General features: G+C 38.7%; 1 protein-coding gene across 1 annotated transcript; it reads left to right on the forward strand.

Moving 5' to 3' along the window:
• Positions 1-1,013: 1,013 nt before the first annotated feature.
• LOC113072615 (NACHT, LRR and PYD domains-containing protein 3-like) lies at positions 1,014-37,788 on the forward strand. The gene is made up of 6 exons (XM_026245602.1): positions 1,014-2,875; positions 3,881-4,051; positions 4,237-4,410; positions 10,801-10,962; positions 31,766-31,812; positions 37,226-37,788. Exons 1-6 carry the CDS (start codon positions 1,014-1,016, stop codon positions 37,786-37,788), a joined length of 2,979 nt encoding a protein of 992 aa, XP_026101387.1.
• Positions 37,789-64,946: the final 27,158 nt, after the last annotated feature.

A 64,946-nucleotide genomic window follows, 5' to 3' on the forward strand; every position in this document is an offset into this window, starting at 1 on the left:
GTTAGTTAATGTCACAACCTAAAACAAACTACAGATCAACGTCAAATGATGTTTTAATTTGACGTTGTTTGGACGTTGCCATTATGACGTCTAGAAAACGTTGGATTTTGGTTGCCAAGCTGACGACTAAATATCAGTATTCGATGTCAATGTGACGTTGGCTAGACGTTGGATTTTGGTTATTTTATAACACAACCTAAAAACAACCTAATATCAGAGTCAGCTGATGTCGGTCTTGGACGTCAATTTAACGTTGTCATTAGACGTTGGCTTGACATTGAATTTTGGTTACCTGACGTCACGACCTAAATCTAATGTAATATTAACGTCATATGATGTTGTGTGCCTGCTGGGTAAGTACCAAACTTTCATCTGTGAATATTAAATATTTAATTTTCCCCGACTGCAGCCGTCAAATGTAACACTTCAGCGAGGAAAAACTGACGTCTATTTGCGAAAATGTGCTTTGATGCGCTTGTTTGATAACTTGTGGTTAAAGCGCCACTCAGTGGTCAAAAGCTGCAAATGCACTTTACAGACGTGGCTGCAGTGGTACGTGCGGCGGTAGAACCATCGTTTCGGTTAGCCACCTACTGTAAGTTGATAAACTAGGATGTTAACCAACATTAGTAGAGTATTGGTGATTAATATCATGAGAAGAACACAGAAAACATAAACATTGTTTTAATTCAACATCTCCTCACTAGTAAGCCATATTTAATCCTGTTTTATAGACTTGCTGGCTGTAGACTTACTGTTGAGTGCTTTGAAAGTTGTCTTAATTTCTACAATCACCAAACTCACTGAGAGAGCCAACATTAAAAGCAAAGACCTTTTTTCACAAGGATAATTGGCCAGGAGACAATTTTCAGTTGTTTCATTTAAAAACTTGTATGAGAATGAGAATTTGTACCAAGGTAAAATTTCTAGACAGTAGTCTGAATTGACATACCTGTTTGTATATGCTGTCATTTAATGTTAGAGCTAAGAGTTTCGTGTACTGAAATATTTGAATGTTTTTTCTATTGAAAAGAGATGTGACCAGATCAGTTACACACCATCTGACCCATCAGACCTTCATCAGTGAGAAAAGCCAGCACAAAATTAACATGATAAAGAAGTATGAAAACTTATTTGAAGGAATCAAGCTAGAAGGGAATCAAACCTACCTGAACAGGATCTACACACAGCTCTACATTATAGAGGGAAAGAGTGAGGGGGTGAATAAAGAACATGAGGATATACAGATGGAGAATACAACCAGAACACAACACTCACAAGAAACTCCAATCTACTGCAATGACATCTTTAAAGCCTCACCTGGACCAGGATGTGAGGAAAAAGATAAAATCAAAATCGTTCTTACTAAAGGCATTGCCGGAATCGGAAAAACAGTCTCTGTGCAGAAGTTCATTCTTGACTGGGCCGAGGGAAAAGGCAATCAGGATGTAGATTTCATGTTTGTGCTTCCATTTCGAGAGCTGAACTTGAAAAAAGATCATGAGTACAGTCTTCACAGACTTCTGCTGGACTTTCATCCTGAACTTCAAAATATGAACTCACAGATTTATGAGAAGTGTAAAGTTGTGTTCATCTTTGATGGTCTGGATGAAAGCAGAATTTCGCTCGAGTTTTCAGACAGTGAGAAAGTTTCAGATGTTACTAAGGTTTCATCAGTAGGCATGTTGATTTCAAACCTTATGAAAGGAGATCTGCTTCCCTCTGCACTCATCTGGATCACCTCCAGACCAGCAGCAGCCAATCAGATCCCCTCCAAATACATCAACCGTATGACAGAGATTCTGGGATTCAATGATCCTCAGAAGGAAGAATATTTCAGGAAGAGGATCAGTGATGAGAATCAAGCCAGCAGAATCATTTCAAACCTTAGAGGAGCAGGAAGCCTCCAAATCATGTGCCATATCCCCGTCTTCTGCTGGATCTCATCCACTGTGTTTCAGAGGCTCCTGGAAAAAGATCTGAGTGCACAAGTCCCTCAAACTCTGACTGAAATGTACATCTACTTCTTGCTCACTCAGATAAACATGAGGAACCAGAAATATGAAGAGAGAGATCCAGAGAAACTCCTGCAATCCAACAGAGAAGTGATTGTTAAACTTTCTGAGCTGGCTTTCAAACAGCTGATGAAAGGCAATGTGATGTTCTGTGAGGAGGACCTGATTGAGAGTGGTCTAGACGTCACTGATGCCTCGGTGTATTCTTGGTTTTGCACTGAGATCTTTAAGGAGGAATCTGTGATTCACCAGAGGAAAGTGTACAGTTTCATCCATCTGAGCTTTCAGGAGTTTCTAGCTGCTTTCTATGTGTTTTACTTCTGTGTAATCAGGAATAAGAAATCACTGGAGTTGTTTCTGGATGAAAAATATCAGTGGTACTGTAAAGAAAACTTTATTTTTGAGCTACTAAAAGCAGCAATTAATAATTCCTTACAGAGTGAAAACAGACACCTGCATTTTTTCCTGCGATTCCTGCTGGGAATATCACTGTTGTCCAATCAGGGACTCTTATTGGGTCTTCTGAGATACACCGAGGACACCTGGTATAGCATTAAAAAAACAGCAAGGTACATTAAAGACAAAATAAAGTGTGATGAAACTCTCTCAGCTGACAGAAGCATCAATCTGTTCCTTTGTATGCTGGACATGAATGATATGACTCTATATCAAGAGATTCAGGAATTTGTGAAATCAGGGAATCATTCAGTGAAGCAACTCTCTGTTGCTTACTGCTCAGCAATAGCCTACATGCTTCAGATGTCAGAAAAGAAGGATGAGTTTAATCTGAAGACATACAACACATCAGATGAGGGTAGAAGGAGACTGATACCAGCTGTGAGGAACTGCCGAAAAGCTATGTGAGTATTATAAACAAATCAGTAAAATAATTTCTAATTTTCAGGAACATTTTTCACCATTTTTTCAATTAGAAGATTTTTTATATTCTTCTTATTTTTATTTTTTTTACATTTAAAAGTTTAGGTTGTTAAATTTCCATTATATACAAAACTAAAGGTGCTTCTCAGATGGAAGGCTGCACCCTACCGAGGCTGTGTCCTTCCTGGTTCAGCCCTTCAGACGCTTGTAGGGTAGAGTCCTCCTCAGCATTGAAATGCTAGAATGAGACAGTCTAGAAAGCGCATATAGCTACATCACATATGCTCCTACAGTCACTGTCACAGCAAAAAAAATATCAATAAAACTTAATCTTAGAAAAATATTTTGTATTACAAATCTTTATATTACTTTGCTTTTTATTAATGCAATTCAACAAATCACAGCTGTCTACAGTCTCCCAGTGGCTTAAATTATTGGCAGTTTAGTGTAAAGTGAGTACTTTGCTCCAAATCAAAAGATGACATCTATGCTATCATGTACGAAAACATTATCTTTGTCTTACATTTCATGAACTCAGTCAAGCTCAGGGCTGACTTGTTTTTCATCAGTTTTGTGAATTGCAATGTGTACAAAGAACTGTGGGTGATTGAAACTCGCATACATCCCATGTATCTTACAAATTCAGCTGAATGAAGGACACAAAAGGTTCCTTTTCTACTGAGAAAGCCTTCAGCAACATTTGTTGATGTGCCCTAAAAAAAAGATTTTTATGATTTCTTTAACATAATAATGGTAATCCAATAAAAAAAGGAATCCAAGATGTGATTTCAGAAAACAAATATAAGGCAGTAAAATTCAGTCACTTTTAATGATTTTGGATTTCAAATTAATGATCAGGATTTTAATGATAAATTACTTTAGTAGAGTATTGGTGATTAATATCATGAGAAGAACACAGAAAACATAAACATTGTTTTAATTCAACATCTCCTGATTAGTAAGCCATATTTAATCCTGTTTTATAGACTTGCTGGCTGTAGACTTACTGTTGAGTGCTTTGAAAGTTTGTCTTCAATTCTACAATCACCAAACTCACTGAGAGAGCTGGACCTGAGCAACAATGACCTGGAGGATTCTGGTGTAAAGCTTCTGTCTGGTGGATTTAAGAGTTCAACGTGTCAACTCAACATACTGAGGTTTGTGATTCTCAGTGAAATGTAACTCAGTCCAGACACAATAATTTGACCTATCATTGACTGATAATGCATTGCTTTAAAAAAATATATGGACCTGCTGCTCTTGACTTATTAGAAATGTCTTTTAAAAAAGCCAAATTGCATGTTTCTGAAAAATTCATTAAGATGTTTGTCCTTTTGTTTAGACTGACAGGCTGTAGTCTCACTGCTCAGTGCTGTGAAAGTTTGTCTTCAGCTCTGCAATCAACAGACAATTCCCTGAGAGAGCTAGACTTGAGTCACAATGACCTACAGGATTCAGGAGTAAAGCTTCTGTCTGATGGACTGAAGAGTTTACACTGTCATCTGAACATACTGAGGTAATAAGAACAGTTACAATACAGTTCAACTTTGATTGTCTAAGAGGCTCTCCAGGAGTCAGCCATTTTGTACTGAGCCAAACTCTGATTGAAAAACTTCATTCCCTTCATTCATTCATTCAAAGTTTAGGCAGCTATTTTGCTCTCTCTCTCTGCCCACACAGGCATTTTATATGAACCTAAGCATGATGATTATGGAATGCCTTCCAATGCATCATGTCATGTATAATGGTTATTTTTTCAGTGCTACCTCCCTTTGAAAATACAAAACAAACAAAAAAAGTTAGCACCTCCTTTTCATCATTTCCAATGATTTTGTTTAATACAATCAACAATGAAAATAAATAATTTTGTCAGTTTTCTTAAATTAACTTTTTGTCAGGAGACCAAAATGTGCAATAATGCAAATTAACCCTTTGAAGTCGATTAACGCATATATGCGTTTTGAGTCATTTTCTCCGGATAACCCGGAAAAGAACTTAAATTACAATCTCAGTTTTAATCGTACAGATAAGAGCAATACATCAATCGAATCTGTAAAGGGTCTACTTTTTTTGGATACAGACATAATAACAAAACACCTTTGTGCACTTATAAAATAAAGATAACAAACAAGGTGCGCTGTTTGCAGCCTTTGTGTGCGCTGATCTTCATTTACAAACACGTCATTAAAATGAACTGTAACTCTGTGAATACTCAACGAAGAGACAAATATTCTGAGATAAAGTAATCCATATGAAAACAACGCGATGTCTATTTTTCACATCTCTCTTTCATTATATTTAATGTGACCACGCCCCCACGCAGAACGCGCTATTCAGATTCAAACTGAAGCTTGCGGCTTGAATACACCCACACAGAAAAAAAAGCAGCCAGACTGTTCTTCAAGTTTTTATTTTATTTTAATGTTGGCTTCGCGATGAGAGGAATAAGACATAAATCACTCCAAAAAGATGTGATGTGGTTGAGGATTTGAGAAATTGATTTCTTCAGAAAAAAGAATGAAGCACTTTATTCAGCAGAGATCATAAACATGAGTAAGTCTCTTTTTATTTATTTGTACTAGTTTTCACATAACGTGTAAACATTTTACTAGTTAGACTTTTTCCAAATACTTGTACCTGACTAAATGTATAATCAAGTGAAACATTATGAAGTTTCAATAACAATATACAATACTGTACCATTCAAAAGCTTGATGTAAATAATATAAATGTGACAAATAGAGATAACTCTAACAAATGTAAAAACAATGCAGTTCTTTCAATTTATTCCCCCTAAAAAAACCTGAAAAATATTCTCAGCTCTTTTCAACATTAATAATAATAATGATGATGATGGTGATGATAATAAATGGGTTTTTTTTTTGGTAGAAAATAAGATTGTTAAAAGGATTTCTGAAGGATTGTGTGACTGGAGTAAGGATGCCTAAAAATTTGTTTGAAAGTCAGCTTTGATTGTTCCTAATAAACTGTTTAGCTGCTCCCCCAAGTGGATATTAAATTATGTTGTGGGATAATTAAATATATTCTTAATAAACTACAAACATACAATTATATAGATTTATTTTGTTCTCACATTCTTTCTTGTAAGTCCTCCCTCACAGTGGCACAGTTGAATGAGAGGCTCATTATGCAGTTCATTATGCAGGCCTTTGTCTTCTCAGGTGTAAATCACAATGATATTCATGATAGTTGACGCCTACTCGCATATGACTTTTACCAACAAAAAGTGTCTTAGAAAATTTAAATCAATATATAGTTTTTTGTGAATGAGTAAACAAGATGATTTTCACATAATTTAGAAAGAAAAATTCTAGGCTACAAGCTCCAGTTCTCAACAATCCCGGGAACCAATGTTATGTATGTGTTTTATGGCCTTATTCAAGTGATTTAACATTTTTAGTTTTTCACTAACCATGCATAACATTTTATCTCTCAAAAATATAATCTTGTACATGCATGCATTTCACATATTTTTATAACCCAGTTTGTGCTGATTACAGTGATATTAGACTTTAACCATTTAGATATTTATAAGAAACTGAAAAAAGCACAAATATCAGGGCATGACAAAACTTCTCCAGGCCCCAAAATTACCCTTAGACTCCAGAGGGTTAACAAAGCATTGAAAAACAAAGCCATTCGTTGCAGGAGTAATATTAAAATGATTAAATTTACTCATGTAAGGGTTGGAAGGGGTACCCCCCATTATGGGACTCACAGCTGAAAGTACTCTACCAAACTTATAATTGTAACAGTTTCCTACTTCAGTGTGTTACAAACATAATTTTGGTGTCTTTGGAAAGAAGACATTTGGGCTTTACTTTTTGTCAACTAGATTTGATAATGCTCAAAAATATTAAAAGTTATAGACACTGAAGTGCCTTGACATTTTTTTTTTTTTTACCACACTTAAATATTTTTTTCTTTGATATGAAAATACATGAAATGATACCTGGAGCAATCTAGAAAAGTAATGGGCTGAAAGTCACATGTCTCACAAGTTTCTATTTCAAATCTGAATAATATACCCCCCACCCCCCAAATATAAAAAAAATATTTACCAACAATATTGAAGGCTTCAACAAACTATTTAGTCATTAAACATACCACTGCATAGTTTTTTTCCATTATAAAACACTAGACAGAAACTTAGACATCATATAAGTGATTTATTTGAGCACTAGAAAAATACAATAAGAATAATTTAAGTAAGAAAAATAAGAATGACAAGAAAAAAAAGATTTAACTTTGTTTGCCAGTTACAGAAAATCCTGAGATTGCTAGAAATGCAGCATTTACTATGAATTACGATGCAAATAAGTGCTGATGTGCTGATGGCCACTTATACAGATTGTAATAACACAAATGTGCCAAAGTAAATAATCCACTCTCTCTATTCATATAGACACGTTCACTTTGATAGCCATACAGTAATAGCGAGCTGATTTGGGCTGATTTGCACTCAAACAGATGGTAATCAAGCAGATACATTCACATTCAACATAAAACACACTCTCACATATATAAAAACTCTTGAAAAATAAAAGAAACAAAGAAAAAGGCGATCGCTATAAGTTCCGCCTCCATCAGCTGACAAAATTCAAATATACTATCTTTCGCCTATCTTTCATAGGTTTTCATAAGTTTTGCAGATTAATTGACACCGATAGTTGATTGCCGGAATTATCGGTTATCGGCAAAAATCAATTCCGATTAACATCCATTGCTGGAGTGGCTGAGAAGGGTCCGTGAGAAGTGTTGTTTATTTTGACACGTGAAACTGCGCACTGAACAGAGCGGGAAACTCTAGATGCACATTTAAATGCAGCCAACAGAATATCCTGCCGCGGAACAGAGCGCCTTTCACATAGTTTTCTATTAAATCACGTTTTATTAATATATTCGTTGTGAACATACATGTCTTAACCCTAGGCTATAAATTATGTATTGTGCATTTTTCAGCAAAATGTTTTTTTCTCTGTGGCTCTAATAAAGTATGTATGCTTTATATAGAGAGATGTTATAGAATGATCTTTCTCTCTTTTTTTTTACACAAAATTTCAAACTCATTTCTGCCACATCGTTCATTCTTGAAGCAAGCTTATGTTCATTTGGTGATCAAATAAACTGTTTTAGACTCCCACTTGAACTGAACGTTATCCGTCTGGTGTGTGTGTGTGTGTGATACCTCTGTGCTTTTCCCCCTAAATCATCTAGTGTTCTAAACTAGAAGCAAATAAAATATAAAATACACATACAATATTCATATTCATGTCATTTTAATGGTATGGCCTTTGTAAATATTAAAAGATCCTTATCTTTAAGCACGACTCCTGAAATCAAATGTTAATAATTATCAGCATTGTAGCATTAATGAAAACTGTAATGTAGAAGTATTGTATCTGGTTAGAGTGTGTTTCAACATTCACTATTACTAAAATTTTGAAGTTTCTTCTTTTAACATAAGAAAATTTTTCATGATCAATATAATAAATAATATTAATATTTTTATTTATTTACAAATTATGGTTCCGTATTGTTTCTGGGTATTTTTTTAAATAGTGAAGCACTATTTTAGTTTTCTTTCAGTATCAATTGAGTATTAATCAGTATCGGCCAGTGTAGTTCAACCTAGCGATCGGTATTGGTAAAATCCACTATTGTTCGACCTCTAATCTAAAATACTGGTTCTGTACAGTAAAAAGTAAGCACACTTTAAGCACTGCCATCACTATGTTTAATTGATTTTCATTTAAACCATTTATAATTTGAAATTAAATTGTACAACCTGGTGGACATTACACAAAAAAGTTTTACATGTGACCGGGGTGTATTTAATGTTGTGGCCTAGCAGTGGCAGTAATACGCATTTTGGTTAACTTCGCAATATCCTTTGCATTAACTCACATGATCAAACATAACATCTAAATATCAATGAACCTATGCATATGTAAGGTCCACACAATGTTGGATGAAGGTTTCTTTCATGTTTGTTCTTTTCAGCATGCAAAGTTATTTAATTTAAATTGAACTCTAATCTGACTCTATTGTATTATCCAATCTGACTCCATTTTATTACGACTTTAGGAATTTAATCTATTACGCATTTAGGTTGAAATACCAATCGGTTGTTTGTTCATCTCTAATTATTATTACTATTCAGGCATTTGATTATTCCATTTCGCTCTTATCTTAATGAATCTCTTTAATTGTACTGAATCTAATTAATTTGATTCCTATAACACTTTAAGTCTCGTATGGCCAGTGTAAGTATCTAATCAAAAATTTGACAGTCTTGGTCATTGAACAGAGGGGATTGTCCGGCTAGATTGATGAGACATAAACATTATAAATGTGATATAAGCATGATTTCTAGTCGTGTCTTCTTTTGGAAGGCCAAACAAAGTAGTTTTGTTTTCTTAATGAAACAGTGTCACACATCGCGGACTTGAGTGAGCAGTGGCCAGAAGGCCTATAATGAGCCTTAGACTAGAGTGAACCGTGGCTGGCTTGAGTGAGCAGAGGCCAGAGGCCTAGAGTGAGCAGAGGCTGGGTTGAGTGCGCAGTGCATACCTTGTGCTTGCGGCAACCACATGTGACAATTTCTCATCTACACTTATTTAGAATAATATTTAAATAACCACAGGTTGTGGCTGACCCGAATTTAGGTTGGTCAATAACACACTGTTTTTCTAAACAGAAAAACCTAATAGCCTCTACAGTCAAAGTATACATAACTAATGCCAATGTGTTAGCCAGAGCTCTAAAACATAATTTTAGTCTGTTGCTAGCCTGAGCGCAGATTTGCAGTGTTATACACTTAACAATTAATAATTAGAGTCAGCAATCTCAGAGTAAGTCAGAATAAATTCAAATGTAACAATTCATTATTAGTCAGGTAAATATGTATAATGCCAATTACATAGTCAATTTCATCTATATCAAATCAATACAAGACACCCGATTATCAAAGATGAATTTAAGAGTAAGATGCATACCTGACTTTAGAAAGATACATAACATTGTGTTTGGACACTCTATGCTATGGGCTTCTGATCATAGAATTGCCTTATCTTCTTGCAAGATTTCCTTAAAGGGATACTCCTCCGAAATGTAAATTAAGGGTTCATTAATCTAATATTTTTATATTATATTATATTTTATATTATATAAGGAGTAATATTTTATATTATATAAGGAGTAATATTTAAAGTGATTAATGACAAAATTTTCATTTTGGGGTGGAAAATCCCTTTAAGTACTCTGACCAAGATAAACATCCCCCGAAATGGAGACAGGGATTAACAATTAGAATTTACATTTATAAAGTAGAGTTGTAATCATTGGGGACATGTATTTTAAAGGTATTTTACATGTAAAACATTGGGAGAAGTCGGTTTTTAATCTTGATGGCTGTCTGTCCTTGTTAAGAGAATGAGACCTTTTACCAGACACACAGAGACCTTTCAAATGACATCAAACAATGAACAGTTGCATTGTTATAAACTCTGATTAAGAATAGTGGTTTCAGTGATCTCTGTAGTGTAATCATTCATAAAGTGTGAAACTCTTTTCTCTCTCAGTTGAGTGTGTTGTCTTGAATAAGGATGTGAGGCTTGTTAGACACTGTTCAGATGCTTATTCTCGCAAGAGTTCTTTGTCTTTTTAGACTTCTTTTTAGTCTTCTCTGGTCCAGACAAATGGCATCAGCTTTTAGTTTGATCAAACTGTCTAAAATTTGCTCATAGCAAAATGCTTCTTCTTCTTCCATACCCATATTCTGAAATGAACTATATGACGAAATCTTTCTTTTTCTTTTCCAGGATGAAAATATTTGAAAGTCTTTTACTTGATCATTTGATGTTGACTGTGTGTGTATTTGTAGATTATCTAGCTGCATGGTGACAGAGGAAGGTTGTGGCTATCTGGCTTCTGCTCTGAGTTCAAACCACTCGCACCTGAAAGAGCTGGATCTGAGCTACAATAATCCAGGAGAATCAGGAGTCAAGCTGCTCTCTGATCCAAAGTACAGACTGGAAAAACTCAAGTATGTTCAACACAAACCATCACCCTGTCATATGTGTATGTAAATGTGTGCGTTATAAATTTATGGAAGCACATTTCTTTGCTTTCAACTTTGTCTTGCTAGATTTTGTGGTGGCAGTTCGCGGATACTCTAAGAAAAACATAGATTTAGTATTTATACAATTCACATTAATAAAGCAAATTTAATATTTATTGCATGCTTGTTTTTTAGAACAAATTCAAGCAGCACAGTAAATATCAAGACTGTGAGTCTGTGCTTGAATTTTACTCTATACTACATAATCAGAAGGTAATGTGAATCAGAATGGACCTCCTCCACACTTTTCACCTTCTTGAACAACTCTTTGTGATGGTGAAAGAGATGCCATTTTGATTTTTTTGGTGAAGGTGGTCACATTCAAATTGCCAGATACTACTTCTGTGGTTAAAGTCTTTACTAATGCAAGTCATGCAGTTCACACTCAGACCTTTGTAACTGCCCCCAAGTGTTTTTCAGGACATGGATTGGAGTTGATGAACTACTCAAAGATTTTTCCACAGCAAAAATTTAATTTCTTTCATCAATACACTGGTATCACAAATACCTTGTGGCAGATACAGTCTTCCTGTAATCTTTGTGCAGTCTTTGGATGTGTTTTCTCAAGTTGTGTTTTAACTATGGTTGTCACGATACAACAAACATATGTTTTGATACTATACCAGCTGAAGTATCACAATACCAAGTAGTATCGTGATACCGTGCCATATTGTATTCATTCAAGATTCAGATCTAAAAAAAATGAAGAAAAATGTCAGATACTAAAATATAAATTGAAACAGACCAAATTATCCTCAGAATATATTTTTTATGAGAATGAATAACTGGCTCTGGAAAAACTCAAGACCAGTCATGAAGGAACTAGTTAAAATGTATTATACATGTGCTCCATCTGTACAGTAATTAAGTCATGCATATTGAAACTCTTCTCAGTGTACTAAGTATAAACACTGCATTAAGAATTGAATTTAGATAAATAAAAGGCAGAAAACTTGGATTTCAGTGAAGAATGAAATTGAAGAAAATACAAGAATAATTCATACATTTATCTGAAAAGTTAATTAGAGAACTTTAGTAGAACATTCTACTGTTTCTGAGTAAATTAATGCTGGTGCCTTTATAGTTTATGTGCTCAGTTTCTTGACCTGGTGTAAACTCAACACAAACACAAAAATATCCAAGTGTTGTCAGGTCAGCCTTGAACGGAGAAGGGTACATATATTTCCTCGTTTCTCCTTCATAATTCCTACCAAAAGTCTTAGCCCTGACTTTGGACACCCGGAATTAGGCTGTTTTGGGATATCGTTGGTGTTTCCCCCTTTAGCTTGAATTGTCCGTAGGCATTCACGGCAGATTGGTTTTCCATCATCAATAGGTTTTCCAGTCTCATCGGGTAAAAATCCAAAGTAATTCCATATTGTTTATTTGCAACACAAGTGTTTCAATGTTTTAACAAATGCCCCACAAGCCACATACAACAGCACATACGGTAGAACCGTAATAATGATACTACTGTTTTAAAAATATAGTGGCACCGCCAGTATTTTGGATGCGTAATATTGTGATACGGCCATAGTACCTGTAAACCGTGCAACCGTTTTAACAACCTTAAATTACAGTGTATACACACAACTGTTTACTTTTGACACTAACAGGTCCCTAAAATGTCAAATATTTGGTGTCTTTTATTGGACAAAATGTTCAATGTTCAGATAGCATATTCAAAGCTTTCTACTATGCTTAACATGACTGATGTTTTAAGATCACAGTATATTATTACTGCATTTAATGTAGTTCAGAAATAGTTTATCTGTATAGCCTGAACACCATATCCCAGCTGAAAAAATCATTGGTGCTTCACTGCCACGTATTCAGGACATCTACACAGAGCGCTGTGTAAATAGAGCAAAAGTATTATTAAGGGCTTAACTAATTTCTCACATGACATGTTCATACTCCTTCAGTCTGGTAAAAGATACAGAAGTATCAGGGCTAGTAGGCTACTAAACAGCTTTTTTTCCCCACAATTATTGGACTGCTTAACTAGAGAACGTGATTTGAACTTGAAATTGATTATTTTTGAAGTGTATTTTAGTATATTTATATTTAAACTGTGGGCTTTTGATTAGTTACTATTGGACTGAATGTCACAGTGTCTGGGTTGTGTTCCCTGGGTTTCCACTAGGTGTCCTCCGTTCCCACGGTGTCTGTCACCTTATAACTTCCTGTTCCCTTATTTGGTCACCTTCCTCCTTGTTTTAGTAATTGATTGTTCCCCACCTGTCTCCAGTTTCCCCATTATCCTTCTGTGTATTTATACCGGTCTGTCTGAGTCTGTCACGGAGTCCTTGTCTTATGTGTGATACTTTCCTGAGTCTGCTCTTGCCGGTGTTCTTGTTTTTGTTTGTTATGTTTATTGGATATTCTGGTTTTGACCCTGGTGGCCTGGCGCAATTGTTTTGGACTATGGCAGTCGGGTTAGGTTATAATGATGCAGCACTAAAAGACTTGTTTAATGATTGCCTGGATGACCCTTTGCCTCAATGGGAGATGAAGGGGTTGGAGATCCTGGACTTTTGGGGGTTTACCCATTACCTGCGCCATCGTGCTCAGTGGGATGCAGCAACCACTCCTGAGTTTCCAGACAAGACTGCCGCCAGCCCAGCGCCACAGCACAAGATGGCCGGCAGCCCAGCACCATAGCACAAGATGGCCGCCAGCCCAGCGCCACAACACAAGATGGCCGCCAGCTTAGAGCCACAGCACAAGATGGCCGCCAGCCCAGCGCCACAACACAAGATGGCCGCCAGCTTAGAGCCACAGCACAAGATGGCCGCCAGCCCAGCGCAACAGCACAAGATGGCGGACTCAACACCTGAGTCTCCAGACAAGGCGCCACCGACTCGCCATCACAGAGGGCGGAGGAGGAGGAGACAGGCGTCTACCGTTCCTCAAAGCCCGGAGAATGTTCCCGAGCGGGCCGCTGCCGTCCAGGAGGACGTTCCCGAGTGGGCCGCTGCTGTCAAGGAGGACGTTCCTGAGCGGGCTGCTGCCGTCCAGGAGGACGTTCCCCGAGCGGGCCGCTGCCGTCCAGGAGGACATTCCCGAGCAGGGAATAAATAAAAGGCAGAAAACTTGGATTTCAGTGAAGAATGAAATTGAAGAAAATACAAGAATAATTCATACATTTATCTGAAAAGTTAATTAGAGAACTTTAGTAGAACATTCTACTGTTTCTGAGTAAATTAAAGCTGGTGCCTTTATAGTTTATGTGCTCAGTTTCTTGACCTGGTGTAAACTCAACACAAAAATATCCAAGTGTTGTCAGGTCAGCCTTGAACGGAGAAGGGTACATATGTTTCCTCGTTTCTCCTTCATAATTCCTACCAAAAGTCTTAGCCCTGACTTTGGACACCCGGAATTAGGCTGATTTGGGATCTTCGTTGGTGTTTCCCCCTTTAGCTTGAATTGTCCGTAGGCATTCACGGCAGATTGGTTTTCCATCATCAATAGGTTTTCCAGTCTCATCGGGTAAAAATCCAAAGTAATTCCATATTGTTTATTTGCTACACAAGTGTTTCAATGTTTTAACAAATGCCCCACAAGCCACATACAACAGCACATACAGTAGAACCGTAATGATGATACCACTGTTTTAAAAATACAGTGGCACCGCCAGTATTTTGGATGCGTAATATTGTGATACGACCATAGTACCTGTAAACCGTGCAACCGTTTTAACAACCTTAAATTACAGTGTATACACACAACTGTTTACTTTTGACACTAACAGGTCCCTAAAATGTCAAATATTTGGTGTCTTTTATTGGACAAAATGCAACAAAATGTTCAATGTTCAGATAGTATATTCAAAGCTTTCTACTATGCTTAACATGACTGATGTTTTAAGATCACAGTATATTATTACTGCATTTAATGTAGTTCAGAAATAGTTTATCTGTATAGCCTGAACACCATATCCCAGCTGAAAAAATCATTGGTGCTTCACTGCCACGTATTCAGGACATCTACACAGAGCGCTGTGTAAATAGAGCAAAAGTATTATTAAGGGCTTAACTCATTTTTTCACATGACATGTTCACACTCCTTCAGTCTGGTAAAAGATACAGAAGTATCAGGGCAAGTAGGCTACTAAACAGCTTTTTTTCCCACAATTATTAGACTGCTTAACTAGAGAACGTGATTTGAACTTGAAATTGATTATTTTTAAAGTGTATTTTAGTATATTTATATTTAAACTGTGGGCTTTTGATTAGTTACTATTGGACTGAATGTCACAGTGTCTGGGTTGTGTTCCCTGGGTTTCCACTAGGTGTCCTCCGTTCCCACGGTGTCTGTCACCTTATAACTTCCTGTTCCCTTATTTGGTCACCTTCCTCCTTGTTTTAGTAATTGATTGTTCCCCACCTGTCTCCAGCTTCCCCATTATCCTTCTGTGTATTTATACCGGTCTGTCTGAGTCTGTCACGGAGTCCTTGTCTTATGTGTGATACTTTACTGAGTCTGCTCTTGCCGTGTGTTCTTGTTTTTGTTTGTTATGTTTATTGGATAATCTGGTTTTGACCCTGGTGGCCTGGCGCAATTGTTTTGGACTAAGGAGGACATTCCCGAGCAGGGAATAAATAAAAGGCAGAAAACTTGGATTTCAGTGAAGAATGAAATTGAAGAAAATACAAGAATAATTCATACATTTATCTGAAAAGTTAATTAGAGAACTTTAGTAGAACATTCTACTGTTTCTGAGAAAATTAAAGCTGGTGCCTTTATAGTTTATGTGCTCAGTTTCTTGACCTGGTGTAAACTCAACACAAACACAAAAATATCCAAGTGTTGTGAGGTCAGCCTTGAACGGAGAAAGGTACATATATTTCCTCGTTTCTCCTTCATAATTCCTACCAAAAGTCTTAACCCTGACTTTGGACACCCGGAATTAGGCTGATTTGGGATCTTCGTTGGTGTTTCCCCCTTTAGCTTGAACTGTCCGTAGGCATTCACGGCAGATTGGTTTTCCATCATCAATAGGTTTTTCAGTCTCCAGAACGTTCCAGAGCGTGCCGCTGCCGTCCAGGAGGACGTTCCTGAGTGGGCCGCTGCCGTCCCCGAGGCGGTGCCCGAGCAGGTTGCTGGCGTCCCCGAGGCGGTGCCCAATGCTGCTCCGGAGGCCGAGGCGGTTCCCGATGCTGCTCCGGAGGCCGAGGCGGTGCCCGATGCTGCTCCGGAGGCCGAGGCGGTGCCCGATGCTGTTCTGGAGGCCGAGTCGGTGCCCGATGCTGCTCCGGAGGCCGAGGCGGTGCCCGATGCTGCTCTGGAGGCCGAGGCGGTGCCCGATGCTGTTCCGGAGGCCGAGGCGGTGCCTGATGCTGTTCCGGAGGCCGAGGCCATTCCAGAGGTGGTGCCCGAAGCAGAAGCGCCTCACGTCTCCACAGACACTCCAGAGTTGGGTTAGGTTCCAGGTGACCCTCCAGAGTCGAGTCAGGTTCCAGTGGACCCTCCAGAGACGAGTCAGGTTCCAGTGGACCCTACAGAGTCGAGTCAGGTTACAGTGGACCCTCCAGAGTCGAGTCAGGTTCCAGTGGACCCTCCAGAGCCGAGTCAGGTTCCAGTGGACCCTCCAGAGCTGAGTCAGGTTCCAGTGAACTCTCCAGAGCCGAGTCAGGTTCCAGTCAGGTGTTTGTGGACCCTTCAGAGTCAGAGCTAGTCACCGATGACCCTCCAGAGTCAGGGCTAGTCACCGATGACCCTCCAGAGTCAGGGCTAGTCACCGATGACCCTCCAGAGTCAAGGCTAGTCACCGATGACCCTCCAGAGTCAGGGTTAGTCACAGATGACCCTCCAGAGTCAGGGCTAGTCACCGCTGACCTTCCAGAGTCAGGGCTAGTCACCGCTGACCTTCCAGAGTCAGGGCTAGTTACCATGGACTTTACAGAGACAAGGCTGGTCACCACTGACCTTTCAGAGTCAAGTCAAGTCACCGCTGACCTTTCAGAGTCAAGGCACTGGTGATCTTCAAGGACTGTGTCAATTCACCAAGGATCTTCGCAGACAGAGTCAGGCCAGCAGTCCGGTCGCACAGAGGTCTTCTGCTCCGCCCTGGGGGACTCCGACGTCGACCACAGGGGTGTGGTGGTCTTCTGCTCTGCCCTGGGGGACTCCGACGTCGACCACAAGGATGTGGTGGTCTTCTGCTCCGCCCTGGGGGACTCTGGCATCGACCACAAGGACGTGGTGGTCTTCTGCTCCGCCCTGGGGGGGGCTTCATGTTATTGTTTGTTTTTTGTTTTGTGTCTTCACTCCTGTCCCTGTTCCCCTCTGTTAGTCTGGCCCTCCGTCCCTCCCCCTAAACCCCCTCCAGTCCTCTTCCCTCCTGGTCTCCCTGTGTTGTGTTTATATTCTGGTACCTGTTCCCCATGTTTTTCTTTTCTGGCCCTCCGTCCCTCCCCCTAAGCCTCCACCTGTCCACCTCCCTCCTGGTCTCTGTTTTGTGTTTATCGTGGAGCGTCTGGGAGCCGCTCCGTAGAGGGGGGGTACTGTCACAGTGTCTGGGTTGTGTTCCCTGGGTTTCCACTAAGTGTCCTCCGATCCCACGGTGTTTGTCACCTTATAACTTCCTGTTGCCTTATTTGGTCACCTTCCTCCTTGTTTTAGTAATTGATTGTTCCCCACCTGTCTCCAGTTTCCCCATTATCCTTCTGTGTATTTATACCCGGTCTGTCTGAGTCTGTGTCACGGAGTCCTTGTCTTATGTGTGATACTTTCCTGAGTCTGCTCTTGCCGTGTGTTCTTGTTTTTGTTTATGTTTATTGGATATTCTGGTTTTGACCCTGCCTGGACTGTTTACCCTTTTGGATTGCCCCTCAATAAACCTCTTACCTGCATTTGGATCTCTCCTGTATTCCTTGTATCACCGAACGTGACACTGAATTACTGATTAGTGGACGTGTGAAACACAAATTTGTTTTTATGTATATCATGAAAATGACAAATAAAGGAAACTTAACGTTCTGTTAACAAGCATTGGCTCATCCGCTGGCTTGTTTCCATCATCTGCTTTGGTCTCCATATTTGAAGAAGACCCTTAAGTAATATAAATTGAGAAATTCTGAATTGACAAAATTCACTAAGTCTTTGTCTAAAAATACTAGTTCTCCAAGATTCAATTACCCATGCATTATTTATTCATGGCATTCTTTAAATGAAATTCTCATTTAGAGACAGGAGTAACGTCTGTTTTATTGACATCACAGCTTTACATGTGAGGTATCAATTGCGATCTGCTGATGAAAGTCTGTTATGCTCAATTACGCCACATTAGATTTACGAATGCCATAATTAATTAAAAAAACATAATTACCTAACTGCCCTCTAGAGTTTGGTAGTAAAATATCCAAGTCAGAGATAACGAAACATGGCAGATTAGACACATGTATCTCCACCTTAAAGTGTCGCCCCACCCTGTCATCCAGGCTGCAATCTGGGGCTACCCCATCAAGAGGGGTCTAAGGTAAATTACCAGTGTCATTCAACTATCATGGGAGCCGCCTTGGACTGTGTGACCTACATCTAGGGATGGGTACCGAAACCCGGTATTAAACTGGCCCCGAGGTTAAATTATGAAAGACTGTAGTATCAGTAAGATCTGATGCTATCGGTTCTGCTTTCGGTACTGGAGCGAAAAAAATGTATGTACTATGGATTTTTGCTTAATACTGTTATCGTGCACATTTTATCTCACCAAACATTTTTAATGTGCGATCGTATTAAGACGTTCGTCAGTGAGATCTGCGAGATCTCTCATGCGTGCCGCGGAGGCTATCTGCCAGTCACACACACACACCGCACAGACATAACAGTATGAAAACTTCCGCTTAATAATAAAGAGTGACGATGGCGAAGAGATTTGCTTAATAATGTTATCGTGCACATTTCATCTTACCAAACATTTCTAATTTGCGATATTATTAAGACATTTGTCTGTGAGATCTGCGAGATCTCTCAAGTGCCGCGGAGGCTGTCTGCGCACACAAACGCATAAGGGGCCATTCACATATCGCGTCTTTTGCGAGCTCAAGTTCATTATTTCAAATGTAGGCGCGCGGTATGCGCGCTCATAATGGAAGTACACGCAGTGTGAAGAGTTCGTTTTTTCCAGGCGCATCCACACCGCATTGAGTTAAAAACATTTCAACTTTTCAGAATGCCGCAAGCCCACCGCAGGTCATGTAGCTTCTTCACCTTTTCCGTAACAACGTTAAAAGCTCAGCCAAGATGAAGGAACAGCTGATAGCTGTATGTGGATTTTTAAATTCATTTAGTAGCAGAGCTACTGCAAGCAGTTTTTAGTACTGAAAATCCATTTATCCATTGTTGAAATTTTCCAGTCTTCATGGAGAGAGCCTCAGGAGCACAAGTGCTCGAAGACTTTGGGAAAAAAAATCAGAAAGCGGTGTGCCTAGCGTTTTCCACGTGTTTTTAGACGCGATATGTGAACGGCCCCTTACAGTACGAAAACTACCACTTAATATAAAGAGTGACGATGGCGCAGACAGTAAAACGTTCCAAAGTGTGGTTATACTTCACTAGAGTTGATGCAGACAACGTTGCGTTGTCATAAGTGCAACAAAATTTTTGCATGTAAGGGCGGAAACACGAGCAATCTGTCAAAGCATCTTTCAAAAATGCATTATGTGACAGAGAAATGTAAAGTTTTCGACTGCCTAACACAACACAAAGTAACACAACACAAAATACCGATAAGAATACCATTAAAGTACCGGACCGTTAATCAGTATCGGTAAAAGTAGTAATACCATTAAAACCTTAACTATACCCATCCCTACCTACATCTGGCCATAGTCTGAGAATGGCTTAATTTGAGACATGGGTAATGATTTTGATGGATTAAAAAGTGACTTTTTTTCATCTGATCTCCCCTTTAACAAAAGGTTGAGTATTACAGCAGACATAAATATTTAAATCTCCCAGAGTTACCAGTTTGTCACAACAAGCCATCAGGGAAGACTAGAATTCTTAGAATTCAGCAATGAAATCCTTATTATATTTAGGAATTGCACAGAACACAGGGCATATTAGATTAATCTTCTGCAGCTGCATTTCAAAACAGCAGCTGCAATCTAAAAAAAAAAAAAAACACTGGCAAAAGATTGCAGTGATACTGATTTCTGAACACAGGGATGACATTCCCAGAGTTTATCCAGATCTTTGTCAAGAAAAAAAATAGTCCCTGGAACTAAAAACGTAATTTTAAATGTTTTATTACAGAGAGACCTGGCATTAAGCAATACCATACTAACTGGGGAGGAGGTTGATGTTGTAGGTGAAGCAGACAAATATTAAACAGGATTATTCCAGCAGGTAATATATATGGTCAAAGTTGAGAGCGCCACCCCCGGCTGTAAGTAGGGCTGTCACAATATTAGATTTTTCATATCACGGTTATTGTGGCCATAAGAATTCATGATATCAGTATATCATGATATCTAAGAAACCTTGGGGTAAAAGATATCAGTCAAATTATATATTACATTGTTTACTGAGTTTTTGTTTTTCACCCAACGGACAAAAGGATACTGATAATTGCAGGGCACAAGACTCTGGCTTTCTCCATCTTCTTCGAAGCTCCTACGAAATAACAAGAGATAAAATACTGTTAAGTTCAAAAGTATGATGAATAAATATTAATGGTAACACTTTACAATAAAATGTCATTTATTAACAAAAATGTATTAACTAAAATGAATGAACAATTAACAATATATTTATCACACAATTTATTAATATTCGTTAATGTAAATCAAGTCTTTCATTGTCCATGTTCACAGTGCATTAATGTTTACAAACACCACTTTTGATTTTAATAATGCATTAGTAAATGCTTTGGAAATATTGTTCACTGTTATTTATATATGTTAACTAATGTAATTAACTTATGTTAACTAATGAATCTTGTTGAAGAATGACCAGAGATGAGGCATTAAGTGCATGGCACCGTGACCAACAGAGTTTAATGTTTAATTTTACAGAGATTAATGTAGCAATGTGGTCGTTCCGTTTTTCAAGATTTTCAGTTTTAATCATGTAACTGTTAATAGATTTGAACAAAGAATTAAAGTGTTACTCCGCACAGGCCCTATTGATTACAAATACAACAATAAAACGAGTAAAGAAAACACGGTACTTATTAGAATAATCTCCCTTTACTTAAATATATGAACATAGGAAACAGCTGTTAACAGGTTAATATAACCTTTCCCATTCTATGACTAATAAAATAGTGGCAACTTACTCTGATGAACACGACTCTCCTCAGAGTGGCTGCGAGTGCTGCGTTGTCTTCTTGTTTGACAGGTGTCAGCGTTAAGGCACAATACTGCCACCTGAGCACTCAATCAGGAACTGGGGCTGGAGTATTTACATGTGGTGTTATTATAAGAGAACTGTTCATTTTGAATATTGCGGTTATAGTATATCGTCACACACTAAATTAACACGATATCAATTATTGTTGAATATCAGTATTGATATTGGTGTGACGATGAGTAGTTGCCAGAACTTTATAGGTTTCTGAAGCTGAATTTAGATGGATTTGTTCCATAGTAGTATAAAAATATACCATATTAATGCCAATGCACAGCAGACAAATAAGATCTGCTAAAACAGCAATAAATAAAAGGACATTTAAAAAGAGCATCTAAAATTAACCCAGAATCTGGCTTAACACTGCAAAACAGAGTCGACAATGGTGTGGGACAGGGCAGGCTTTCGTAAAAAAAAAACTACCCATCCCCTACATCCATTGATCACTGATGAATAGACTGGGTAGAAAGTGTAAGCTATAACTCACTGTTATATCAAGCAGGCTCACAAGAAAGTTGGTAGTGAAATTATAACTGGCGAAGTGTTGATAATAATAATAATAATAAAAAAACGTTATTTCATATAGCACCTTTAAAAGTAGCATCTCAAAGCACTTCAAATAAAAATATGAAATGAGAAGATACAAATAACAGTGCAGGCAGTAAAAAACTAACCAAACAAAAAAAGTAAACGCCAATATAATAACAAAGTAATCACCTTAATCAGGGTATCTTCCGTCCATTCCAAATCCGTTTTAAATTAAAAAACAGAAAACGAAAGACTCAAGAGGATTCAAATGAGAGAACATGAATTAAATAACGAGAAATGGAAAAATGGCTCGTTTATTCGTTATTCCATCTAGGTTAACAAACGGAAAATGAGTTTTTGACTTGATTTCTCATTTTGTCGTTTGGGGTTTAAAAAACGGCTTATGGCTTCAATATTTCATTCGCACTTGTGGGCAGAGCTGAAACGCTCCTTTCATCTGATTGGTCGGATCGCTCCGCCTTCAACTCCATCTTACATTCTTTCAGAATAAGAGTCTTATAAGAGTGGTGTCTGAAACCACCGCTCACTGTTAATTAACATAATATTTGAGTCAGATGTTGCTGCGCACATAATTCGTGCTGTTGTGACCTGCAAGTCACGCCTTTAAATTATTTCTAGGTTATAGTATTGTATGAATATTGTCCCACTGTAAATACAGTGCAAATAGTTTTGTCTCCTTGGATAAAAGTAAAGAGGAAATAAAAATCAATAATAGACTGAACAGTTCCATGATAATATGTCTGTTACATTTACCACTCTCATCTTTTAAGTCAAAAGGCACTAGGTAGGTGTGTGTGACATTAATTATTAATTGGGAAAATTACTATAGTTAAATTTATTAAATAAATTAGTAATATTCGTTTTATTACATACTAAATTGAATGGTTTTTCTTTTAGTCTTCTTTGTTGGCCTTGAGAAAGCCAACATATATTTGAGCATTATTATCATTTATTATGAGAGTAATTGACAACGACTAAAATTTTAATGTTTCACCAAATTTCCTTCTCAAAAAATCCTAGTGACTTTCATTATCTGAGCAATGAAGGTCTTACACTTAATGTCCACTAGAGGGGGAGACAGGATTTCTATTTACGTAAAATGGCAAATAAATACATTAATTTCATGTGTACTACCATGAATATGCCATATCTGTGTACAAGAATAAACTTCACACTTCAAGCTGTACTTTAAAACTTCCCATTCTGGCTTTTTCAACCTACCTCCAAATGTATTTTAATATATTTTTTATTCACACTGGTTTATGCATTTAATGTTTGTCCATCTAGAACTTTTATTTTTCATGAGCTGTACATTTTAAGATGTACTCAGTGTTGATAAATCACATGCACTGAATGTAAATGCTAATGTCAGGACTCTCTGTCCTCCTCTTGGATGGCCAGTGTCCTGCAAAGTTTAGCTACCCCAAATAAACACACCTAAGCTCAGCAAGGTCTTCAGGATCAGTAGCAATGTCCAAGCAAGTGTGTTGGAACTGAACTCTGCAGAACATGGTTCTCCCGGTTCAGGACTGGGTTTTAAATCTATAAATGAATTTGTACAATTGGGTGTCTGCATGCAGAGGTGTACTTCAGTAAGTACAATGTAAACTGTAATCTATAAAGACAAATCTTCAGATAAGCATTAAGGCCACTGCCTTGAGGTCTCCATCCATTGGTCAAAACAGACCTCGCACCCCACCACACTCCTGTTAGCTGTCAACATTAATTGCGGCTGGTGCCAAATAAAAATTATTATGTATCCCTTGTGCATTGTTCAATTTCACTACCCTTTCGTTATGTTTGGGATGAAAACATTCACTCAATTAAACTGCTATAAGCATTAGATAAAAAAATTTTCCCCTAATTTATTGTTGGTGGATGTTTTTTTTTCACTGACTTCCATTATAATTACATTTTTGATTGCAAAGCCATGAAACATAATCATGCATTCTTGATTGTTTGTGGTTTTCCCTGTTGGGAAGAGGTAAAATTTGTTATTTTTTACAGTTGATCACTAGGTGGGACCATCAACCCTTTAGATAGGCCTGTGCAAAAAAAAAGCTTAGTTTCTGACTTGTATATAGAGTTATGTGGAGTATAACAGCAAATTATATTGTGTGTATGTGTGTAGGAGAGAGAGAGAGAGAGAGAGAGAGAGACTTTTGCGCACTTACCTTGATGTATTTGAGAAAATCTAAATGTACACCTCAGCTCTCAGAACTACATGGAGTAAACAAAGGTGTATTTATGCACCTGCTGCCTTTTAATGGTGGTGATAAGTATAGACTAAACAAAAACAGTACATGGATTTAAACACTTGCATGCCATCCTTCTGGTCATTTGATGGTGAGAAGAGCAGCAAGCAACACGAGAAAGGGCTTGACTTGAACCAGAGTTTTAGAAATGATTATGCAGCTTGACCCCTCCAGCGAGTTGCTGCTTATTTGAAGTTGGTATTGCATTTTGGTCCATAATCAATTATGTTCAAAGTAGTTTTTTTAATAAGATTTAAAGGTTTTAAACTGGCTTCACCATCAAGAAAAGACAAGCATTTCACACATAGGCCCTCCATTCTTTTCACCATCAAAAGTCAGCAGGTGCATAAACACACTTCTTTTTTTTATTGTTTAGTCCATGTAGTTCTGAGAGCATGAGGTGCATATTTGGATTTTTTCAGATACATCAAGGTAAGTAAACAAAGGTCTCTCTCTCTCTCTCTCTCTCTCTCTCTCAAACACACACACACACACTATAATTTGCTGTTAAACTTCATATAACTCTATATACAGGCCAGAAACTAAGCCTGTTTTTTGCACAGGCCTAAAGGGTTAATGGCCCCACCTAATTGTAAAAATAACAAATGTTACCTCTTCCCAACAGAGAAAACCACCAACAATTAAGAGTGCATGATTATATGGTGTCATGGCTTTGCAATCAAAAAATGTCGTTATAATGGAATTCAATGGGACAAAAACAGCCACCAACAATAAATGAGGGAGAAAAAATTAAAATCTAATGCTGCACAAAACTAACAATACATCAAAGCTAATCTACAGTTACTAATCTTTGACATGCCCAAGACTGTCATAAAAGGTAAAAAAAAAAAAAAATCCAGTCCACAATTACTTTTTATATTGAAAATATGTCATTTTGTGTGTGTTTTTTCTTCCCAAATCAGTGACATAATTTTTGAACTTGGTAATTAAAGAGTTAAAATCTTGGATTTTTTTTTTTAAACATTTGGTAGTTTGATCAGGACTGAGGGTGATTAATAGATTTATGCAAACAAAAAAAATCTTTATCTGAGACATTTTTACAGCATTTTAATTTAGTGGGCGTTTTCATCCCGAACATATCAAAAGGGTAGTGAATTTACCCAAAGTATACTGTTGAGTTTTTGAAAAATTTCAAGCATTTTCCCCAAATAAGTGTCAAAATAAGATTTGTCACCAATCATTCCATTAGCTGCAACACAGAGAAAGTTGTGGCCAAAATAAGACTCAACTTTACCCCCTAGTGGACGAAAACGTCCCCAACAACGCATATGGGGTATTATGTAACAGCAAGTCATTTGTGCAAGTACATTTGACTTGCAGTTTTTCCAAAACTTAATCATTTTTATTTGGCACCAGCTGCAGTAGTTAATGTTGTTTTATATTATACAGCTATCATTGAGCTAAGGTATACCCCCCTACCACACCATCTATCATTGAAGAACCTGTGTTACACAGATATGGCATATTCATGGTAGTACACATGAAATTAATGTATTTATCTGTCATTTAAACTTACATAAACAGAATTCCTGTCTCCCCCTCTAGTGGACCTTAAGTGTAAGACCTTCATCACTCAGATAATAAAAGTCACTAGGATTTTTTGAGAAGGAAAAAGTCTGACCAGTTACAGCAACGAGCCAGATGAGTCTGAAGATCTGAGCTGAATTTGGTGAAACTTTAAAATTTTAGTCGTTGTCAAGGCCAACAAAGAAGACTAAAAGAGAAACATCATTCAATTTTGTCTGTAATAAAACTAATAATTCTAATTTATTTAATAAATTTACCTATATTAATTTCCACAATTAATTATTAATGTCACACACACCTACCTAATGCCATTAGACTTAAAAGATGAGAGTGGTAAATGTTACAGACATATTATCATGGAAATGTTCAGTCTATTATTGATTTTTATTTCCACTTCACTTTTATCCCAGGAGACAGAACTATTTGCACTGTATTTACAGTGGGACAATATTCATACAATACTATAACCTAGAAATAATTTAAAGGGGTGACTTGCAAGTCGCAACAACGCAAATTATGTGTCTACATCTGGTTTCAGATATTGCTCTTGTAAGACTCTTATTCTGAAAGACTGAGGAAACCGAGTTGAAGGCGGAGCGATCCGACCAATCAGATGAAAGGAGCGTTTCAGCTCCGCCCACAAGTGCGAATGAAATATTGAAGCCATAAACCGTTTTTTAAACCCCAAACGACAAAATGAGAAATCAAGTCAAAAACTCATTTTCCGTTTGTTAACCTAGATGGAATAACGAATAAAGGAGCCATTTTCCCATTTCTCGTTATTGAATTCATGTTCTCTCACTTGAATCCTCTTGAGTCTTTCGTTTTCTGATTTTTAATTGGAAACGGATTTGGAATGGACGGAAGATACCCTGATTCACCTTAAACACATAAAAGCTACCCTAAAAAAAGTATATTTTAAGGGATGTTTTAAAAACACTAAGGGATTCTACATTCCTAATCTCAGAGGGCAGGGAATTCCACAATTTAGGAGCCAAAGAAGAAAAAGCCAGATTACCCACAGTTTTTAGCCGTGCTGTTTGGACAGTTAAAAGACCCGCTTCAGAAGAGTGTAGAGCATGTGCAGGAGTGTAGGGGCCAAATTATTCAAGGCCTTATAAGTGAGCATGAGAATTTCAAAATCAATACGAAAACTAACAGGAAGCCAGTGCAATTTTTCCAGGATAGGTGTGATGTGCTACCTTGCACTGGTCCAAGTCAGAATTCTAGCAGCTGAATTTTGTACCAAGTGTAATTTACTTAGGGTAGCTTTAGAAACTCCAGCCAGCAAAGCATTACAATAATCAATATGTGAAAAACAAAAGTGTTTACAGGTTTTTTTTTATAATTGAAAAAACAAGAAAAGAAGGAAAAGTACTAGTATTAGACGGTTAAGTCCTGGCGAAAAAGATGAGTCTTTAGATGTTTCTTGAAAATGAGTATAGACTCAGCTGTACAAATTGAGTTTGGGAGGTCATTCCACCATCTGGGCACAGTCCAGGAAAAGGTCCGTGAGAGTGATTTTGAACTTTTTTGGGATGGCACCACAAGGTGTCGTTCACTTGCAGAGCGCAAACTTCTAGAGGACACATACGATTGAACTACTGAGTTTAGGTATGTTGGTGCCATGCCAGTGGTCGTCTTGTAGGCAAGCATCAGTACCTTGAATTTGATGCTAGCGGCTACTGGTAGCCAGTGTAACCTGATGAGGAGAGGAGTAACGTGAGTAACTTTTTTTTGCTCTTTGAAGACAACCCTCGCTGCTGCATTCTGGATCAATTGCAGAGGCTTGACAGTATATGCAGAAAGGCCCGCCAGGAGAGCATTACAATAGTCCAGTCTGGAGAGAACAAGAGCTTGGACAAGAAGTTGGGTGGCTTGCTCTGACAGGAAGGGTCGAATCTTCCTAATGATGTATAAGGCAAATCTTCAGGACCGGGTCGTTGTAGCAATGTGATCTGTGAAGCTTAACTGATGATCCATCACAACTCCTAGGTTTCTGGCAGTCCTCTAAGGAGTAATGTTTGTTGAACCCAGCTGTATAGAGAAGTTATGATGAAGCAATGGGTTAGCGGTAATCACCAGAAATTCTGTCTTCATAAGGTTAAGTTGAAGGTGATGGTCATTCATCCAGCTAGAAATGTCACTCAGGCAGGCTGAAATGTGAGCAGCTACTGTCAGGTCATCTGACTGGAATGAGAAGTAGAGTTGGGTGTCATCTGCGTAGCAGTGATAAGAAAAGCCATGCCTCTGAATGACAGAGCCTAATGAAGTCATGTAGATGGAAAAGAGAAGTGGTCCAAGTACTGAGGCTTGAGGAACCCCAATAGCAAGGTGTTGTGACTTAGAAACATCAACCCTCCAAGACACACTGAAGGATCTGTCAGAGAGGTAGGACTTAACCAACAGGAGTGCGGTTCCAGAGATGCCCATCTTTCTGAGGGTGGACAGGAGAATCTGGTGATTAACAGTGTCAAAAGCAGCAGACAGGTCAAACTGCAAAGTCGTCTGCTGTAAGAGTCGATGGAGGAGGTGGTAGCGGCGGATTAAGAAGAGAAGAGAAAGTGATACACACTGAGGTCGGTAGAGTTTCTTGATTTCTGCCATTTCCTCTCTGCAGCCCTGAGTTTAGAGAGATGTTCACGGAGAGCCTCGGACAGCCAGGGGGCAGATAGGGTGGTGCGTGCTGGTCTAGACAGCAGTGGGCAAAAGTTGTCCAAGCAAGATGTTAAAGTGGAGCAAAGAGTGTCCGTAGCGCTGTTCGTGTCCAGAGCTGAGAACTGAGAGAGAGCAGGAAGTGAGGATTAAACCACAGAAGATAGGCGAGATGGAGAGAGTGAGCGTAAGTTCCGTCGAAAGGTAACCTCCGTTGGAGTGTGAGGCACTTCAGGAGTAAGTGCTAGGTTAGCACTAATGAGGAAGTGGTCTGAGGTGTGCAGTGGAGCAACTGAAGAGTTGTCCACAGAGCAACAGAGCGTGTGGATGAGGTCCAGTTGGTTGCCTGATTTGTGAGTCGCTGTAGTAGACACTAGCTTGAGATCAAATGAGGAAAGCAGTGTTTTGAAGTCAGCAGCCTGGGGTTTATCTAGGTGGATGTTGAAGTCACCAAGCAGTACCAGAGGAGTACCATCTTCAGGAAAGTTTGATAGCAGCACATCCAACTCTTTCAAGAAGTTTCCCAATTGACCTGGGGGGCGATAAATGATTTTAACAGGGTGTGTTACAGTAATGGCATGTGATTCAAATGAACCAGTACCTGTAGGTGATGGCTGAAGATCAAATTTCCATTCTTTTGATATAAGGAGACCCGTACCTCCACCCCTCCCAGTGGTACGAGGAGTGTGGGAACAAGTGAAATTAGTGGAGAGGGCTGCAGGGGTGGCAGTGTCTTCAGGTTTGATCCAAGTCTCTGTCAGTGCCATGAGGTTGAGACCGGAATGAGTAGCAATAGAAGAAATGAAGTCTGCTTTGTTAACTGCAGACTGGCAGTTCCAGAGACCAATTGGAATAAAGAGTAGTAGTAGAGGTCAGAGAGACAGGCCGTAGGTTTGTCAGACAGGCCTTCCTGCGAAGTACATGTGTGCTCTCCAAGTGTTAGTAGTGATAGTAGAGATCTGAAAGCACATAGTGACTACAAGTGTAAGAAATATGTATTTGAGAACAAGCTATACAAAAAGTAAAGAAAGGGGTATAAAGCAATACTCAAGTGTCCTGTCGGTGTCCTTGTTCGGTGGAGTTTGGCAGGTAGAGTCGATGGTCTTTACACTCGTCGGTCTTCACACAAGGAGGATTCACACGAGGGCTGCTGCGACCACTGTCGCGGTGAAACCTACCGCATTTGTATTTGCCTGATTACCAGTGATTGAAGTCAGCTGGCCACACCTCACTATTTAGCAGATCGAAACTGGGCAGTCCCACGCTAAACCAAGCGCCACTTCCAGCATGTATTTACCAGGGTAAGACACACAATTTAAACCAAAAACTTTCCTAGCAATGACGATCACACAGTAGTCTAATGAGAAAACGAGACAAAACACTTACAAGATGATATCCTTCTCTGTTGCTCGGCTGTTCCTTCTGACAAGTTCTTTCAAAACAGCTAATTAAGTAAATTTATATTTTTCATATTTGTATATTTATAATTGAATTTTTTTTTTGCAGTGATATGTTTATAGAACCTTTCAATACAGTTGGTAAATATTATTTATATTTCGGGGGGGGGTCAAAAAAAAAAAAAAAGGGAAATAGTGTGTTAAAATAGTGTGACTTTGTCCTCTGGCCGGATGAAACCAACAGTTTAATTCTAGGTTGCAACAAAGTCAAATTGTGCAGAGGACTCATGCACTCACATGGACCCTTAAAATCATCGAAATATCGTAATAGGACTAGAAGCACAATACGAAAAAAAAAAAAAAATCACATGTAATATTAGCCCCTTTCACACTGCGATTTCGGCAAATACACAGGTAATGTGACCAGGCATTTGTTCCCGGGTCACTAGATTTGGTCCATTCACAGTGCCAGTGATTTCCTGGAATATGTGCGCGCATTCACACACATCCCGTAAAGATCCCGTAACGACACGTGACGTTTAATGTACGAGTCAAAAACGCTAGCGAATGATCTCAGCATTAGCGTGGATAGTGAGGAACTAACTGATCTCTGCTTCATTACAGTTTGCACATATTTTTTCGTAGAGAATGTAGACCTTCCTTCAAAACACCTGGTAAAAGAGTCGTGCAGTAACGTCCGTCATCACTATGACACAGCATTAGATCTGTCTTTTGTTCACATAGAGCTCTTCTGGGACTGAACCTGGCAATGTAACTAGGGCCCTGACCCGGGATCAGTCCCGGAATCAAACCCGGGACGTGTTTACTTTCACACAGAAGGCGACCAGGCAATGTTCGGGCAATTTGCCGGGTCCGACATGCAGTGTGAAAGGGGCTTTTGTGTGTTGTCTCATGCATATTGTATTCAGCACACTTTACTTGGAAAGTTTCAAATTTCCTATGTGAATTTATCCAAGAAAAAAAAACTTTTCAACAGTATAGTGGATAGTTAGTGAAAAAGTCAGGCACCTTGTGTGGAGACAGCCTCATGCTAGGTTTGGCACTTTTGAAAGTAAGGTTGTTGGAGAAAAGGAGAGAGGTAGGCAAAGGAGGAACCAGAGTGGTTCCTGTTTGCGGAGATAGCCTTGTCTATATGCTGCTCCAGAGACAGCTGGGAAAGAGGCAGGAGGAAAATTGAGAGGAGCAAAGAGGGGTGTGGCAAATATATACATTTAAATAATATAACTGTCCCATAAATGTTGTGTCTTATACAAAAGTGTTAAAAAAAAAAAATAACAGAAAAATCTGGCTCAAATTTCATGGCATGAAAATTTAATACAACATCAAAAACTAACAGATCTCCCCCTATATTAGTATAGAGCAAAAACACATGAAATAACCATTTTAAAATTTTTACTCTCTTTCACAGTCAAAATCAAAGATTCTATTTGTTTTTATTAAAAAAATTAATTGTATGTATCAATATATAGCCATATATTGTCAATGCATATATTTCGGTATATTGAAAAATATAAGCACTAGTTTCCAATATATATATAAAAAAATTATCTAATATCATATTATAATTTCGTGAGGGACTTTGTGGAACCTTAGTAAAGCAGAGTAAGTCACAAATAAATATTTAAAGCAGTTGTTATTGATTCAAATAAACCTATGCACAATATATTAACCACTGCTGATTAAATATGCTAAGATTGACAGGACTGAATGTAATTTCCAACTAAATGTTTGGAACTTCATTTAGTTAATATAAAAAAGTCTGTAGCGCAAGGCTTGAGGGTCTTGTACAATGATAGAGGTTGTGAATCAGGAACTACATCAAATGTTGGAGGACAGACAGAGTCTTCATCAGAATAGACAGTATGAAATTGTTTTGATCATTCATTTAAAAGGAAATGTATGTATTGAGTTGACTATGTAAAATATGTGACATCTTTTGTTTTATAGCGTGGATCATGGAGGAGATATCAGGATTGTTAGAGGACCGCAGAAATGTAGGTTACACAAATACATTTAATTAGTTATCCTAAACCTAACCCACACCCTAACCCTAACCTCAAGAAAACTTAATTTTTAGAGTAAAAAAAAATCACTGGATGTCCCAAAAATATGGTTAAGTTGGTACACACACACACACACACACACTGGTTTATGTGTTTTCCCTAACCATTATAGATTAGAATTTTATATTCTCTCTCTAACCCTACCATTACAGACCTGAACCTTACTCCTTTTTTTTATCCTAATGATTATTGACTTGAATTTAATCTTTCTCTAAACTCGACTATAAGAATATTGAAATCCCACTTTTCTGCAATAATTCTCTTTTATTGTCAAGGTTAGTAAAGTCTTTCTTCTCTCTTTAATTAAAACTAATAGAATGAAAGGTTTAAAACCATTTCTGTTTTCTGTATATATATTATTAATCATGGATTCATACCCTCCTTTTGATTCTTTATCCTATGATAAAGTTTTAAGTATACCTTTGCCTGAGCTTGCACATGAATTGGGCCTTCATTCACACATACTTTGATGTTTTGTTATAAATGTAGTAAAAAACAAGATGGTGGCGCATCCACACACAACAACTTCTCTCTCTCTCCCGTCAGAACTGTGTTTTTGTGTTTTTTGTCTTGTGAGTCACAGTGTTTTTGTACGTCTTCATCGCGTCTACCTGTCTTTAAACGTGCATACAATTGTAATTTTTCTGCTGGATGTTGGCAGAACCACATTTTTATAGTTAAACTCCACGCACGCAGAAGAGCTGTGGGACCTCAGTCTTCTCTGGAGGCCTACACCATCACCGACCCCCACTACTGCATCGCCCACAGCGGAGGCGCCACAAGCTGCGTGAGAGGAAGCAGAAGAGGGGTAAGCATGGAGGTATCCAGGCTTGGCTAACGGCTAACCCACACAAGCCAGCTATCCCCACCATCGTACTGGCTAATATACGCTCTTTGGACAATAAACTGTGCTACATCTGACTAAGAGACTGTTGTGGTTTTGTGTTAATGGAAAACATGGCTCAGCAACAGCGCTCCAGACTGTGCTCCAGACTGGAAGGTTTTACATCCCACGACTGATGGCTTTGTGCTTACATCAATGATGCGTGGTGCCGAGCTGCTGTTGTGGTCTGCAAACACTGCTCACCCCTGGTTGAGTTTGAGTATATATACAGTCAGGTCCATAAATATTGGGACATCGACACAATTCTAATCTTTTTGGCTCTATACACCACCACAATGGATTTGAAATGAAACAAGATGTGCTTTAACTGCAGACTTTCAGCTTTAATTTGAGGGTATTTACATCTAAATCAGGCGAACGGTGTAGGAATTACAACAGTTTGTATATGTACATCCCACTTTTTAAGGGACCAAAAGTAATGGGACAGATTAACAATCATAAATCAAACTTTCATTTTTTAATACTTGGTTGCAAATCCTTTGCAGTCAATTACAGCCTGAAGTCTGGAGATCAATTAGACATCAGCGTACGCTGGGTTTCATCCCTGGTGATGCTCTGCCAGGCCTCTACTGCAACTGTCTTCAGTTCCTGCTTGTTCTTGGGGCATTTTCCCTTCAGTTTTGTCTTCAGCAAGTGAAATGCATGCTCAATCGGATTTAGGTCAGGTGATTGACTTGGCCATTGCATAACATTCCACTTCTTTCCCTTAAAAATCTCTTTGGTTGCTTTCGCAGTATGCTTCGGGTCATTGTCCATCTGCACTGTGAAGCGCTGACCAATGATTTCTGAAGCATTTGGCTGAATATGAGCAGATAATATTGCCCGAAACACTTCAGAATTCATCCTAATGCTTTTGTCAGCAGCCACATCATCAATAAATACAAGATAACCAGTTCCATTGACAGCCATACATGCCCACGCCATGACACTACCACCACCATGCTTCACTGATGAGGTGGTATGCTTTGGATCATGAGCAGTTCCTTTCCTTCTCCATACTCTTCTCTTTCCATCACTCTGGTACAAGTTGATCTTTGTCTCATCTGTCCATAGGATGTTGTTCCAGAACTGTGAAGGCTTATTTAGATGTTGTTTGGCAAACTCTAATCTGGCCTTCCTGTTTTAGAGACTCATCAATGGTTTACATCTTGTGGTGAACCCTCTGTATTCACTCTGGTGAAGTCTTCTCTTGATTGTTGACTTTGACACACACATACACTTTCCTTCTTGGAGAGTGTTCTTGATCTGGCCAACTGTTGTGAAGGGTGTTTTCTTCACCAGGGAAAGAATTCTTCGATCATCCACCACAGTTGTTTTCCATGGTCTTCCGGATAGTTTGGTGTTTGGAAAGCAACCAAAGAGATTTTTAAGGGAAAAAAATGGAATGTTATTCAATGGCCAAGTTAATCACCTGACTTAAATCCGATTGAGCATGCATTTCACTTGCTGAAGACAAAACTGAAGGGAAAATGCCCCAAGAACAAGCAGGAACTGAAGACAGTTGCAGTAGAGGCCTGGCAGAGCATCACCAGGGATGAAACCCAGCGTACGCTGATGTCTAATTGGTCTCCAGACTTCAGGCTGTAATTGACTGCAAAGGATTTGCAACCAAGTATTAAAAAATGAAAGTTTGATTTAATCTGTCCCATTACTTTTGGTCCCTTAAAAAGTGGGATGCACATATACAAACTGTTGTAATTCCTAAACTGTTCACCTGATTTGGATGTAAATACCCTCAAATTAAAGCTGAAAGTCTGCAGTTAAAGCACATCTTGTCATTTCAAATCCATTGTGGTGGTGTATAGAGCCAAAAAGATTAGAATTGTGTCGATGTCCCAATATTTATGGACCTGACTGTATATATATATATATATATATGTATGTATGTATGTATATATATATATATATATATATATATATATATATATATATATATATATATACATACATGCATATATATATACTGCTTACTGTTGTAAACACTCCTCCAAACTCCAACAACTGCAACAGGAGCAAGGCACTAAATGAAGTGTACCAGCACATCAGTGAGCAGCAGACAGCCCACCCTGATGTTTTTCTCATCATAGCTGGGGATTTCAACCATGTAGACTTAAAGAGTGTGTTCCCAAAAATACACGAAACATTAACTTTCCAACACAAGGTAATAACATTTTAGACTTTGTTTACGCCACACAGAGAGGAGCTTAAAAAAGGCCATCTCTTTCCCTCACCTCTGTGCCTCAGACCACATCACTTTCATGCTAATGCTTGCATACAGACAGCTCGTTAAAGTCAGGGTCATCAAAGGCTCTCCAAGACTGTTTTGACACCACTGACCAGAATATGTTTAAGCAGGCTGCCACATACAATAACACCAAAGACCTCCAAGATTACTGAAAGACTGTCACTGCCTACATCAACAAGTGTATTGATGACGTAACAGCCTTGGATGGCTGGGGAGGTCTACAGAGCTGGGCCTGAGGACAGCTAGGGTCAACCTGTCCCACGGCATCAGAGAGGCTAAGAGACAGCACTCCTGAAGGATAGCCCATCAATTCAGCGACAGCGGAGCCAATCGGAGCCTGTGGCAGAGGATACAGACCATTAGGGGCGGCTGTGGCCTAATGGTTAGAGAGCTGGACTAGTTACCAGAAGGTCACCGGTTCGAGTCTCTGTGCTGGCAGTTGTAGGTGGGAGGGAGTTAATGAACAGCGCTCTCTTCCACCCTCAATACCAATGGCTGAAGTGCCCTTGAGCAAGGCACTGAACCCCCAGTTGCTCCCCGGGCACTGGATATATAGCTGCTCACGGAGTGTTCGCTTCTTACTGCTGTGTGTGCGCACTTGGATGGGTTAAATGCAGAGCACCAATACCAAATATGGGTAGCCATACTTGGCAAATGTCACGACTTTCACTTTGACTTTTTTCACGGACTATAAGACCCTACCGCGGACCTGTGACATCTCATCTCCCTGCTGAACGCCACCTTCACTTGCATTTATGAACAAAACAGCACCACTGCAAAGAAGACTCCACCTCCTCCTGACGAGCAGGTGGTGACGCCTGACCCCAGACAGCATGAGGAGATCATTCAGCAGGATCAATGTAAGCACAGCTCCAGGTCCTGACAACATTCCTTGGCGTGTACTGAGAGACTGTGCAGTGGAACTCACTGCTGTCTTCACATTTTCAACTCACATCTCCCTTAGTCAGGCTGTTGTCCACAGGTACTTCAAAGCTACCACCATCATTCCAGTCCCAAAGAACCCATCCTCATCCTGCTTTAATGACTACCATCCAGTTGCATTTACCCAAATTCTCATGAAGTGCATGAAGTCTGCCCCCCCAGACCCCTTTCAGTTTGCATATCGGTCCAACCGCTCGACTGATGACCCCATCGCAAGTCCCCTCCACTCAGTAGTCACACATTTAGACAAAAATGATTCATACATCAGAATACTGATCATAGACTTCAGTACAGCATTCAACACAATCATTCCTCATCAGCTCATTTACAAACTAGTCCAGCTGGGACTCAACACTTTGCTGTGCAACTGGCTGTTGGACTTTCTGACTGGAAGACCTCAGGCAATACGGGTCTGCTGCAACACATCCAGCACAATCACACTGAATACTGGGGCCCCCCAAGGATGTGTGCTGAGCCCCCTCCTCTTCACTCTGTTGACCCACGACTGCACACCGTAACAACTCAAACCTCTTCATTAAGTTTGCGGATGACACAACTGTGGTGGTCTCATTAGCAACAGAGATGTCACACAGCTTCTTCAGTTTGCTGTCATCAGGGAGGAGACTGCGGAGTCTCCAGGCCAGGACCAGCAGACTGAAGGACAGCTTCATTCATCAGGCTGTCAGGAAGCTGTACTCACTCCCAAACTTGCCCCCCCTTCCTTCTTCTACCCCAGTCACCACTGAAACCTGACACCCCCCCTCCATATCCACCATCCCCAGGTCCTTCCACTTCCCCCCTCACTAACATACAGTGACATGCACCAGTCACTTCGTGCAGCATTGGTCTGCTCACAGAAGTCATTCTACTAGCTCTTCAATCAGTTTAAATAAAAGAACATTTCTCTGAGCCCTTTGTCACTTTAATCAGACAGAATAAACTTTTTTGCACTACAATCTTTTTATCTGCAATGTCTGTTCACTTTACTGGTTTGCACTGGTCTGCCATGTTCCTTGCGCTGCTTTATTTAACTTTATTATTATTTTTATAGCTTTTTTATTACATGCCCTTATTTGTGTAGTTGTATGTTATATTTAATCTGTATCTATCTGGATTTTTAGGCTCTACTGTTAGTGTTATCTGTACGCACCATGGATCTGAGAGTAACAATTTAAATTCTCTGTATGTAATGTACATGTGGAAGAACTGACAATAAAGCAGACTTGACTAATAATCTCTCTTCTTGTGTTTAGATGCATGTGATCTCACACTGGATTTAAACACAGCACACTCTCAACTCATTCTGTCTGAGAGCAACAGAACGGTGACATGTGAAACAAAGAAGCACCCATATCCTAATCATACAGAGAGATTTACAGGGTATCATCCTCAGGTTCTGTGTAGAGAAAGTCTGTCTGGACGCTGTTACTGGGAGGCTGAATGGAGCGGAAGAGACAAGGTTAATATATCAGTGGTATATAAAGGAATCAGCAGGAAAGACAATAGTTCTAACTGTTGGTTTGGATATAATAAGAATTCATGGAGTCTAATGTGTTTTGAAGACAAATACATTGTCAGACACAATAGCGTAAGCACAGAAATTATGATCCCTTCTCAGTTTAACAGAGTAGGGGTGTATCTGAATTGGTCGGTTGGCACTCTGTCTTTCTACAGCGTCTCTGACACACACACACTCACACTCTTACACACATTCAACTCCACCTTCAATGAACCCCTCTATGCTGGATTTGGGTTTTATTCTGATAAATCCATGTCTGTGTGGAAGATTAAACAACCTCTTGTGAGAAACAACTGAGATACACAGTTAAATGAAGGAAATACACTCCTATTATCTCTCTCTCTTAAATTCACATAGCTGCTATTTTCTTTCTTCTTGTTTTAATTATTAGTCATTATTATTACTGCAGTCTGAGAAAGCATTATGTTCCACATACACACGGCAGATTTCTTTTGAACCTGGAGGAAGATGTGGAATAATGTTAATAACAATTGAGAATACAATTTTAGTGGGATTTTTTGTTTGTTTGTTTATTTTTCTTTGTAGTAACTTTATTTAGTCAACGTAGTAGTAGTACATGTATTTACCTGAATATGTAATAGATATGGTATTCTGAAATGAGAAAATGTGATATTTCCTACTAACGTGTCTGTACTTATGTTCCTTTGAAGTTTTACTTACCTTTACTTTTTCATTGAACTTAAAATTGTAACTAATAAAACAATATTATATTAATCACAAGTAACTGCCTACTGACATTGAGAAACAACTTGCACAGAAGACTTATTTGTGGTTAGTCCTAAGTATAAAAGGAATTATTATGAATTAATGCACTTTACCTTTTTCAGAAACTGAAAAAAGAAAATCACACACTGCTCTTGACTGAATTACTTTGTAGTTTTAACAACAATTAATGCACAGTCAAACCAGCAATTAATCAGATATAATTGTTTATTTTTTTTACTAGTAGGTGCAGGACACTATAATACTTTTATGCAAGTGAGTATAGCAAAATAAAGTGAACTGTGACATATTATACCCAAAAGTTCTTAATACAGTGGACCACTAGTGAAATTGATTAATAATAATAATAATAATAATAATAACGATAATTATAATAATAATAAAATTGGGACCAAAAATTATTCGGCACCATATTAAGCACCATGTTTTGCTTATGTGTTTTATTCCTAAATTGCTAATAGAACTTTTTCACACCACAATATGAGCAAAATTAAGCATTGCTTGGCAATTGGTCAACAAAGTATTGATAGATGTGTAAATATTGTCATACTAACAGTAGTCTGAAGTTTTTGCTGATTGTAATTCATTAGATATCTTTCTATCAAAGATAGCTAACATTATCAAAATTAATTTGTTCTGACAGTTTAACTCTGAGATATTTTCATATTTTATTCACAAATAAATAAATAGAATGAACATGCAAATTAACCAATTTCCAACAGGGTACACACTGATACAACCTTCACCGGGGCACTGCAATCCCCAGCTACGGCCCTGTATGCACATGAAATGAAACTCACCTAAACATGCCTTTTGCAATCATTTAACCAGTCATGGGCAATGCTTGAGCAAGACTGTCATTACGTTTGACACTTATAAGACTTATAAGGTGCTCATGTTTCTAGATAGACATAACGGATTAATTTGGTTCAGGAAAAGAGATAAAAGCCCGCCCACACTGACAATTTATTGGATGATTTGCAGAAACAGTCCAATCAGGATGCTTTCTGTCTTACATGCGCTTCGCACACACGCACACTTGCACACACATGCAAGGTCTCTCGCTCCCTCTCCCTCTCAGTATCAGTATCTGTCTCGCATGCATGCTCTTGCTTGATTGGTTTAGATTCCGGGAGATATGAACTAATTTGCGGGTCTCAGGGAGCCACTATCAATATGCGGGAGACTCCCGGAACTTCCGGGAGACTTGGGATGTCTGGGACCGTACTAGATAAAAAATCCTTGAATGATCTCTTATTTTGTTAATTTTTCAGAGATACTGCAAGGTGTTCACAAACTTTCAATCGGAATTGTAAATGTATTTACCATTTATTTTTGTAAGATTTACTAAATTTAACTTTTCTGCTAATTTCAACTTGAATCATGCCCAACAGATACCGGTTTCTGGCAATTCACACCTTGATTTGGTTCATAAAAGCTTGGATGTTGACAAACATGTTTAGAATGCATTATTTTCAATGCATTTATTGTTAGTGTGGTGGAAAGTGTACTGAAAATTTGTAATTAAGTACAAGTACTGTTACATTGATGAAAAATACTCAATAACTAATTAGCTGGCAATATTTAGTTACCAAAAAATATTCAATCAAAGATCCATGTGGACGGATACTAGCAACTTTGAAATAAACCCACTTTTATCTTATTGACAAAGTATGTTAATTAGTGGTCATGATACAGGGATTTCTAACTTCAATACCTTGGTTGGATACGAGTGGATAAAAGGGTTCTTTCAGGCTCTTTTACAATGTTTTTAATTTGTTTTGGGGGTGTACTAGAAAATCTCATGCTTGGTGGTTTGAAAAACACATTATTTTTCACATAATTTACATTATTACAATACCTTTCTCCCCAGCTTGGCACAAATGTCTCAATACGTTCTTTGTTTGATGAAGACCTGCCTTCCGAAAAACTAAATATGTCATGATTGGTTGGCTGTCCCAGTGTGTTGTGATTGGTGAACAGCTCAGATGGTGTTTCAGTACTGCCCACACCTTGCCAAAGCAGCAAGTTCCCTCTGATAAGGATGGCATCAATATTGCCATATCAATTTGATATTGTTTTGGGAAACAACACTGTAGTTCAAACAAGCTGTTTATTGTAGTTCTTGAAAAGGGATAAAAAAAAAAAGAAAAATCTCCCTTTGAAGTGGACTTTGAGATGTGTAACTTTGTAGATCTTTGTTATGCCCAAAACATACACACTACACACTGACTAAAATTGAAAAAGTGAAAAAGCATAATAGGACCCCATTAAAAATATCTTCTTGTTACATTTGACATCATTCTTCACCACTTCTGGGACCTAATGCTCTGCCAGACACCCCCCAAAAAACAACAAACTGATTCAGCTAAAATATATAATACAGCACGGAGCCTGTAGTGTGCACAGGAAATTACGCTTACCTTAAATACGTAATATTAATGAAATAGTGTTAATAAATGGCTGCTGAGACAGTAATCTCAAGTGAAATGAGTAGAGGCTTGGACCCGGAAACAGCAGTCCTAACAAGAGGTTTCTCCCAAGCCATCAAACTGACTTAATCAGAGCAAGAACACCCAGGCCCTGACCGGCCCTGGGCAAGATTTTACCTGGCGCCCCATGCATCACAGCCCATTTCACCCTGTCATTGTGTTCATGATTTAGCATATATATATACACACACACACACACACACACATTACAGCAGAACTGTTTCCAACACTCATAATAAATCATCATATTAGAATGATTTCTAAAGGATCATGTGATAGACTGGATGTCACATGTGACACTGAAGAATTGAGTAATGATGCTGAAAATTCAGCTTTGCATCACAGAAATAAATGATAATTTAAAGTATAATAAATTGAAAACAAATTATTTTAAATTGTAATATCACATTTTTACATTTTTTTCTGTATTTTTGATCAAATAAATGCAGGCTTGATGAGCAGAAGAAACTTCTTTCAAAAACATTAAAAATAGTAATGTTTCCAATCTTTTGGCCTGTACTGTATCCCCCCAAAACTGCACAACTGTAGAGTAAAACATTAATAAAAAAGTGATAATAAAAAATGCGTCTTAAAACTGACATGATTGTACAAAATCACAGTCTGGGGACTCAGAACTCATAACAACTGCTAACATTAAGTTTAAGGTAAAAATAACTGCCATGAAATTATAGTATCTTACTCCTATGCAATACATTGTTCTTTCACTACATCTCTTTACCTCTGTCTTTATCCTCTTCTCTTCTTTTTGGCACTGTATCTATCGCAGACTATGCTCATTTATAATGTGTCATGTAAATTCGGCCTTCCGTCACAATCAGGAAACTTTCACCGTGTCTAGAACTGGCGCGAGCTGCCAGGCCCGTTTCTACGAGCTGTGTGTTAACAAAAGCAGTGCTGTCTACATTGGATGCGGCGTCGGGCACGCTACACAACAAATTACCAACAACTGATCGTGCGCGCACTCTGTTTCTGGCACTTCAAGCACTCGATGGGCGGGGGAAGATTGAAGAGCCAGACTTTCTTTTTTTTTTTGCTTTATTTAGTAGTATTTCAAATTAATGGTTTTTAAATAGTAGCATTATAAAAAAAATATGAAAAAAAAAAAATTCACTCGTTCACTCATTCTGGCGCCCCTATGGATGAGTGGCGCCCTTAGCATTTGCCTATACCGCCTATGACCTGGGCCGGCCCTGAGAACACCATTACAGAGCTGGAAAGCGACTGCAGTCAATTTTTTTCCTAGTGTATTGACTTGCATGGTTCAACTATTTGCTACAAGACTAGTACTGTGCACTAAAAATCAAGTAGGGTTGTTTTTGATTTTATGATGTACAATCATTTTCAATACCACTGGCAAAAGTACCACATACTGTATAGTGCCATATACCTGTAGATATTTTTTTTTGTCCATCCATTTTTTCAAGGCACTCATTATTTCAAGATTTGAAATTGGTTTAATCCAAGTCTTCTAAAAAGACACATTCATTTTATCTCACATAGCAAATGTCTTCTGGCCCAGATCCGGGCCACACAATGACCTTTTCCCCGGCCCAAGTACCGCAAATAATGACGGCCCGGAAGTGGCCAAGAACTGGATTAAAGACTCGGGCCACATATGGGCCATAACTGGCCCGAATCTCAGCCAGTTAATCAGCCTTAATTGGCCCTGATCTAGGCCAAAACAGGTTTTATTATTGGTGCCAATTCTTAGCCTTAAGTAAACCAGAATCCCCAAATCTGAGCCAAACCTGAGCCTTATATAGCCCAGACCCAACCAGACAGCAAGCAGTGTTGGCCCAGATCCGGCGCGAATGGATTTCACGCGGGCCAGATGTGGGCTGAATCTGGGCAAACACTATATTGCTGTCTGGGAATTTTAATATTTCATATTATTACTTTGTATATTACTATGATCACAATTATTCATTTTGTACCATGCTTTAATGTACACAAAATCTATGCAAATAAAGTAAATTAAACTGAATAGAAATTCAGACTTAAAACCCACACATCATGTAACTTTGCAATAAAAAAACGTATTGCATTGGTTTTTCTATTTATTTTTATAAAGAACAAATCAACCAATAAAGAGTGAGTGTATAAAGTATACAGTCTATAAGAGAATCGTAACATGTAACTTAATCATAACAATTTATTACAGATGTGACAAAGAGCAGTACCACCATAGTCCAAAATGACGATGCATTGCAGTTGCAGTCTACTCTGGCAGAATATAATAGTAGTGCGAGGAACAGGGCATAATTTAAGATGTTAAATGCTGAAAATACTGTCCCGATCCACTCCCTCAAGGCGCGTGTTTCTCATTCAAAACACGCTTCACCGGAAACAAAACATTTCGCAATCTCTGACGAAACCGACAAGGGCCAATGAGCGTTTGATATCGCTGCCGTAAAACTTGTTGTAAAACTTCTTAACAGCACATTTTTAGTTACTATAGCTACAGAGGAAGGAGATGCATATCGCTAATGAATGCGGTTTGAATTTGGATCTGTTCCTCACACCAAGTATTAAATGGATACAGGATTTAAGTAAAAATAAAATTATTTCGTGATCATTTTATTTAATGCTTGTGCATGACAACATACAAATATAAATTATGTGCCCCCACTCTCTATTATAGATCAGTGTGTGTCCCATAGTAAACCACATATCACCTGACTGATCTGGGCCACACTCCTCCCACCAACAATCGGCCCAGATATTGTTTGCCGGATCCCCGCCGTGCCGTCATTGCCACATATTGCCCAGCTCTGGCTGAAAGGGTACATGCCATTGCCGACAGGAGGCCAGCAGTGCCAGCTTGAGGCCACATATGGGCCAAGTCCGTTTGCTATGTGGGATATGATGAATAGATTTTACATAGGATTTTACATTATGCCCCCAATTACCATTACAAAAATCTCTATCTTAAACATTTGCTCATTCTGTGTATTTGTGTCATTAAAATAGGGTAACTTACATCACAAGGTAGCTTGATTTCAAATTTGATTTCAAACTGAATTTAATTTTCAAAAAAAAAAAAAAAAAGTACACAGTCAGTAAAACAATTAGAAAACAAATGACCTCAATTCAGTTTGAGGTATTCAAAATATGACCACACTGAATTTTTACAAGCAAAGATTTAATAGTCATATACAGTAAGTTAGGACTATTTATGTACAGTAGATAAAGGGAACATCAAATGGCTTTGACTTGTAATGACTGTAAAATTTAGTGATGCAGTAGACAGGATATTTATATGTACAAATTAGACAATTTTCCCATTCCAAAACATTTCTAGCATAAATTTACATTGTAAATAAATTTAAGCTCCATATTTGGTTGTTGAAAGACTTTCTGGTGCATTTCACTTACAACCAATAGAAAGAGGAGCAAAGAGAGATAATTTTCTTTAAAAGCACGGAGAGATCGCGACTGCACACAGTCTGCGCATAAGCTGTTAGAGGTAAGAACGATGGAAGACCAGGGCGGGGTACAGTTAACAGGCTTTAATAAAGCAAATTGTCTTCACTGAATAATTAGAACAAAAATCACCGGCTTCTATCAGAGCCCAAAACAGAAATAGCCAGACGACTGGATCTAAGAAAAACTACATAAATTTCCACGAGGGCAGATGCAGGGACCCCGAGATGCATACAGCCAGTCGGAAACAGTGAAGACAGCCGGCAGTGTGAACAGCCAAGGGCAGGCGCTGCACAGGTACTCTGCAAACAGGCACAGCTGGATAATACACAGTCCAATGACAATATAACTCACAGTAGAAGCAATGACTTTACATTCCATGGACAAGATAGGACAGGACTAGGGAACAGACGTGTCTCACGAGAGGTCATTGAATAATCCGACAACAAGACAGGGCTAGAAAGAGGGAATAATAAGCAGAGACAATCAAGGGCAATAGAAGGGACAGGTGAGGAGAAGGGAACGAAAGGGGAAACAGCTGAAAGTGATAATGAGCGGAGGAATGGATGTGTGTGCGATAGTGTGAGTATGTGACCACAAGAGGGGGACAGAGAAAGAGGAGAAGAAGCCAGGATCATGACATAAGCAGTTCATTTGTATAAATTAGGCCTATTTGAAAGCTCGCATCCAGTTTTCTGCGATTAAGTTACATGACAGTATTCTCATGTTACAATAAAGCGCTCGCAACATTTGCACAGGAATTATTAAAATTATGCGGAACACCTGCAATCCTGCGCAGATATTCAGACTGTAATTGACAGGAGACAGATGATTGTTAAACTCACTCGGAGACGAGAGAGAGACGCAGATTGTATTGGTGTATATTCAGTAGATACTGTGGAAAATGAGTAATGGAACCGTGCCAGATATTTCAGTATTGGTATTAAAATATAGATATTTATGATAACACTACCATGTAGTTTGTTTCTCCAAGCTCTGAGTGTCAGGACAGATGAGGACCCAAGAGCGGAATGAGGCTGAAAAATAGTATTTTATTAAAGAGGACGTCTCAACGTCAAAAAACAAAACAAAAACCCACTGAGGGAAAAAATCAGTCTTGACTTCAAACTGCTCAGTTGGCAGGTCGTGCGCTCAGCCTCCGAGAACGCCAGGGGAGAGGGAGCAACAAATCCAAGGCGGCAGGCAGGAGAATAGTCGGGCAGACAAGGGGTCAAGCAAGGTGCAGACAGGGCTGAGAACGGCGGGCAGTACCAGAGTCAAAAACAGTCCAGGTCGAAAACCAGAAGAGTGGTCCGAAATCCTCTGAGGGCAAAGCACAGGTTACACCAACTGGGCAGACAAACCAACAAGCAAACTGACCAGAACAGGACAGAACCAAAGCCAAACGCCAAAAGGTCACAGAACACACTGACAAGGATGGGTGAAAATCAAGCAGAATAAATAGGGTGAGTAATGAGATAGAGGGAACAGGTGCGTCAGACAAGCCACAGCCTAGATTGCTGAGCGAGATCAGCTGGCGCTAGAGCGAAGGGAAGAAAAAACAGAAAAACACATACAAAATCAGAGAGAGAGAAAAAAAGGAAACAAAACGAAAACAAGTGTAGAAAAATGAGTAGAAACGAAAAAAATAAATAAATAAAGTAAAAAAAAAGGAAGAAAAAAGGACAGATCATACCCGAGTCCTGACACTGAGTCCATCAATCACACTGAGCTCCATCTCTGTCTGATCAGCTCTTCACCCGGTGCAGCGGCGCTTTTCCCTGTTCAGATATCAGCTCTTTTTTTTGGTCCGTTTACAATCGAATATTTTTATTGGCTGCTGAAGTGCTGTCAAAATGTTTTATATCAATTCAAATTGTGGGAGTACTCAGTAATGATTTAAAAGTAACTAAGTAGATTATTTTGTGCTTAATTTGTGCTTAATTTGTACAAGTAAAAGTACATCTTTAAAAATATACTCCAAAAAGTACAAGTACCCCGAAAAACTACTTAATTACAGTAACGTGAGGAATTGTATTTTGTAACCTCCCACCACTGAGTGTGGCCCTGGCCCTTAAAGGATTAGTTCTAGTGATGGGCATTTTGGCTCTTTTTCGTGAGCCGACTGGTTTGACTCAGCTCACTGAAAAGAGCCGGCTCTTTTGGCTCACAAATGGCTCTTTAAAAAACAATAATGTTTTGACTATGATAGATGTGAAAACAATTCTAATTAAATTATTAAATGAAACCATACTCACAATGTCTCACAATTTCTTTAAAAATGAATTGATTTGTTATGAAAAAAAGAATACTATTAAACATTTGCATTTAAATTACAACTTTTTGATGTATAAAAACAACAACATTACTTCACTAGCTTCACAGTTGGGTGCACAGTTCGCATATGCCGGCATAGGTTGTGCGTAGCAAATTCTACACTGTGCTTTAACATTGCCTACATCATTAAAATGATTCCAAATGCTGCTGTGCTTCCGACTTATTTTCCTGCTTTTGTTTTGTTTTCACAGCTGTTGTGTTTTCCCTCTTCTCTCCTCCGAGTTTGACACTGTGTGTGTGTGTGTGTGTGACGGCTCGGCCCCTCCCTCATGCCGTATAATTGGTTGACACCTCATGTATGATTGACAGGAATAGAATGTGAGGCTGAACAGACAATTGAAACGAATACGTGCGCCTTTAGGCCTATAGACGGTTTCATTGGGCGCACGCGCCTGGACCTAAGTTAATTTCCGGTCTGTGTTGTTTATATCGGTCTGGCTGCAGTGCCTTCTACAAACACAGTTAAAGGCAAGGTGATGAGTAGACTGAAGTTGGGGTCAGGTGGTTGTGCTGCGGGGTGTGTTTCCCATACATTTATTTATTTTTGGAGACTCACCACAATGTTAAAACTGATGTTTTTTCAAAAAGGCTTCATTGAATAAACATGAGTAATGTTACTTACTGCACGGTTAATAATAATAATTTCTTACATTTAAATGTTTAAATATCAAAACAAGGCACAGGCGTTTTTATATCGCTGTATTTCTGAAGCAAGACTTGCATGTTATATGCCTGATAGCAGCGTATGAGCGTACCAGCTCTGCTTCGTTTACAGCTGTTACTGGGGAAACCTCTATTTCTCGCGCTTTATGTCTATGCTTTAAAACATCTCCTGTTGACAAATAATGAATTTGCATTTTCATTAAGTCCGCCTGATCCACGCAGCAAACATTTTGTTTGTTATCAAAAAATATCTACTCTAGAGGGACTTGGCTGCTGTTATTGATTCTATTTGGAAGTCTACCGGAAGTTAAGTAAGGTCCACAAAAGCACTCATGTGCAGTAACGTTTGTTTATGTTGATGCCGTTGAAACAGTCTATATAATATTTTTTTTGTTCTTTGAATTAGTCAATTATTTTAAATAAAATAAAATGAATCCATTATTGCGTTATTACATAATGATTTAATTTCTATAGGCTATATATTTTTTTATATAGAGTCGGCTCTTCAGATATGCGAGTCAGCTCCCGTCGTTCACCTACAAGATGCATTCCCGAACGACCCATCACTAATTAGTTCACTTTCACATGAAATTTACCTCAAGCTTTACTCACCCTTAAGCCATCCAATGTGTATATGACTTTCTTCTTTCTGCTGAACACAAGTCATTGATATGTTAATAAATATATTGATGCATCCAAGCTTTATAATGGCAGTGACGGGACCAACAAGTATGAAGCTGAAGAAAGTGTCTCCATCCATATTCATTCACAGCTCCAGGGGTTAACAAAGGCCTTCTTATGCAAAGTGATGCATTTGTGTAAAAGAAAATATCCATATTTAAAAATCTATGAAGTAAAATATCTAGCTTCTCCCAAACTGCCTTCCGTGTTCATCTTACAAAGTGTAAAACTCTCACAGTTCAAAAAGCTTACGCTATGTCTACACCTTCCCTATTTAACTTATGGAAAAAGTGTAACTATCATGACGCCAGTTCCATTTATTTCTGAACTTGAATATGTAAGGCTGTCTAGTGGAAGCTACAAATTTTACTTCATAACTTGTTTTAATATGGATATTTTTTCCTTTTTTTACACAAATGCATCACTTCACTTCAGCAGGCCTTTACATTTATGCATTGTATAAAAGCGTCTGCTAAGTGTTTTCAGGCGATACCCTGGGTATTCAGGCTATTTTCCCCTGGGAATTGAACCCTCAGGAACACTTTATTAACCCCACAGGAGCTGTATGGAGTACGTTTATGATGGATGTGGATAGCAGCAGTTTCATCAGCTTCATACTCATTGGTATTACTCACCACCATTATAAAACATGGATTCATCAGGATATTAATTAACATATCTCTGAGAGTGTTTATTTTCATTAGAAAGTGAACTGATCCTTCACATTAATTCACATTGTGATGTATGTTGCCAAAACAAAAAGCAATAAATGTCAACCAGTTTTACATTTACCTCAGGAAAGACATTTAATGATATGACTGATATGAAACATTTTATCAAGATACTTTTTGGCAATTTCAATAAGCCCTATGAAACACAAATAAGTGTAATGAATTAAATGAGCACAGCACAACTGCAAATCAAATAACTGCAATGTTGTTTCAGTAGTTTTTTTAGGCACACAAAAAGTTTTCTCGTTGCTTGGCAATATTAAAATTTAACCACTGTACATTAACTGTTTTAAATATGTTTATAATACCTTTATGGATCTTGATAAGTTCAATAACATTGCTGTCGATAGAGCCCTCACTGAGCCATCGGATTTAATCAAAAATACCTTAATATGTGTTCCGAAGGTGAACAGGGTGGAGCAGGTCCTGGAGAGCCACAGCCCTGCAGAGTTCAGTTTTAACCCTAATTAAAACTCGCCTGTCTGTAGCTTTCTAGTTACTCTTCAGACCTTGGTGAGCTTGGGGACCGATGTTCACTACCCCTGCCGCGGGCAGTGGTTCTAAGCTAACATTAACGCTATTACTGACAATTTGGTTTGCATAAAAACATGAAAGTTTTTTCACTTACAAGATATTTCCATCAAAGTTTCTCAGAGAACTGAAAGATTTCTTCACAAAATGGCAGTTTGTGGTTGTTTTTCGTAGTCAATACATAATACTGTATTTAAATTTACAGTAACAAGTCGCAGACTACACTACACTCTGCAGACTACAGAGTATAGCACACAGCTTATACTAAAATGTTAAACCATGAAAATCTAAATTGCGATCAGCTATTCTAAACTAACATTAAATCTATTAGCTAGAATTAGCTAGAATGTCTATATGCATGAAACTGCGTTCTCTTACACCCTTCCACTGACAGAAATTAAGTGTTAAAGGGATGGTTCACTTTCAAATTAAATTTTGATAAGTTTTAGCTTACCTCAAGTGCATCCAAGATGTAGATTTCTTTGTTTCCGCAGTATTTCCCATTTTGATATTTTTAGGTCAAACCGTTCTTATCTGTGACTCATATAATGGAGGTCTATGGTCACCACCTCAAAGAGCATGCACAGAGGAGTCCAAATTAAACAATTCCCCATCATAAGTACACATTGATGACCTAAGACACAAAACGAGCGGTTTGTGTAAGAAAACGAACAGTATTAGAGATCACTTCCGGTGCTTTCCGTGCTTGCGCAGACTAAGCCAGAATGCGCGCACATGTCACATCAGGAAGCATGCACACCCTCAGATCAGTTGGATGTGGTTGTGTACAGATGACCAACTCGAGCTACGTGAATGAACTGTGTTCCAATCGATATAATCCCTACACCGTGTTTATTGCTACCTACTCCCTGAGCACGGGTTTACTTCACTTCAGAACATGGACTGGGATTGGGAACCAGTCTTTACAGGTATGATGGCTTTTGGGTCAAGAGCCACAGTAACTTCAGCTCCATCCCAGTGTTAAATTCATTGACGAAGACTATGACGAAAAATATCAGTCAACTAACCTTTTTCACGGACGAAAACTAAATAAAAAGTCAGATATGATGATGAAGAATGTGACGAAATATAACTGACACTTTAGTCAATGAATAAAAATGAGATGGAAATATATGGGAGGGCAACAGCTAAACAAACGCAGCAGCAGTTACACAGAAAAGAGAACAAAGATGAGTTTGCAGAAATTCGCACAGTTTTCGAGGACGTTTTCATAACAGTTAAGTTGTTTACACAAGGAACTACACTGCGACCAAAATGGTCGCATATGTGACCTTTTGAAATGCCATTGCGACCAAAATTTTTATGGGGTCGTAAATGTATCACTGATTATTTTTGTACCTACTTATGTGTAATGCTATGTGCTTTAATATAGCAGCTGGTTACTCGCGCAACACTGAACCGAGCTCTCCTTCAGGACGTTTGCGTCCTCCTGCACCTGAACAAACAAATACAAATCGCAGTTTAAACAAACAGAAAAAAAGGAGCGAAAAGCGAAAGAGCTCAATTCAGCACCGCGGTGTTCAGCGCGCAAGCAGAGACGCATCTCAAAGTCTTCTTGCTTTCATACCGACAACAAATACATACAAAATATGTCAAAATACCCGTCTTGGAAAGTGTGTTAGAAAAAGTCTGTGGTTATGTCTTAAGTGAAAGTAGAGTTGAGAAAGAAATTGGATGTGTATCATAATGGATGCGTTTGTCTCTTAAGGTGACCGCGCCTGCTGTCAGTGTCTTTAATGTATGAAAATGAAAGTAAATCACTCACTGCTCTTGATTGAATTACTTTGTAATTTTAACAAGAATTTATCCAAAGTCAATTCAAAAATCAGATAGAATTGATTATATTGTTTTACTAGTGACTAAAAAAATACAAAAAAAAAAAAATATTAGGGACCTGACCATGTTTTGCTTAAGTGTTTCTTTCTTTAATTGCTAATGCAACCTTTTCACACCACAGACTGAAACAAATTAAGCATTGCATCCGACATTATCAAGATGAATTTGTTGTTCTGACACAGTTTAACCCTGAGCTATTGTCATATTTTATTACCAATTTCTAAACTACAGCAGATAAACTGTGATAATGTAAGAAATGTTGAAGGTGTCAGAATACATTTTGGTTTGATTGTGTATTTTATTTTCCAGTGAAGACTATGCAGTGCTATTTTAAATGAACAAAAAAAACTTAAAAAAATGTAAACATTGTGTAAATAGCACAAATAAAGAAATAGAATGAACATACAATACAAATTAAACCCTTTTAAACAGGGCCCACTGTACAACCTGCACCGGGGCCCCTCTAACCCCATGTACAAGACGGAGCGATGCACTGTGTGTACTGTAAGAAATAGAACAAGGCATGTGGTTTAAAAAGGACATCTGTATGCAATACAGTTTCATTATTGTTCATTGTTATCCAGTAATTACTATACTATAAATAATTTGTGCGACCAAATCATGTTTTGCGCCATTAACTGAAAAAGTTTGTAGCGCAAGTGCCACCAATGGAAAAAGTTAGTGTAGTTCCCTGTTACATTATACTTAGTTGTGGTTGCACAGTCTTAGTTACACAGCTTTGGGTGATTTCAGTTGACTTTGTTCATTAGCAACACGCTAACGTTTTGCCGTGCACCTGGTCCAAGGGCAATGACAGAAAAGAAATGTCAGAGCTAACGTTAGGTCTAGGACGAAAACTTTTTGTTTTTTGAGAATTGCACTTTATTTTTCTTAATGTTTTTGATTTTGCACAGACAGTAGAAGACAGTAAGTTTAGAGTTAGGTGGTTGTCTATTTCAATAATACTGTACTTCATCTTGAAAGAATGTCATATGCATTGCATATCATTCAGGAAGAATCTTTTTCAGAGAGCATGTATATTTTTCATGGAGAGCAGGCCTTATGTTTATTTTATATGAGATTATCTTTTGTGAAAAAAGTTACGGTCAGTGTTTTTGACATTAAGAATAAAATAAAATACATGTTTTGTATTACAGCCATTAAATCTGTGTATGTATTGCATATTCAAACCTTAATACCATTCCATAACAGACTGATGGAAACATTTAGTCAAGTCAACTAAGTCGACTTTGTTCTACTAAAAAAAAATAGACTAAGACTAAAAGACTTATGACTAGAGTAAGACTAAGGGCCCTATTTAAACGATCTGAAACGCAAGTGTCAAAGCGCGAAGCGCAAGTAAGTTTGTGGGCGGGTCTCGGCGCTGTTGCTATTTTCCCGGCGGGATAAATGGCTCTTGCGCCCGGCGCAAATCTAAAATGGGTTGGTCTGAAGTAGCTTCATTATTCATAGGTGTGGTTTGGGCGTAACGTGAAATAAACCAATCGGAGCGTCATCCAACATTCCCTTTAAAAGCAGGTGCGCAAGTTCCATTATGGATTGCTATTATTATGGCGTATTTACCAGGCGCACGCCAGGAGCGGTTCACAGCCGAGGAGACTGATGTTCTTGTAAGAGCAGTGAAAGACAGAGAAGTTGTGTTGTATGGGGATGGGAGAAACCCACCCAAAATAGCGTCGGTTAAACAGGCGTGGGAGGAAATAGCCACAATTGTTTCATCGATTTTTTTTTTCCTGGTTCTTGACGGACAAACAAATTTGTCAGATGTCCTTATAAGGACATATATATATATATATGTATATATATATATATATATACATATATGTCTTGCCACTATCGGGCAAACAGGTCTGATCCTTAATTACTACAATTAGCCTGAATAATTTGTAAGCAAGATTTCACAATGATTTCCGTCATCTCATATGTTAATATTTTTTTAGTGTAACAATTTATGATTTGCAAAAATAACTGTTGCATCTGTGTAGATTACATGAGCAAAGTGTATGCGCGTTGTGCACGCTATACATTATGGTCAAGCTTGCGCCCTTAAAATAGCATAATGAACAACGCGCAACGCGCCACTGACTTTAGACTAGGTTTTTTCTGGTCAGTGGCGCAATTGTTTAATGGAACAGCAAAATAGCACCAGGGATTGTTTGCGCCGGAACACGCCTCCTTTTTTGCGCTGAACCGCCCAGGGAGCGCAAGTTCATTCACTAGTTTAGCGACGTGCTTCTGTGGAGGGAAAAGCGCGCTTTGCGCGGGTGCAAAATAGGAATGACACATGCGTCGGTGTACAAAGTCAATTGCGCTGGGTGCAAGATAGGGCCCTAAAACTCTTATGATATTTAGTCGACTAAAACTAGACTAAGACTAAAAGATTTCAGATGACTAAAATGTGACTAAAACTAAATGGTGTGTTATTCAAAAGACTAAGGCCGGGTTCACACCGCAAGCTGCAGCAGAGCAGAAGCAGCGCGTATTTTTTTCGGTGCCCATGTTAACAGATGAGAGCGTTCACACCGCACGCAGAAGCTGCGCGGCAGAGCGTTGCAGAAGCAGAGCAGAAGCAGCAGTGCCGCGATCGTTTCGGCTCTGGGTCTATTTTTGCAGCGCTGCTGACGCTCAGTTAAAGTGAAAGTACACCTTTGATGGACAAAATAAATATGATTTCACACAAAAAGTGCTCTAACTGCACAAAAAAAGCACATCTAGGGTGTTTTAACAAGAACTAGAGTATGTTACGAAAAGGAAATTAATATAAAAAAATATGTATAGAAGATAAAGTGACCATGGCCAAAATGATCATGATCATGGCCAAAATACACATGTACTTAAACGAAAATTTGCCCAAAATTTGCATTAATGATATCTACTGTGTTCTTAGCAAATGACATAAAAAAATGTTTATGTATTTTTCACATATTTTTCTATTTTTTATTATAATTTTATTTTTAATATATATATATATATATATATATATATATATATATATATATATATATATTTTTTTTTTTTTTTTTTTTTTTTTACAAAATCTGTTAAAGTACTTACAGTTCTATCCAAAAATATACTTTTTTTTGCCGAAATACAAAAACAACTTTAAATAATTTATATTGCTAGCTTAGCCTTGGAGATTTATTTATTATTAGTAGTATTCTTTTAATAACTAGGCCTATGTATTGGCAGAAGAACGGATGTCGTGCTAACAATCATAAACAACAGCACGTGGTGTCACAGGCGGTGGTCTTCAGAGTGCACCTGGAAAGACAATAATGGACGACACTCGTCTCATTGTGGAAGTTGAGAAATATCAAGTTCTTTATGATCCACACAATGTACTTTATAAAGACTTGCAGGAGAAGGAAAAGGCATAGGATGAAGTTGCAGCGGCTCTTATTGCAGATGGTAATTAATTTTATAGTGTTTTTGACGCTTTCGCTGGCACACGAGCAAACAACTCAATATTTGATTCAAAATTTATTCAATTGGAACCATTTATTTACAATTTCTAAATTACACATAAGCACACAAATAACAAAAGCAGGTGATACATGCATATATAATAAACAAGTAAATGCTGATTTCAAGATGAGCAGGAAGTCAAGGCTGTGAACCATCTACAATACACATAATTTAAAACCGTTTATTAAATTGGTTTTCAGGGTGTTTTTTGGTAAATTTGATTGCAAACAAACCCAGTGACAAGATGGTAATATGCACCATGTTCTCTCCTACGTCGGTTAATGGGATGAACCCAAAGTCTGGGTCTTTTTAGTCTCCTTAATAACAAATATAGCGCGATGGCCTTTCTTCTATCAACAACACGTACTGCACGGAAAACAAAGACAGCAAAACAAAGATCCAACAAAAGTAACAATTAAATTATTAATTAAAAAAGCTTCTTGCCTAGTCTTTTTATTTAAATGTATTTTAAATGGGAAATAAAGCAATGCGAACGTACCCATTATAGAGCACTCTGACCAAAATCTGCTGTTCAGTTGCTTCTGCTCTGCCTACCTGCTGCTAACGCGCTGCTTCTGCTCTGCTGAAACTTGCGGTGTGAACCCGGCCTAAGACTAAATCCGAATTTGCTGTCAAAATTAACACTGCTCCATCCCTAATCAAACCTAGCCAATCAAGGTTTAGATAGCCAGGCAGTTTAGTTTTATCAAGGTTAAAGCTAAAATCTGCAGGGCTGCGTGGGCTCCGATGTTGGCCACCTCGTCATGTTGCCGCTTATGATTGGTTCCAACAGTGAAGTTGCCGAGAGTCTGTCGTCTGCCTGCCCTATAACTGTAATTCAAAAATTGACATGGACTAACTGCAAATAGTGATGGGAAGTTCGGCTCTTTTGGCTCAGCTCCCTTAAAAGAACCAGCTCTTATGGCTGCCAAATGGTTCTTAATTTAGTATCAATGGGAGTCTTCTATTTTAGCCCAATTTAGCAATTTATAGCATAAAATTTTACATAAAAGAAGTTATTACTCTACCACCTGCATGACCAACCACTGATTTGTTGTGTGTATGCCCATGATGCTGGACCACATGCTGTCTGGACTTGACCTTTATTTATCCCAATGCATGTCCTGAGAGAATAAATAACTCTGAGCAAGGGCCAATCAGAGAAAGAATACACAACAGTAGTATTTCAATGTTTTCTGAGGATTCTGAGAAAAGAACGTTATTCATTCAACACCCATCTACAAGGTGAATGTTGTTTTTAATGTTTTCTAGTGGGAAAACTACATTCCCATGACATTTATTTCTATCATATCCATGTGACCAGTAAGCTAATTCTCAAATAACTGCTATGATGGCCTTTTTTGTACCCTGTCAGAAATGTGTACACAGCAGATGCTTTCCAGATCAAGTGATATTTAATAAAATAAATGACACTACAAAAGATGAGCCCCTTAAATTTAGATTTTTTAGATGTTAAAAGGGGCTTGTTCATCCAAAAACGAATGCTTATCTGCTTACTCTCAGGGCATCCACCTCATTTGCTTTAAAAAAATAATTAAAAAAATAAAATGGTCCCTTATTCTCCATTTCTAAGATTTATTTTTTACATCAAATTGAAATCTCTAGATGAGAATCCCGCAGTCACTTCCTTCAGAGGCTAGGCGAGGCTCCTCTTTAGCATTCGGAGAACACGTAAATGGAACAGGCTAGCAAGTACACGTCATTGGGTCATTATGTAAGTGGAAAGGTCTGCTTTCAGCGCTGAAAAAAGGAAATCCAAACGTTACTGGTTTGGTTGCTGTACAGCATTTTGTCCGATATGGAAATGGAAATGGTGAGGCAGCATCGGCGTCAGGATGGCAGGAGAAGAAAGACATGGGATGGTAAGTAAAGTTAACGCTCTTATCATTCATTTAAAAATAACTACATTTATTATGTTATGGGTCAAATTGACCCACACTGTTTAAACACACTGTTTAAACAATCAATTAAATGATTAATTTAAGTTTATTGATTTAAAAATGATTATATTGCATGAGTGAACAGAACTGCGTCCATAGCAACACTCTATTTTTTATGGCAACGGTGTGTTATACTTCACAGTGGTCTGTTATCAAGAAATAACAGACCGTATAAGTACTATAGTACACTACACTGCATATACTCACTGGAAGCAGGCCCAAGTCTACATTCAAGGTTAACTTTAAAAATCACAAGTTACATTAAAATGTGGATAAACCATTATTTCCATACTGGTTTCCCACCTTGTACTTGGTTTTTAAATTGTCCCACTTTTTTTTTGCCTGGGCGTGGGAAACCCTCCCTTCGAGCCCCATCTTCTCCAAAATAAGTCTATGTGAATGAAGGGGGGAGAAACAAAAAGAAGATTACACAGCTATCACTTCTGAACAGTAAATAATTTGCTTCTCACCGTAATCCGTTCGCCGTGGTGTCTCTCCCCCCCGGTATACAACCGTTTGTTTTCTACATGGACACATATGAACGGCTCCGTTTGTTCCTTGGTCCCTGTTAAAAAAGCACATTGCCCCAGTAACGCTCCAACTCCGCTAACATCCGACATTTTTTTCTTTTTTTAACAAGATAGCAAAGCTATTGTGGGTGATTTGAGAGCACGAAGGCTACACATATGCATCCTTTCCCGTGTATGGGATATTTTTGAATGAAGGACTCAGACCTTGTTTGAAATTCCGAGGATCCTCAACATTGGAACAGTCCTTCGACGGATGTCGATGACGTAGCATCCTCGAAATTCAGGCTTCCGAGGATCCATCCTTGACATTGAGAAATGCCTTATGTCTTGATATTACAGATATTACAAAACAATACAGTTTTATTGTATTATAATATTTACTTATTTCTGGTTATGACTTTTAAGATTATGATGATTAATAACAAAATATGAACATGTTGCATCCACTGAAGTTACAATGGATTATATTTCTCATAGTAATAATTTATTATAAAGGCTCATATCTTGCCATGTTACTTATCTTACTTTACAAAAAGGTTTACAATTCTGGTAAGCATCATTGAGCATTTAGTTTTAGTATTTTACTAGCTTAGTTGCTCCTAAGCTCATAAAGGAACTTGCACGCATAAACATTGTTTTCTCAAAAACACAATCACATAAATACATGCTGCCCACATATTATTGTAGCCCAAGTTTGTGCTTATTATAGTGTAAACATTTTTTATATTCATTAGTGTCACGTGGAGGGTAGGGATGAACTCAATTGCAGACAAGGATGTACAAAACACAGGATTTATTATACACAAAAAGGGGAAAACAAAACCCACGAGGGGGAAAACAGTGACTAGGGCAGAGACTAAATAGCAAAACAAGACTGGGTTGACACGATAAACAAAGACTTTAAACACTAAAACACTAACTACAGATAAACAACACAGGACTCTCAACTTCTACGGGCAACAATGAGTAACATATCACAATTTGGAAACAATGAACAGACAAAAGACAGAGCACAGTAGGGGATATAAATAAGAGGACTAATCAAGACACAACAGGTGGCACAGGTAAGGCAATCACGACAACTAGGATAACAAGGGGGGCAGGGCAAGGGAACGAGACAAGGAGAAGGCTGACGACGAGGGGTCCGGGCAGGTCTGGGTGGTGTAGGGTGGGGAATGGTCTCTGGACAACATCAGAGGACATGACAGGAGGAAAAAAAAAAAAAAAAAAAAAAAAAAAAAAAAAAAAAAAAAAAAAAAAAAAAAAAACGCAGGACACTGGACAACATCTGCTGGACACTGGACAACATCAGTGGAGACAGAAACTGGCTCAGGAACCGCGCTCACTGCGGCTGGCTCGGGATCAGTGCTCACTGCGGCTGGCTCGGGATCACTGGGGACAGGGTCTGGGGACAAGACAGGACTGGCAGGGACTTCTAAAATCTGAACTAGACGAGACAAATAATCAGACAGAGTCTTGGCAGCAATAATAACAGGCATCTCTTTACGAGCCAAGACAGACTGCAACAACGCTTCTGCTGCAGAGTTGGCCGTGGCTCTCTCCTTAGCCCTCACGACTGCTAACTTGGACACAGTTCTCTCAATTTCTGGTACAGGATCAACGTTCACTGCGGCTAACTCAGGAGGCATCGCAGACTCAGGAGGAGACAGAGACGCAGGACCGGAAGACCCCTTCTTCCTCCTCTTTCTCCTTGCCCGCGGTGCAGAGTTCACAGCTGGGTCTGAGACTGGTTGAGGAAGTTCAGTCTCCGGCGGGGCTGACTCCGTCGCTGAGGACTCCGAAGCAGACTCCCACGAGAACCGTTTCCCTCGCTTCTTGGGGAGACTGATGGGTGTGGGAGCACCTCAGGATTCGGGGAGGGAATTGCCTGATCCCCCAGTGTTGTAACGGCCAGGAGACGACCCTCTGGGATCACTGGCAGCTGGTGGGGACCTTGAGGGGAAAACCTGCGGCTCCTCCTGGGAGAAACTCTCCCATAGCCGGGCATAGTTCTGCAGGATCCACTCGCTCTCAGACGAGTATGGGAGGGCGACCCTCTTCTTGTCGGTGGGGGATGACATCCAGCATTGCCTCCGGAACTCCGACTGTCGCTGAAGCTCGGAAGCCCTCCTGTCTGCTGAGTTCCTAGTTGGTCGGTTCATTCTGTCACGTGGAGGGTAGGGATGAACTCAATTGCAGACAGGATGTACAGAACACAGGATTTATTATACACAAAAAGGGGAAAACAAAACCCACGAGGGGGAAGATAATGACTAGGGCAGAGACTAAATAGCAAAACAAGACTGGGTTGACACGATAAACAAAGACTCTAAACACTAAAACACTAACTACAGATAAACAACACAGGACTCTCAACTTCTTCTACGGGCAACAATGAGTAACATATATCACAAATTGGAAATAATGAACCGACAAAAGACAGAGCACAATAGGGGATATAAATAAGAGGACTAATCAAGACACAACAGGTGGCACAGGTAAGGCAATCACGACAACTAGGATAACAAGGGGGGCGGGGGAAGGGAACGAGACAACACAAGCACATGGCCCAAAGACAAGGCCACGTGCTTGTACACAAAACACGGTCTGTCATGATCCTGCCTCAAGACTAGAGGAAAGTCAGGACATGAAGGCAGAATCATGACAATTAGTGCATAATTAGTTTTTTCACAGATGACAGTGAGACGATAACGAAGTAAAACTCTTTTTGAATGACAAAAACTATGGTATAAATCTATTGACATTTACAAATATAAATAAGATTAAAATGTAAGGGAGGGATGATTTGGTGGTTTGGTTTGATATGAACATACATATGAATTGGTGGGAAATAAGCTAACATACACTTGCTGCACATTGCATAAAAAGTCAAATATTTCAATATGTGGAAACAGGTGCCCCCCCACCAGATGTCTTGCGATAGGTTTGTTTCTGGTAAATTTCGAACCGCATCTGGCAGTGGCGGATCCTGGCATGTGCAGCTGTCTAGGGCCTCATTCTTCTCCTCTTTTTACTTAATTTTAGGTGGTTTCTATAGTGTTTAATATACAAATATCGAGAGCACATAATGTTACATGACAAATCTCTTTACTTGCACAAAGATTTCCTTCACTCACACAAAACTGGACATGAGCTTTTAAATATACATTGTTCTTTTATGAATGGTCTCTGCTCTCGCTGAGATATTGCGTGTACATGCTCAAATGTTGTCTTCACATCACTGAAGACCAGAAGAGCTTTTTTTCTTATTTAGATGAGGAGTAGGCTTATCTCAATATGTGTTAGCAACTTGATTATTGTCAGCCCTCTCTATAATAGCCTACTTATTTTAGTTAATTAACTATCCATTTATTCAATTATTTTATTTAGTGCATTTGTAGGGTATTTTGTTGTTTTTGTATATACTTTTGCAATTAAAGCGTATCAACCAGGTTCCAGAAATAATTACTGAGGGTACTTCTGAAATTAAAGAGGGTGCTCTAGTTTTAATGCACTTTTTCACATATTTTGTCCTGTCTATTGCTATGGTCATCACTCTGTCAATCACTGCTACTTAGAGAGCGAATCTCTCATAAATATGCGGACTTCATTACTGAAACTTTGCAACATGTGTGGCGAAAAACTAAGTACTACTATTTTAAATGGATTTGCAAAAGCTTGCAAACAGTGTTCATTACCACTAAAAAACTGCTGTGCTGTGAAATCAGTTTTAAAGGGGCAGCAGCAGGGTTCATCATCATACAGTCTACACACAGTGTAGCCATGTTTATTAGATTCATGTCGCACAGCGTGACGTGCAATAATCTTATAGGATTGCAAAAATTGTCCAGTGTGTCTCTGGCTTAAAGGTCCCATTTTTCGTGCTTTTTTTGAAGCTTTGATTGTGTTTATAGTGTGCAATATAACATGTGTTTATGTTTCGCGTGTAAAAAAACACAGTATTTTTCACACAATTCACCTATCTGTATACCTCGCCTGTGTGGACATTTATGTGGTTTTTGAGGGTTCCTTTTTTAGTGAAACATTTTCCACACTGTTGGCAGGTAAAAGGCTTCTCTCCATTGTGAATCCTCATGTGGACTTTAAGGTATCCATGTTCATTGAAATGTTTTCCACACTGTTGGCATGTAAAAGGCTTCTCCTCAGTGTGAGTCTTGAAGTGGACTTTAAGGTTTCCTTGATGATTGAAACTCTTTCCACAGTGCTGGCAGGTGTAATGAAATCTAGTTCCAGTGTTTTGAGCTCTTTTTCTTGTGGATGTCTTTTCTGTCTGAGATTTTTGTCCTGTTATGAAATAGTCCTCTTTCTTATACTGATCTTCATCTTGCATTTCATCTAGAGCTTCACTCTCTATTTTCAGTACCATCAGGTCTAGGGTAAAAAGAGACAAATATATGTTAACCTCAACTTAAAAGCAACAGTAGAAGAGACTGTAAAAGTGGGCCAAATCTGCCATTTATCCTGGAGAGCTCCAGTCCAACAGGTCACCACAGGCTCTACGAGAACGAGCACTTCAACTACACTTGCTCCTCTTTCCAGATCCCTCCAGAGCAGCGGTTCTCAATTCCAGTCCTCACGCCCCCTGCTCTGCACATTTTGTATGTTTCTCTTATTTCTTCAGACGTTTGTTCTATTGGAACATAAGTGCCCTGCAAAGTGGACACCATAGGATATTCCACCATGATTCCAGTTCGAAGCGAACGTATAGGTTCCATTTAAAGTGCATTGAAGTGTGCAAGACGTGAATATAATTGTATTGATTTACAGAGGTATATGATGTCACACTTGTCCGTGTGTGCAGACGGACGTTGTGCAACGCAAATCCAAACAGTACACTGACTGAACTGCTGTGAAGAGAGAACTGAAGATGAACACCGAGCCGAGCCAGATAACGAATGAAAGATTGGCCAGCAAACTCGCTTGACCTTAACCCATTAGAAAATCTATGGGGTATTGTGAAGAGGAAGATGTGATATGCCAGACCCAACAATGCAGAAGAGCTGAAGGCCACTATCAGAGCAACCTGGGCTCTCATAACACCCGAGCAGTGCCACAGACTGATCGACTCCATGCCACACCGCATTGCTGCAGTAATTCAGGCAAAAGGAGCCACAACTAAGTATTGAGTGCCGAACATGCTCATACTTTTCATTTTAATACTTTTAAGTTGGCCAAGATTTCTAAATATCCTTTGTTTGTATTGGTCTTAAGTTATATTAATTTCCTGAGATACCGAATTTGGGATTTTCCTTAGTTGTCAGTTATAATCATCAAATTTTAAAGAAATAAACATTTGAAATATATCAGTCTGTGTGTAATGAATGAATATAATATACATACATACATATATATATAATAATAAAGTTTATTTAGTGAATTAGTGAAATAAATAAACTTTTTGATGATATTCTAATTATATGACCAGCATCTGTACAAGAAGCAAGTCTCAGTCCACAGCCACATGAAGCCAGAGCTTTGCCTATCCAAACTTTTTTTTTCTTCCTAGTAACATAAAACAATGTAGTATACATGCCAGACCAGTATGTGGCACTGTAGTCTGCCACAGAGATGCACTAAAAACAGAGAAGACAATTTGGAGCATGTGCATAAACCTTGAACACCAAGGTATCAATTATGTTTTTTATGATACCACTGCCATATTGATACTTTTAAAATGCTACTGGTGCCTAACCAGTGCCTGATACTTAGAAAAAAGAAAAAATATATAAAGAGCCACAAAAATGATGGATTACATTTAATTAAAGAACATTACAAATATTAAAAATAAATCCATAGCTTTCACACGCTCCTTGGATGCTCTCATTTCCCAAGTTGTGCTTCCCTTAGGCTTATGATACACGGGGCAACTTTTTGAGGAATGTTGCTGGGCAACTTTGGTAAATGTAAACCATTCTCAATTAAAAAGTGCACAAGCAACATTCCTCAAAAAAAGTTGCCCAGCAAAATTGCTCAAAAAGTTGCCCAGTGTATCATCAGCCTTACTCTAAGCCTAGTAAATGTATTTCATGATCTGGGTCATTATTTAATACAAAACCACACACTGTTTATACTGTATCTCTGTCAATCACTCTGATATTTAGTTAAAATGAATGCCATCTGTCACTGTCTTTAATCAGTTCTGTGAATGACTGTATGGTCATTCTTTATAAAGTAGCAACAACATCATTTGTAAAGTACAGTACTTTGCAAAAGTCTTAGACACATTTGTATTTTCTTGAAAAATAAAACCGCATTCACAGCATTTCTTTACCAATAGATAGCTATCACCTACATAAACGTGTCTGTTCACGAGGCGATCCACAATTTCGAATAAAACTGCTAGTAAAAGGACATTCTTCAATAATTAATTAATTTCTGTAGTGACTAACATTTTAAAAAGGAACTGAGTTAAGCTTTGAAAAAGAAAACCAACCTGTTTGTTCCTCCGTATCTTCTTGTTTCAGACTCAATACTTTTTCAATCTTCACATCTTCTCTTTCTCCTTTAATAAAGGCCATATTTATAACAGTGTGTCATGAATCTCGGGAGTTTTTCCTCTGTGTTTGGACACTTTGACCTGTTTTGGATCAGAATAATTAACAAAAATGGATGCAAACTATATCTTAACGGATTGAGTTTCATGATTTTAAATGACCTAATTAGCCAAAACACTCATATTTAACCATTTATGGTTTAGTTTGTTTTATACTGATTTGGTGATTAATAGATTACATTTTAATAAATATTTAAAAAATATTTTAATGAATTCACCATTACACAATGCTAGTTCGTTGATTTCATTGTATTTACATCGAGCTTTATAGCCAATGTTCAGACTGCATGATTTGCAAAGTAGTCGGGTCACTGTTCTTTTCACATTTCATGACTATCTTAGCAAGGATTAAGTCACTGCTGTTTTCAAACTGCACGATGGATTGGCGACAGAAGGTTTCACACTGCATGACTTTACAATAGGAAGAAAAGCTGACAACTCTGTCTGGCACGATAACTACGTTTCACAACCAAACACCTGCGAGATATGACAAGAGCCGTGTTTCCACTATCGAGCTTAAACCGGGCGTGCTAGTGCGTGTCAGGGCCAGTCGCGTTTCCACTGTCACTTCCAGGGCTTGATCGTGCCTCATTGGGGCTTCCTTGGGGCCAACGGCCAGGGTTATTTGGCCCGACGAAAACCTTGGGCCAAAGCGGGCCAGCTGGGGCTAGAGGAGGCATTATGAACAAAGGCGGAGTTTATGGAGAGCGTCTGCGCTGCGGATCATTACAGAAAGATAACAGCTTTAACACCGGTATAAAAGACTTTTTAAAATAAGTTGAGCTCAAAACTCACTCTTAGTCAGCAGCGAGTGTTTGAAATAACTTGATCCGATGTGAATTATAATCACTAAAGGCAGAAGTATTTATAAGCGATGTAAAAGACTGTGCAGGCTAAACATTAATGTTACCATAGTAAACATGGTAAATGCAACCAGGAGAAATCAGCTTCTTATTCTCTATCACAATTGTGTATTTATTTAGTAACATATTTTATCTGTCACCCTTTCCAAGATGGCGGCGCGTCCACACGCAGCGGCTTCTCTCTGTCCCGACAGAAGGGTGTTTTCGCGTTTTTTGTCTTGTGAGTCGCAGTGTTTTTGCACGTTGTCGTCGCGTCTACCTGTCTGTAAGCGCAAATACAGTCGCGAGTTTCTGCTCGAAGTCGGCAGGACTGCATTTTTACAGTTAAACTCCGCGCAAGCGGAACAGCTGCGGGATCTCGATCTGCTACGGAGGCCTTCACCATCATCGACCCCCACTACTGCATCTCGCCCGCAGCGGAGGCGCCACAAGTGGCGTGAGAGGAAGCAGAAGAGGGGGAAGCGCGGAGGTATCCGGGCTAGGCTAACGGCTAACCCACACAAGCCATCTGTCCCCGCCATCGTACTGGCGAACATACGCTCGTTGGACAATAAACTGGAC

This window comes from Carassius auratus, unplaced genomic scaffold, assembly GCF_003368295.1.
Source record: "Carassius auratus strain Wakin unplaced genomic scaffold, ASM336829v1 scaf_tig00009662, whole genome shotgun sequence".
Taxonomy (NCBI): domain Eukaryota; kingdom Metazoa; phylum Chordata; class Actinopteri; order Cypriniformes; family Cyprinidae; genus Carassius; species Carassius auratus.

Bases quoted from the DNA above. Each gene is read 5' to 3' on its own strand.
- LOC113072615 (XM_026245602.1), top strand. From the start codon at position 1,014: ATGTTTTTTCTATTGAAAAGAGATGTGACCAGATCAGTTACACACCAT. The intron at 2,876-3,880 runs GTGAGTATTATA...CCTGTTTTATAG, and splicing joins AGGAACTGCCGAAAAGCTAT to ACTTGCTGGCTGTAGACTTA. The intron at 4,052-4,236 runs GTTTGTGATTCT...CCTTTTGTTTAG, and splicing joins TGTCAACTCAACATACTGAG to ACTGACAGGCTGTAGTCTCA.